General features: G+C 38.1%; 1 protein-coding gene across 1 annotated transcript; it reads left to right on the top strand.

The window, feature by feature from the left end:
• Nucleotides 1-38,120: 38,120 nt before the first annotated feature.
• On the top strand, nt 38,121-59,683 carry LOC131056116 (dolichyl-diphosphooligosaccharide--protein glycosyltransferase subunit 1A). Its single transcript, XM_057990460.2, has 10 exons — nt 38,121-38,367; nt 46,901-46,945; nt 47,073-47,704; nt 47,824-47,971; nt 48,076-48,255; nt 49,632-49,700; nt 49,836-49,925; nt 50,954-51,112; nt 58,794-59,018; nt 59,175-59,683. Exons 1-10 carry the CDS (start codon nt 38,263-38,265, stop codon nt 59,364-59,366), a joined length of 1,845 nt encoding a protein of 614 aa, XP_057846443.2. The 5' UTR covers nt 38,121-38,262; the 3' UTR covers nt 59,367-59,683.
• Nucleotides 59,684-72,089: the final 12,406 nt, after the last annotated feature.

The following is a 72,089-nucleotide window of genomic DNA, read 5'->3' as shown; positions in this document are numbered from 1 at the left end:
TGCCTTATTCAAATCTCTGAAGTTAGTACAAATGCAGATGCCCCCATTTGGTTTGCCGACCGGTACAATATTGGATATCTAGTCTGCATAATCAATTGTTCTAATGAAACCAACATCCAGAAGTTTCTTGAGTTCTGCTTTGACTAGTACTGCAATCTGAGGATGCATCTTACAAAGCTTTTGCTTGACAAGTTTGGCTCCTTCTGCTACGGTGAGGTGATACATGACTAAATCAGGATCAAGCCCATGCATGTCTGCATATGACCATGCAAAGTTGATCTGACGCTTTTGAAAGAACTCTACAAATTTAGGCTGTTCCTCTCAAGTTAAAAGAGACGCCAGATGTATGAGGTGAGGAGTTTCAGGAGTCCCCACATTGTATTCTTTGGTTTCTTCAATGAGAATCGTTGATCGTTCCTGTTGAGTGCTACAGAGAAGAATGTCAAACCTTTCATCCTTAGGCGCCTTAGAGAGGTTTTCACCATTGGATACACTCTTTCTTTTTACTTTTGTTGAATCAAACAGTGCCACGGTGTGGTTTTCACTAGAAGATCCATGTTTTATTGTTATATTTTTGCAGCTGAAAGGTTTGGCATCCGCCCCGAAGTATGCTACGCTATTAAGTTCTATGGCGAATCCAACTTTGTGATCCTTGCGTGGCAGGTTATCCCTTAATTCCAAAAAGTCAATGATGGCCTCGTCGTTTTGGAAGAGGTCAAGACATGGGGGATTTGGTTGGTTCCATTCGATGAGTTTAGGATGGATAATGGGCATTACTTCATCGATTAGGTTAAGTTCGTTAGATGTATCAGTGAGGGTTAAGACATTATGGTGAAAGTCATTGATGGTACTCTCCCTGTCAGAATCAGGCGTAGGATGTGACGTAGGGTCTATGGAAGAAGTTTCCAGCTCAGGAACCCAAGAAGTCTTTATATGTGCTTCTCTATAAACAGGGATGTCTTTGCAGGGTGGAGGTATCGATGTGTCTTCTTCATCTGAAGTGTTAAGCTGAATGGAATCAAATTCCCATTCATGTGAGTCGGTCTCTGAATCACTTTCCAACATCCGATTACTATACCATACTAGGATGTCCTTTGTGTTAAACATTGCAGGTGTGATCGGTCGATGTACCTTTGTAGATAAAATGATCGGAGCTGCAGGAAGGATGATAGGGATCAAAGAATCTGATACAGGTAGTATCGGTAGTGTTGACTCAGTTGCTTCTATTGGAACTGTTGGTGTTGTAGATGCTGCTGCGGGTTCTGATACAGTTGCTGCTGCTAATGGTACTTTTGATGTTATTGTTGTTGCTGATGGGATTACTAGTTTGTTTGGTGGGATGATTGGCATTGTAGATGGTTGTGTTGGGATTTCAAGCCTCAGTGGGGCAGTTGCAATGGTGTTTGATGCTGCTTTGATAATGAAAGGTGTCCTCTTTGCAATAGGCTGATATAGTGGTTTGCTAGGTTTTCCTTTGAATTTGAGCTGAGGAAAGATCGCCTTTTCAAAGCCTAGGCCTGTATTATCTTTGGGCTTTAATTCTGGCAGCAATGGCTCATGTCTTCCTTGTTTGCAAGATCCCAAAGCACTTTGACCATCATAACCCATTCTTTGCATAATGAGGAGGCCTTTGCCATATTGATCTGTGGGAAGTGTAGCTTGTGGCATATCAGTGGTGATGGGATTTTTATAGATCCATTCCGCTAAGTCCTCATCTTTGGTTTCTTCTTCTTGACTCTTCCCAAGGATGAAAGGCGTCAAAGCACATGCTGGTGTGATCAGTGGTTGCTGAAGTAACTATTGTGGTTTGCCATGTGTTCTAGGAGAAGTGGGTGTTTGTCCCACACAAAAGAGTTGACTTAAGTTGTATTCCCCAGGACCTTCCTCTGCTATTTTCATCTTAAGCTTTTCTTGCTTGGGTATAGGGGTGTTTGAACTAGTAAGAGAGGCTGGACTTATATATGATGTGGAGGAAATGGCTTCTCTATTGTTAGGAACGGTAATCTCTAGTTGATGACTGATATTATGACAATATGCAAAGGGGTTTGCATCGCCCAGGATTGTGATCTCTACACCGTTATGTGGGAACTTGATACATTGATGGTAGGAAGATGGAACGGCTTGCATGGCATGTATCCAAGGTCTTCCTAACAATAGATTGTATGGCAGAGGAAGGTCCAGAACCTGACAGATGATGTGCTTCACCACAGGGCCCACTCGGATTGGTAGTACCACCACTCCTTTGGAGGAACGTTCTGCATCATCATAGGCCTTGATTGTGATCTTCTTACGGGGATCCATTGATTCTATGGCATATCCCAACGTTGTGACCAATTGTAGTGTACAAATATTTAAGCCTGCTCCATTGTCGATCAAGACTCGCTTGATCCTATGTTGGTTGATAAAGCCTTCAATGTGTAGTGAAGCGTTATGAGGTTGCTAGAAGGAAGAGTTGTTACTTTCGGAAAACGTGAGACAAGGTGATGACTTTAGACTTCCAACCATGGCTTGAAATTGGTCTGTATTCAGGTTAGCAGGGACTGATGCTTCTTGGAGAGCTTGATCCAAGATTGTTTTATGAGATGGAGATAGGTGCAATAGCTCTAAAATGGATATAAGCGCAGGTGTTTTGTCTAATTGTCCACAAGATTGTACTGCTTTGGTATGGAGGTGGTGCCTTGTGGAGCTGCCTTTATGGTAACCTTGCCACAACGTGTAACAACATTGCAATTGGAGGTGGGATTCTTGATGGTTATAGTTGCAATTTGTTCACTGTCATCATACAGGTGATTTACAGTATAATTATACGTAGCCTGCGTATAATTAGTAGTATCAGTGCCTCTCCTGGAAGTGGAAGGACCCCTTTGATCTTGTGATGGAAGTGGAATTTTGAACATCAGATGACCATTATTTGTTGTTTTTGGATTATGCCCTTCGATTTCAATTTCACCTCGATCAATAAGATCCTGAATAAGATCTTTTAATCTGTGACAATTACTTGTCTTGTGTCCTCTCCCTTGGTGGAAATCACAGTGTTCAGTATCTCTCCACCATGTAGGTTTGACCTGAGGCTCATAGTTTGATGTTTTAGGTAGAGTTACCAAATTTTGAGAAACCAGTTGTCGCAACACTGTTTCGATGGGTTCCCCTAAGGGAGTGTATGTTCGTTTTTGTTTTTGCTGACGAGGTCTAGGTTCATCGTGAGATATGATGTGACCTTGATTTGAAGGAATAATTGTGTTAGTTTGAGGTGGAGGATTCTGTCCTGCAAATCGAACCACAGGTTGTGCACTTTTGATAGTTTTGGCATCCACAACCCCATCGTTGATGATATTCTTGTTTTTGTTCCAGAAGCTTGGTTTGTCACTATTGAAGCATGGGGAGGACCATCCTTTGGTTCATTATAGATTTTGATAAGTCCTTTCTTGATGAGGGCCCGCTCACATTTCAAACCCTTGGTGATCATGTCATTAAAAGAGTCTATGTCTTTGACATCCAGGTGAAACTCCATTTCTTTGTTTAAGTTGGAAATGAATATTTCCACTAGTTCTCGTTCAGGTAACTGAAGAGAAAGTCTGCTAGACATTTGACGCCATCGTTGCAGGAATACTGAGAATAGTTCACCTGGTTCTTGTTTAGTGTTGCACAGATCAGCCATGGTGATGTCGCGTTCAATGTTATGAGAGTAATGTGCCAAGAACTTCTGAATTAGTTCTTCAAAGGTCCTAATGCCACCTGGTAGCTCGGAAAACCATGATGTGGTTGTTCCTCCCAAGCTTTGGGGAAAAAGTCACATTAGGTATGTGTCCTCATATGCCACTTCGAGGCAAGCTGAATGAAATTCTCTGACATGATCGCGAGGATCTCCCTTTCCTCTATATTTTTTGAATTTAGGTGTTTCGAATCCTCATGGAAAGGGTGGCATATAAAGATTCCTATCAAAGGGATAGGGACAGATGTCATTGAGTGAGAATTGGTTAGTCTTTAAACCACTATGAAGTTGTTGGGCGAGATTTTCAACTTGTTACCGCAACATCTCCATTTCATTTGGAGGAGGAGGTGGTGGGTTACCTCGAGGAATGTTATATCTGATGGGATCTCTACCTCTTTCTTCTTCATGGCGACTTTGTCATTCTGATGCTTGTCTTAATTGGGCAAGATCAAAGTCAGAGGGGAGTTTGGCTCCTTCTTGAGCGAGCTTTAAAAAGTGAGCATCCGCATTGCTCTTGAGTATTTCGTCAAAAAGTCTGTTAAAGAGAGGGTTATGTTGGGCCCTTTCTATTGTTGCAGGAGTAGGAGTACTTGGGTTTTCATCATTCGCATTTCCTCCAAGTGCTTCTTGAAATTCATTGATATTTTCCTCCTCTTCTTCTTCAATTTCTACTTCTCGCTGCCTTGAGTGTGATCAGGTGTGAGCCATTTTGTTTACAAGTTTTTGTTGAAGTTGAGCAAAAATGATGATGAGTTGTTGATGAAATGAAAGATTGATGTTTGGTGAATTGTGTTGCATGTAGATCTCTAGCACTTTAAAGGTAGATGTAACCGAAAGTTTGTTTGATAAGGTTTGATGTAGGTGCAGAGAAATCTGAGATGTGTTACAGATTTAACTACCTGGTAATGAGAGGATTCACTCATGAACTAGTTTTAACCTACGTAGATGTGTCTCTTAGGATGAGCTTATCCTAGATGTAGAAACAATCTAAAAAGTGATCTGATGTGTTTGATTCAAGCAATATCTAAAAAGAGAACTTTAGGACAAGAACCTTTTAATGTTTTGAGAGTTGGAACGGATTGATGATGAAGTGATGATGTCTGAGTGAGATGATGGATGAAATGTTTTAACTTCAATAAAAGCTTTGTGTCACAAATGGAACAAATTCTACCTCTTCCCTTTCGGGGCGTTGGTGGCATTTCTCGAGTTATGTTGTACATGATACAAACGTTTGGGAAGGAGTTGGGATTAATCTTGCCTCCTTGGTTTTTGTGATAACTCAAAGCTCTATATTGCATAAAAGCTTTGCGGTTTAATGATTCTAAATCAAATTCGTTTGTTTTGCCTTGAAGGTAGAGACGCATGTGACGTAGAAAAACTCTATGAGAGACAAATATTTGTCTATTGATATAGAAGAATTTCCTCCTTTTGATTAAAGCCTTTGAGCTCAATGGTCTTCTTTTCAAATTGATGTTCTGATGACGATTCTTCTTTCGCAAGATGTGAAGAATGGTCATAAAGTTTGATACTGTAGCGTCGTAAATTGTACGCACTTGCTAGGGTGGTACAATTTCACACCTAGTTTAGCACCCGCCTTGGCGCATTTTGCATTTTCCATTGCATTTCCCCTTTAGCACTTAATTAATTAAATTAATTAGGTCTAAGGTTCTATTTTATCATCTTCCACATTATAAAGTTGGGCCCTTTCATTAAAGTGTGCCCCTTTCCTTTTATTCTTCCAATACATCATTTAATCAAAAACCCTAATTAGGTCCTATTTTGAACTTGGGGGCTTGATTTCGGGGGTCAAAACATCTCGAAATCAGCTGTAACTTCGGGATTCTCTCTAAAATCATCATATCTGATGGCCCTAAAAATTTGGTAAAAAGTTGTTGGGACCATGGCGCCCGGAGTGCACATGGTCCCAGACATTTTTCCCGAAATTTTAGGAGCGCGATCCAATCATAAAATAAAGCTTAACCCCAAGAAATTGGCGGGATATTCAATCTCTAAGTCGGCCTAAAGTCGAAGTTAAGACCTAGGGTCTCATATATAAAGAGCTCTCTTTCTTCATTTGAGGGGATCGGAATTTTGTTTGAGGAACCTCATATGCAACGAAAGAGTAGATCTTTGAAGACTTCAACAACATTCAACATCCCTCTATCAAACATTTATCAATTCCATTCATCCATTTAGGGCTTGGAAGACACGGAAGAACAATAGGAGATTACCAACTGAAGATTGGCTTGTACCCCTCCCTTGGGGGTTGGGTATGATTTCATGTTGTTTTCATGTCTTTGCATAAGCTTCAATATATCATTTATTCATGCTTTGGATCACTTTGCATCTTGGTTTAGAGCATTTACGTTATCATTTACAAGCAATTAGGGTTTACTTTCTAGGTTGCTCTAGTTTGCTTACTTGCATTTTAGGATCTTGCACACACACAAGGTCTGCACACACATTACTTTTACAATACAACTTGGCTATTCGTGGAGGTGGAAATCACCAAAGCGGGGGTTTGACTAAGGCAAAACCCTATATAGCCGCCCAAAACACCTTTTCAGATATAAGTGCAGATTTCGGGATTCAGACGACGCCGCAAGTTGCAGATCTGAAAGAAGCAGACTGAGACAGAACAACACACCAAATTCCAGCCCAGAAAGCTAGGACAGGGGCGTGGGGCGCCCTGGTCCTGCCAGGACAGGGGCGCTGGGTGCCCTGGTCCTGCCAGGACAGGGGCGCTGGGCGCCCTGGTCCCTGGGACAGGGGCGCTGGGCGCCCTGGTCCTTCTGGCAGACAGCAAGTTTCAGCATTTTGACAGCTTTTCAGAGTGCAAAAATAGCAGTTTTCAGAGCAGTTTCAGGGGCAGAATCAGGACAGTGGCGCCCGCGCCCCCGTCCCGAACATTTTCAGTCAGATTTTAACTCCAGGTATGCATTTACATTCTTGTCTTGTCCTTGTGTTTACAGCTTTCCATCATTTAAGTTCAATTCTGTAATCTTGTTATTAGTTCATACTTGCACTTTGGGGTTAGGGATTGAACTTGCATTATTTTATCTTTCAATTACAACAAAGGAATAGAAATCCTAATAGGTAGCCCGTGGCTCTCTCTTCCACAAGAAGAAGTAGCCAATTGTGTGATACCTCTAGGCTCTTTCGTATTCCACAAGTGTGTGGTTGAAAGTGAGATTAGGGCATGTTTGCTTAGTGTCACTTTTTTTCACCACACAGATACTTTTCTTTGTTTGTGATCTTTTTGGTTGTTTTTTGAAAGATGTTTGGTTGGATGAATACTTGTTTTGGAATTGATTTTGGATTTTTTTTTTTGACAAGAAAACAAAGCAAGCACACAAACATAAGAATGTTGTCTTAAAAGGCACAAATGAGTATGGGTCTAGATCAACCCAATCTTTGGACTTTTTATGACCCTTTCCTTTAAGTCTATTTTAGGTGTTTTTCTTTCCAAAGCCTGAAGTCGGCTCAATTTGTACTTGGTATTAACTAAAATGAAGACATCTCAAACACTTTGTATCCCTAAGGTCAAATGGCCAGTTGTGATAAATTCAGCCCACATCTTGATATTTCTTCGACTTTGGTACTACATACTTTATGAATCCCGCCGTGGCAGGTAAGGATGTGATATACTAAGTCTTGCGCGAGTATAACAAATAGATGATCCCTATGATGGGGGAGTCACCACTTTTATCAAGCCACAAGTGACTTTTCAAAAAGCTATGTGTCTACTCAAGGAAATATGTATGATGAGTATCTTGGGAGCAAAACCATCTATGCTCTTGCACTAAATTGTATCTCAAATATTCTCAATCAATAGAACGGGTGGGCTACTACTTAAAGGTGTTTAGTCATTTTCGATGTCTTTGGACATAAGTTCATTTTGCAGTGACTCGCTTAAGAGCCTTGTAACTTGTGGTGGGGCCCATTTGTCCTTTCGGCAAGTTACACTATAGGAACAACTATACCCAAGGCTACAACTTTCACTCTCACCTGATTTCTATAGCAGCTCGAAGGATTTACCACGCGAAGTCGTTCCCAAGAGTGATGTGTCTCTTGGCAGGCCTCTCTTAAAAAGATAAAAAATTTGAGTGTTACTAACACTTTTCTCTTGCACCTAGGACCACGAAAGCCAAGTGTGTGTTAGAAGTAGGACCACTCGACCAACTTTTTGCACAAGTGTGCCAAGCACAAAAAACACTTGTTCTTTTTAACTTGCCATCGCAATGTGTTCTAACTATTTGGAGATGTTGCTCCAACAATCATGGTGTTCTTTTTAGCCTCAAATGCAAAATTTTAAGTAAACTAGAACTTTGAAAATCCTGGTCAACTTAATTTGAAGCACGTATGAAGGAAAAAATTGCTTTGCAAAATTTTGAAACAAGTGGATTGTAAGTTTTAATTGCACCAAAAATTGAAGTGTGGATTGTAAATTTTTGCTTAAGTTTTTGAGGCTAGAAATGAATTTGTTTTGTTAATTTTAAGCACCAAATGAAAAGTTAAGCCTAAACTTGCAATAAACAAAGTTGTTTTGTTCAATTTTAGAGCACCAAACACAAATTTTGATCCTAAGCTTGCAAGAAAGCAAATTTTGTGTTATTCAATTTTAAAACACCAAAAAGAAGTTTTTGATTTTTAAGGAGGTTGGTTTTTAGACCTGCACAAGAGACAAATAGTTAGTAAAAACCGAACCTATGGTGGGCTTCCACAAGCCTAAGAATTTTTCTTTTTTCCGTTATAGGGTCGTTTTCACAACGTTCTGTTACAATAGCGCTACTCTGTGTTTAAACAGAAGCGCTATTTAACACAAACGCGCTAAAAGAAGAAAAATGACAGGGAAGGCAAAAGCGCTCAAACATGCTCAATAGCGCCCAAACAAGGTCAAAACGCTCAAACAATGTCAATAGCGCTAAACTTGGTACAATAGCTCTATTGTAAGAACAATAGCACTAGAACAACAAGTTGCAATAGAGCTACAACGTGATCAATAGCACTAAAGCGCAACCTATGTGTCAAGTTCAACATTCAAACATGTTAGTTGTCAAAAAAAATTGTTTTTTAGGTCTTTGGATTCATGTCAGGTTCACCAAATGATGCTCTGTAAAAAGGGAAGGTTAGTCAATGATAACAAAACACAAACAAGAAGAAAAGACAAACTGTTAGTATCAGAAATCACAAACAAAATACTTTCCTACACAAGCATATCAAAAGAGATATCAAAAGTATGATAAAATATCTAACTAAGAAGGTAAATATGATGAGGCATCTCCAAATGCCTCCTAACATGCTCTTGGTTTCTTCTCCTTTGTTCCTCTCCTCTCCAAGTTCCAAAATAGTGTAGCTCTCAGCAGCTTTTTGCACTATGGACGCTTATGGAGGTTTGAGATTGAAGTATTTGCTCTAAATGTAAATAAAAAAGCTAATACTAAGCTATTGATACCTAAAATGATTTATTTTAACCAAAATGACAAGATATTAGTTGATTACACTAAAATGCTCTCTCAAAATGCCTATAACTTAAATGTATACAAGTTTTCAGGATCTGGATTATGAAGAAATGAGCTCTATTTATAGGTAAAATGGAGCAATGGATGGTTGAGATTGAGAAATCTCAACAAGGGTCAGGATTGAATGATTTCAAATCCATGTGAGAGCTTTCAACCCAATCCCAGGATGACAAGTGTCAATGTGAGATAGGTTGAGAGGAGAGGGAATAAGCATTAAATGTTTGACATGACCTTGGGAGTTAAGGTCAAGGTTAGTTGAATGGATAAATTCTTTATTCAAAGAATAAAACTTTTATCCAATGGATAAACTCTTGTGCAAAGGCAAAAGGGATAAACATGGTCAAAGCAATAAATGCTTGAGGAGACACATGAGTGCAAGTTGAAATAACCATAAATGGTTATGTAAGAGCCATTAATGGTCATGTAAGAGCCATTAGTGGTTTTGGAAGACTTTGGAGGTTAAATTGTTGAACACACAAAGCATTAAATGTTTTTCAAAGACTTTGGAGTCTTTGAGAAGTGACTTAAAGTTGCTTAGGAATGTGACAATAATTAGGTAATGGATTAGGCTAATTAGGCAGGGGTTAGAAGAATCTAGAAGGGGATTAGATTTGCAATTAGATTTGGTGGGTGAGGGAAAATAGGATTTTTATTAAAATAAAATTAGTTTATTTCAATAAATGTGTGCAAGTTGCATTTGTAGGAAAATGCAAGTGGGGGGGATAAATGATTTAAATAAATGTTTTATTTAATTTATTTAAAAGAGGAAAAGGGGGATTCTAATTAAATAAATAGATTTTATTCATTTAATTGATTGTGAATTTGGTTTAATGAATTAATTAAAATAAATTGAATAATTTATTTAATTAATAGGAGAATGTTTGAAGATGAATTAATTAAATGTTAATTTAATTAACTGATAGCTAGTGGATTTTTAATCAAATAAATAGCAAATATTCATTTAATTAAAATGGACAGATTTATGTGACTACATAAACCATATATCCCCTTTTGTCTCATCTATTTGACGCTTGATCAAGTGCCATTTATCAGGGGCATTTATGCCCTTGACATTCCAGGATGTGATCTTCATTGCCCCTGGGGAAGGGGTCCACCCTTCCCTCTCATAAGTTTGGTTTGACCAGCAGCTATGGCTACCATTTATAGTTTGACTTTATTAGATTTGTGCCCCCTCCTTCCTTTAGGTTTGATATTGGGCCTACATATTCTAGATTTTGATACTTCAAAACCTTTTGTGCTACCATCTCCAAGTTCGTCTGCATCACTTTCCTCATCTTCATTCCATGCCACATCTATATCATCCTCTTCATATGTTTCCATCTGAGTGGTGTATAATTCATTGATTGTTTCTTCTATTATCTCTCCACTTCCCTGACCCTCACCCAATGCCTTCAAAGGGAGTTTAGATTGATGGTTTTGTTCTACCCCATGTGATGCCTAAGTTACCTACTCAGCTTCCCTAGTGATGGTTGACTCATCTTGCTTCTCCTTGCCCATGAATCCCTCATGCTCCTCTTGTGGTAGGTCCTTGGTCTACATTTCAATCTCATACTACAGAGATTTTGTTTCCCTTAAGAGAACTTGGAGGTCTACAATACTAATTCTTGCCCTTATTTGCTCAGATTCATCTGGGTCAGGTATTTGCAAATTCTGGTCCACTATGTGAGCAGACCCAACAATGGAGGCTCCCATTATATCATCCACTGACAATCCCATCTATGAGCTACTTTGATACCTTTCATTTGTCCTCCATATCAATTACATGGATTCAATGGAAGGATCTCTGACTTGGCTAGTCACACTCAAGTCTTCTATCAGAACCTCATTGGTTGAGATCTTGCTTTGGGTACATTCATAAGCCCTTGATAGTTTTGCCATTAATTCACATTCCAAACCAATATGCTCTCTAGAGAAGCATTTAGGGCATAAAAACATTTGATACTCTCTATCAATCCTCTGTGTCCAAGCTTCCCATGCTCCTAAAATCCTGGCTTTAGTTGGCATGGTTGAAATTTGGTGAACACTAACACATACCCTTGCAAAGCTACCCCAAATTTTGTCTTCCAATATCTCATTGGCTAAGATGAAAGATCCAATACTTTTTCTAATTTATTTCAGTATTTCTTTAGATCCATATTCTATAGGAATATTGTACATCTTTATCCATGTCAGACTTTCAGGTAAAGTGTGAGTTCGAGGGTTGAAATTTGAGCTCCAATCGATTAGACGAACTTTGATTCCATCCAAAATATAGGAGTCATTGTTTAAAGCCCTTCATTGATCTTTTTCCTCTGGGAATTCAATCAAGTGATAACTATTTGGGAGGGTATTGATCTTAATATCACGGCCCCCATTGCTCCCTGCACCAATTCGCAAAGCTACCTCTATTCCACGATCCCCCACCCCATTTAACAAACATTCCTTTACTTAGTAGACTATCCCTGACCTTTCTAATTTTGTCATCTTCCAAATGTATAGAAGTTAGGGGTGTATCACTTACCTCATTTTGGGGAACTTTATGTTTTTTTAACTACTCACCATCCTCCTTTAGGTTCATTTTTATTTTCCATACTTTGTTAGTTTGGGGAGGGATAACCGGGCTATTGGTTCGCCAATTGTTGACCTGATCTACTTTGGGAATTTTTGTTTGCCTGAACCACCCACTCCTACCTTTTTTGAAATGATGTTTTTGAAGATGCATAGCCACACTTGTCATAGTGGTCTTTTGATCCATCTCAGGTCTATGTTGAGGGTTATTCCACTGTCGACTCCACGGAGGAACATATTTCGTACTTTTTCTAAGGAACATTGGACTGACCATATCCCATCTGCAGATTTTCTTGTTGCCAATTTGGATGGTGGGGAAGGCATTTGTCAACCCATCTTCCACCCTCAAAAACCCATTGCACGATATGGCTTGTCTGATGCAGATGGATAGGGTTTTGATTATGTTGGGATCCATCCTTATTCACATTAGGAAGAAATTGTCCTCCCTGGTCAGTGATCTGCCATTTTTGCTTAGCCGCATGGTTTTGAATCGCCTTCATTGGAATGGCCTCCTCCACCTCACGGGCCCAAATTCCAGCTTCCCTATATGTCGCTCCATGTTGGTAGCCAAGTTCCTCCTTGCTGCCAATTGCCCAATCCTGAGTTTGGTTTGAAATTTCGCCATTTTGCACCACCTCCATTCTTGCCTTTTTAAAATATTATCTAAAGCTAGGGTTATAATTAGGATCAAATAAAACTAAAATTAAGTTTAGGATTATGACTCGAATTAGGATTATGGTTCTAATTAGATTTAGGGTTAGAATTAACGTTTTATTTTATTATTAAATTTAGGGTTAGAATTGATGTTAGAGTTATAGTTGGAATTAGGGTCACAGTTGGGATTCAAATTAAAGAATTATAATTAGAAATTGTTATAATTAGGGTCAAAAGTTTTTAATTCTAATCCCAATTGTGACCCTAATTCTAACAATTTCTAATTATAACCCAAGGAATAACCATAACCATATTTTTAAATGACACATTTTGGTAAAACAGATAAATTGAATGCATCCATCCATAATCATAACTAATTAGATATTAAAAAAATATATAATATAATATAATTAAAATATATTTAAAAAGAAATATAAAATAAATAAAATATATTAAAAAAAATAAAATATATTAAAAAATAAATAATATAGGGGTTCACCCCACAGCGTGATGGTAAAGTCACGAGCCTCAAGTTGAGGTGGTTATCGGTTCGATTCCTTGCAGGTCATGTGTTGTCCCCGATGATGAAATGAGCGTATGGTGTTGATACCAAGTTTGATGGCTCGGCTGGTTGCTCGTGGACCTGCGACTGATCGCTCGTGGTTCTTTTGCCTGACTTTGGTTGGTGTTCATACCTTCGCTGGTGGTGCTTGCTGCTGACTCTGTCTCGATGGTGGGCCCAATTCCCTATGGTGCTGTGTAGTGTGGACCAATTGGAGTAGCACAAAGATTGAATGGAGCGATAAGGAGTGGAGAGATAAGGAAGCAGAATGGAGCGATAAGGCGAGGGAGATATAAGGGATTATGATGGAGTGACAAGGAGAGACTGTGGAGAGATAAGGGGAGGAGATTGGAGAGGTAAGGAGGTAATGGCTACTGATGTTAGAACTAATGCTTAGAGGTGTTAATACCCCAGACATGTAAAAAACGGGGATGAGGCCCCCGGTTTGTGGCCTCACCTAGCGATTGGACCAGGCTAAAAATCCATGCCACTGATCAAAAAAATAAATAATATAATACAAACAAAGTACATTAAAAAATAAAGAAAATATATTAAAAAAATAATATATTAGAAATATATTAAAAAATTGCAAAAAATGTTTTTTTAAATTTATTAAGTAAAATATAAATAAAATATATAAAATTTAAAATATATTAAATTAATAAAAAAATATAAGATAAATAAAATATATTAAATGATAAAAAATATAATTTAAATAAAGTAGAGCTAAAAAATAAATTTAAAAAATTATATAAAAAAATAAATTAAAAATTTAATGAAAATATAATAAAAAATGTATTAAATTTAAATAATATTAAATATTAAATTAAATTTCTCAAGAATATAGAATTTATCTAGGTTGTCCGTGGAGGTGGAAATACCAAAACGGCGGTCTAACTGAGCCAGAATCCAAAATACAATCCCCAACACTTTCCTTCTTGCTTGTGTGCAGGTTTATAATCATAGGAAGAAGATCATTTAGCCGGAGGCTTCATATCATGGACTGGTTGTGAGCTTCCTTCTTTTCCCTCTTCTCAAGTCATTCTAATATTTCTCATTTTGTGTTATTAGTCTATCTTGTTGTTTTTCTACGTTCATTTAATATTACAATTGTATCTGCAACCCTCGTACGGTTTTTGTGTTTTGTTCGTACTGGACGATAACACGTCGCACAGATGTCCCAACTCCGTGCAATCATCCCGAGGGAAAAAACTCAATAGAGTCATCTGGGAGTCTCATCTACAGTTTATTAGCTTAGCTTTTCACTTTTATCCCCTGACTCATCTTAGCACCAGTTTGAGTGAGGTAGCGGCGGATCGATTTGTCCTTTGAGATTCATCATCTTGGAGGTGACAAATCCCCTCCTCTACATTTTGGTGAAACTGACGTGAACACTTCTTCTGTATTATTTTCAAAAACATTCTTTATCATTCCTTGATTCATTCAATGTCCCCCTAAAAAAAATAAAAAATAAAAAAATAGACCATTCTAAATCTTTCCCCTTTCTTCCAATAAAAATATATTCGAGGTGCTGCCCCGAACCCCATTTTAATGGTTCGTCAGCCTTTGGCCGACAAATTTATGCACTCTTTCCTCAGTTTGAGTTTATTAATTTTAAAATGCATATTTTATCTTCTTTTATTAACTTAGTTTATAACTTTATTGAAAGTGCTAATGATGTTTCTTTTCATGCTTGTGATAGTGACTTAGCTCTGCCTATGTCACTCTATGCCTTTGATCCCTCTCATCATATATCTTTTGTTTCAGAGGATATTTTATTAAAAGAGGATGAAATCATTGACACCTTTCTCAATATTACTCTTCATTCTAGTGTACTCTCTTCTAGAGATGATGCATTAGTGAATGATGAGTCTCGCCTCATATATGATCTTCCAAAGGTCAATGTTGAGAAAATTCCTTCATCTAAATCTTCTACATATCATAATGAGTCTATGAATGTCATTTATGTCTCTGCTGCCCCTAAAAGGCCTAAGAGACCAATCATTCATGTGACTACAACTAGCCCTTTTCCAAAGAAGGTAAAATCTATTCATGGTGTTCCTTTTGAACATGACTCACCAGATCTTTTTACAAGATATGCACAATCTAAGGCTCCTTCTTATAGAATGGTAGCCTATACTTATTACACTCGAAGAAATAAGAAACATCTTGATCATCCACAACCTTCTTTACCACCTTCTCAACCAGATCTTCCTCAAGCACCTAAGCCTTCGGCTAAGCAATCTAGTGATTATGATCTTATTGAGCAACTTCGTGTTACTCCCGCTATGATTTCACTTTGGGATTTGCTTCAGACTGCTCTGGTTTATCAAGGTATGCTACAGGAAGCTCTGCAAAAGATCTTATTGCCTTCTTCTACTAGGCTGATAGATGTAATGCGTTGGTGGATCATATTTGTGCAAATTCATTGAATATTACATTCTATCCACATGAATTTCTGCCTCCAGAAGTAAGGAACTTGGTTGATCCATTAATGATAATCGTTCATGTTAATGGCATTGGATTTAGATGAACTCTTGTTGATACAGGTTTCGCACTTAATGTATGCAGTGTGGATTTATTACCAAAGATTAAGGTTGATCCAAAATCCATAGAAACATCTTCTTTGTTTAGTCGTGGTTTCGAATAATAGTGGAAAAAGTGCTTTGGGAATGGTTATCTTGCCTTTGAAGGTTGGGCCTATCAATATTTTGACTCTGGTATATGTAATGCTAGGTCCTCTATCTTATAATCTCTTCCTGGGTAGACCATGGCTTCATGATTTAGGAGTTATTTTTTCTATGCTTCATGGTTTAGTGAAGTTTGTGGCAAACAATCAAGTGGTTACAATCAAGGTTGACCCTGATGTTGTGCACCTATGTCAAGTAGCGGCATTGGGTCAGATTTTAGTTACACCTTCATTTCAAAATTATGTTCCAACATTGTCCTCCACAGTGACAACTTTTGCCTATGTCGTGTCCCCTAAAATGGAAATTCAGGAGGGTGAAGAAGTCCCAAAGAAGGAATCACTTGAGAATCTAAGGTAGATCTCTAAAGCTTCAAGTCTTCTCTTGATAAGACATCTTATATTGAACTATCTTCTTCTTCTAAAGTGAATGCATGTTTAGATGATGATTGGGGTTCTCTGGATTTCATTGATTCTCATGTTGGCGAATACAAGGTCGACCCTATCTACCTTAAACTTCCAAAAATATCCTTCACACCTGCTACCAAAGATGATTATTAAAATGTATCTCATGATCATGTGAACACCATTGGCTACACCATTAAAGGTGATCCTCCCCCTTTGGAGGAGTTGCAATCACGTTATGGTCTAGGGTTCAATATTGCTTCCAAGTATGGATACAAAGGAAATGGCCTCGGGCGCCTGGGTCAAGGTGTTAAGGTGCCTTTGGAGCCGAAATCATGTTCATTTACGATGGGTTTAGGTTACAAGCCTAATCCATCTTCATCTCGTCCTCCATCATCTGTTATCTTTGTATCTACTTATTCTGAGTGGTCAAGACCTTCTCCACAAGAGAAAGGGTTACTTTCTACCCCTCATCCTTTATTTAATCAAGAGCTTATCTTGTTGCGACTTCTTAAAGCCTGCTTGATTACTCTCCCTCCTCCTACATGTAAGAAGTTTCATAAGGATAATAAAGAAAACCATTCTTTTTGTGGATATCATCAAGTGCTTGGCCATTCCACTAGTGAATGTAAGGCCTTGAAAGACAAGATCCAACAACTTCATCAATCAGGTGTCATCAATGCTCTATCTATTGATGCACCTTCTTCTTCTTTTCACAACAAGTGATATGTGTTGGTGTAAATAATTATTCATCTTGGATATTATTACACTTACTTAAGTTTACTTAGGAAATGCATTTCATAGTAGTTTGGGTATGAGACACTTGGGTGTTTGTGCCACATTGGGATAGTGTGTGTAGGAGAAATTCCACCTTTTATGGTGTTGATCTTGTTGTTACACTCCACATTCAGTGGGTGATCCACCTCATGTGGACTATTATATTATTTCTCCTACCTACCCACACCTATTTCCTACCTACCCTTGTTTCTTATTGAGCCACATGTCATGTTTGTGTGCTCACATATCCCTAGCCTTGCCTATATAAGCAAGCTCATCTACATTGTATGTAATGGATATTATTGATCATTTTCTATGGATGAGAATACAGTTTATTCTTGTCCTATATTGTGTCTCTATTTTGTACATTTCATTGAGCTCTTGATCTTGGCAAAATCTCACATAGTATCAGAGCCATTGGGGCTTCATTGATTCGTCTTGAAGAGGCATTATTGCGACGTCAAGAGGCAGATCTGAGAAAAAGCATCTTTTGGAGGCATCCTAGACCAGATCCGACCCCGCCATTGCGTCCAGAAGGCCATTTCCATGAATTTTGGTTATAAAGTCGGCCTATTTTGGTGAGAAAAATTTTTCCGCCAATTTTGCTATTATTGTACGGATTTCCAAATTTTTTATTAATTTTTCTGAAATTTTTTTTCGAAAAATAAAAAAAAAAAAAAACTTTTCGAAAAATCAAAAATAAATTAAAAAAATTCTGTGTTTGGGGGTCTGCAGAGCCCCCCGTACCTGCGTGTCGCAGGTTGCAGGCGTACTACCTGCCGGACCTGCCGCAGCCGCCACGTCCCGTACCCGCAGATTGACGCCGCCGCCGCCGCACCGGCTCCTCCCGACACAGTCCGCCCGCCGACGAAACTGACCTCCTGCCGGCAGCTTACTCCCCGCCGGCCTGCACTCTCCACCGGTTCTCGTGAACTGGTCGCCGCTGCACTGTCCACCGGCACCGGTCCCCGATGCCGCCGCAACCTCTGCTCCCTAGTCGCCCACCGCATCCTTCACTCGCCCGCCGCCGCTCAGCGCCTGCCGGTCTCCGCCTTCCGCAGGCTGCCGCCGACCCCCTCAGCCACCACCACCGGCCTCTCGGCTCCGGTTGCTCCCTCCGCCGGCGGTCAACCCAAACAGGAGGACCTGCGTCCACCACATGGCAGGCGGCCACTGGCCCATGGGTACAACCCATACATGTCATCTCCGTACAACAGCCGAGTCATCCGCCACGTCACCTGCGCCAAGCAGTTCTTCCGTACAATACCACGTCATCATCTGTACTGCACAGTCATCTGCCCAGTCAGCAGTCCGTACAGTACGGACGCCCAGTCAGTAGGGAGGCGAAGTTTTTATGACGGTCATACGACCGTCAAATTTAACACAGTGATTTGCTGATGTCAGTGCCACATCAGCATTTTCCAAAAATTTTGCAGGCCCCTCTCATTGAGCTTTTTGATTTTGCAGTTCAACTTCAAATGGCCATAACTTGCTCATTTTTGCTCCTTTTTGGGTGCAATTTTCTTTTAAATGGCCTAAAATTTCGTGCTCTCCGCAGTGGTGAAGAATTTTTTTGATTTTGATGCACTGATTTTTCAGAAAATGCAGTTTTTGGTGACTGTACCTGAGTAATCCCAGTTTTTGCAACTTTAGAGGCTTCGTTTAAGGTCATACGACCTCCTTTTCAGGTGCCATTTTTTTTGAAAGTGCGTATTTTTTTGTCTACTTTCACGAGATGCTATCAGATTGATGCCATTGTAAGTAGAAATTGTACTTTCAAATTTTGGCCATTTTTGGCTCTCTTGGTACTTGTATATTTGCTTGAATCTCAATTAGATTCATTGCACTATTGATTGAAGTCTCTTGTATCTCATTTGAGAAGTTGTAAAATTTGCATCATAAGTCCACTTTGTCTTGTTTTGCAAGTGGCTCATTGTAATCGCACTACATATAAAGTGCCAAAATCATCACTTTGGGGGGGGTACTTTGATTGAGTGAATTTGGGAGGGTGTCTCTTATGCTTTTGTGCTCTTGTGTTCCTTCCTTTTTTCTGCTATGGGTTCTTCTAAGTTTCCTCTCTTAACTCCTCATAATTATGCTACTTGGAAAATTGATGCATGGAGTAAACTTATGGAAAAAGGACTCACTCATTACATTGATGGAACTATTGTTTCTCCTGCTGATCCTAAGGTTGATCCAGTTGGTCACTTGGATTGGCTCACTAAAAATATCATGGCAATTGGTACCTTAAGAAAGTATGTATCAAAGGATCTCATTTTTCATATTGAGAAGTGTACTCTAATCAAGGATGCTTGGCAAAAGTTTCAAGACTTGTATGGTCAAGTTGATGAGATTAGGGGATATCAAATTGATAGTGATCTCACCATGTTAGATCCCAAGAACTTTGATACTATACAAGATTATGTCACTAAGGCAAATGAGTTGAGGGCACAACTCAAAGATTGTGGCATTGATAAGAAGGATACTCAATTGATATTCAACTTGATAGGCAAGCTTCCACAAAAATATGTAGCATTTGTTTCTAGTTTCCAAACCCATAGGATGACAATGGGTTCAAGCTACACAATGCCTACATTTGATGCTTTCAATGAAATGTTGATGATGGAAAAAACTAAGTTGATAAGCATGGGCTTTCTTAAGGCTTCTAAGTCTCAAGCATTAGTGGCAAATCAAGGGAACAAAGGAAATCAAGGAAAGGACAACTCAAACAAGAAGAAATGGCAATCAAAGCCTAAGGACAAAGCACCATCTCCTCCACAACAAGGAGATTCATCCTCTTCCAAGAGAGATAATTCACCAAAGAGGGAGAGACCTACTTGTGCTTATTGTAAAAAGATTGGTCATGAGGAGCATCGTTGCCATTCTAAGAAGATTGATGAGCTTACACATATCATCAAAAAGCATAACATTGATTTGCCTAAAGTCTACAAGAAGGATGATTCATCAACTTCCACTTCCTCACATTCAAAAGGAAAAGGGCAAGCATTCATGGCTTCTACAAGAGGAAAGACTCACTCTTTTGGAATAAGAAAAGGAAAAGCTCTATGTGCTACTATTAGTCATGAATCAGAGAGATGGCTTCTAGAATCAGGGGCTTCTCATCATATGGCATCTTCGCAATCTATGTTCTCTACATTTGAGCCTTGCACCATGCCACAGATTTTGATGGGCAATCATACATACATGGATGTGATTGGGAAAGGATCTATTGACATTGGGGATAACTCCTTCAATGATGTGTTGTGTGTACCCCACTTGACAAAAAATCTCCTTTCTATCTATCAAATCACACATGGCGCAACTAAGAGAGTTATGGAGTTCACACCTGACTCAGTTTTCATTAGAGACTTGGAGACTAGAGCTATCATTGCGACTGGGGTGGTTGATCATGCATCTCGGTTATACTCCTTTTCAGATTTTGTTCATAATGATGATTTCACATTTGATGATTCTACACATGTTGATCACACTTCTTGTGATGGTTCAGATTTTGAGGAGAAATTTGGGCACTTGAACATGGGGATTCTCACATGTGACCCCATTCTTGAGCCTCGAATTTCATCTCCTCATATTAATATCACATCACCTACCCACACTTATTTCCTACCTACCCTTGTTTCTTATTGAGCCACATGTCATGTTTGTGTGCTCACATATCCCTAGCCTTGCCTATATAAGCAAGCTCATCTACATTGTATGTAATGGATATTATTGATCATTTTCTATGGATGAGAATACAGTTTATTCTTGTCCTATATTGTGTCTCTATTTTGTACATTTCATTGAGCTCTTGATCTTGGCAAATCTCACAATATGGAGGCTTACCTCTATCCTGTTCTTTTACACATTCTATTCTTATTATATCTTTGTCTTCATGTGCTCTTCTTCAGATCTGAGAAATTTGGCGCTATGACGATACGCCCATCTCATAGTGATACTATATATCCTTTTGACACTACTATGGGTTATGATGCCAAATTATCAGATCCCCTTGTCCTCTTGCATTGCATCTTTTGATGTTGTGGATATCTATGTGCGACTTTCTCTTGGTGGAATTCCACGAAAACATCTCGCTATGTTGATGTGCCACAATCGCTCTTCTCCTTATAATAACATGCCTTCCACGCATGTCATTCTAAGAGGGGGGCATCATAGTTGCATTTTATCTTTTAGCTCTTGCATTTATTTCCTTTGCTAGTTTCTTTTCATGTTCTCCTAGGTGGGGGCCAAATTACTTGATCTTTCTCTTTTCCAAGATCGCCAAGTTGGGGCCAAACCACTTGATCTTTTTCTTTTCATGTTCGCCTAGGTGGGGGCCAAACCACTTGATCTTTTTCTTTTCATGTTCGCCTAGGTGGGGGCCAAACCACTCGATCTTTCTCTTTTCCAAGATCGCCTAGGTGGGGGTCAAACTACTTGATCTTCTTCTTTTCCAAGATTGCCTACATAGGGGCCAAACCATTCTTGATTTATCTTTCTTGTTTGTCTTGGTAGGGTCCAATCTACTACCTACCAAATCTATATTTGATCACCCAATCGCATGGATATCTAGCGTATCACTACCAATACCGACAAAATTTATCTTTATCTGCCCTATCATATGGTTATCCATACTGACATATCATGCCCTATCATATGGCCATCTAGCATAATGCATCTTGCTACCCAATACAGACATATCTTATATCAATGGTGGCCACTTATCTCGTATCTTTTTGTAGCCAAGGGCTTTCCTCCATAGCGAGGTTTGTTTCTATTACGCTATCTTATCCATTTCTTTATCTTATCATCCATCACGCTAGTATGCAACCAGTGTGTTTGAGATGTACCAAATAGCAACATCTGTACCAAATCTCGACATCATCTCGCTGGGGGAAACCTAGTCTGATCAACAAAAATCTGCCTCCCTATCGCAACTATCTTCTTTATCTTGTCTTTTGGTAGTGGCCTTCCTTCAGAGTGAAGTTGATGATACTTATCTTTGATCATCTGGCATAACACAACTTGCCAAATCTATCCATTTTTATCATCAACATATCTACATGACCACTAGTGATGCATCAAGCTAGTGTTTAGGTCATGTACTATCTCTTCGACATTGATTGCTTCTCTAACTTCTGGGTGCATTCTTCCTTGAAGTGATTAATCCCTGCATTTTTCTCTTTGTTTTAGAATTCCTCTATTTGTTGTTTCTTATTATTTTGGGGATGACGCATGATACCGAGAGAACCTTTTACATCAAGGCCTCTTTCACTTTGCTAACTCAAAATCATAGTTTTCATATTCTAACCCTATTCTCTTGTGCAAGTTTTTCTATCTCATGCATTTGTTTTGTAGGTCTTCAACTTGGGGGCATGCTTCCTTGGCTTGAATATTTATCTACTTCCTCTACAATATTCTTTTGGTATCATGATGTTTTTTCTTGTTTAGTATATTTCCTTTAGCGTGCATATTCATGTTGATTCATAAGCCTGCTAAAGTGGGGGCAAAATGTAGTGTCAAAAATTGCATACCCCTTTGTAATTAGACCTGCATCTTTTGTAACCACTTTGGTTTCCACTCCCCTGTTAGAGTAATTGGGTCTTTACTTGATTAATTAAACATTATTTGTTTAATTCTTTAAGTTTCCAATTATCTTTTTACACTTAAGCTAACATTAGGTGCATATAATTAATTATTTTAATTAATTATTATGTGCAAACCTAGGGTTTTCCCTTTTTAGGGTTTCTTGACCTATTAGAGGTTATTTTTCTTTTCATTGTATTATCTTTTCACAATACTTTTTTTCTGGTGAATTGGAGCTCTCTTGTTTGGAGAATAGTTTTTCCTGTGTTTTTCTTGTTCTTCAGATTTTGCTTCATTGCTTCTCCTTGTAACAGGTTATTCGGCTTGCAGAAGATCTTCAGGCTACTGTGGGGTTGTATTTATCAACTCTTATATGGTATCAAAGCTCAGATCTGCAACTACCTGTTCCTGTTTTTTGAGAATTTTGCATTTGAAGCAGATCTGGGGTTTCAGGCATTTTTTTGTGTGCTTAGGGTTAATTTTTTTTTGAGCACTTTGGGCCTAAACAGACCTCACCATTGTACTCAGAAGACCCAAAAACCCCTAAAGTCATATAAAATTTGTCCATTTTTGACCCCTGAGCATCTAGGTGATTTTTTTTCTCTCTCCAAACCAAGCCGTACGGCCCTGGCACGCAAATAGAGAAAAAATTGAAGAAAAAAAAATGTGCCTTTTTACGGCATGCAGGCCGAATTGTTTTGATTTTTCAAAAAAAATTTCAAAAAAAAAAATCAATCAATAAAAAAAAAACGCATTAAAAAAAAAAAGTTTTTTTTAAACGCACCTTTTAGGGTACCGGACCTGACAGTCCGGTGTCGTACAGACCTGTCAGGCCGGCCCCACAGGCGCCGCCGGCCTCCGGCTCCGGCTCCGGCAACTTTCCTCCGGCTCCGACGATTTTCCTCCGCTCCAGCAAACGCTCCGACCGCCACTCCCGCCCAGCCGACGTGCCACCACCGCCGGGTTCTGCCACCTCCACCAGGCCGCGCCACCTCCGCTCGGCCAGAGCGTCACTCTGCCCCTGTGCCACCTCCGCCCGGCCCGAGCACCACCTCCACCCGGCCCGAGCCCCACCTCCGCTCGGAGCACCCCCAGCCCCTCCTCTCTAGTCTTTTTGAGAGGGGGTTGGTTTTTTGGGCCTAGATCGTGCATCCGGAGTCAGATTTTGGCGAACGAATAGGCGTTGGAAAAGTGATTCCGAGCCGGACCTCGTGGTGGTAGAATTTTTTCTTGGATCTATTTTTTGACTATGTTTTTTACCAGTCAAATTCGGGCTTCTTTTTTGCACTTCCGGGGCCATAAAATGGGCAAACGGACTCCGTTTTTCGAAAACGAATAGGCGTTGGAAAGCTCTCAGCATGCTCTATTCAGATTTGTGATATTTTTTCTCAGAATTTTCACCAAGTACATGAGATATCAGTTTGAAGTTTTTTTTCTTATGCACTACTTCCTTCTCAGTACTATGTACTAGGGTTTGGGTTTCTCCATTATGGGGGGGTGTTTTTTTTCTTGCTTTCTGTCATTTATATCAGAAATCAGGAACACCTAAACTCTCAAAACAAACAAACCCTTCTGCATCTTCTGTCTATTCTGAAAGATCACATAATAAAAACAACCAACAAGCAAGTGCAGGTGCAGAGTTCTTTTCTTTGTTCTCATGGCAAATCCTTCAATCGAGTTGTTGACTTCACACAACTATCACACCTGGAAGCCCCGCATCACAAGGATTTTCAGGTCATGAGGGTTGTGGGCTACATTGGATGAGGTTCAGCCAGACCTTCACCGTCCTTATGAGGTTCTTATGTACCGGAACAAGCTGGATGAGGCCATGGGTTTGATCGCTTTGCATGTCTCCGACAGTCTTCTGTTTCACCTTGATGAGTTGCTTACTCCTCGGGATATGTGGTTGAAGTTTGATTCTCTCTTTGGGAGGGTCAATGAGATTCGGGCATTACAGATTAAGGCAGAGTTGACTTCATTGTTACCTGATACCTTTCCCACTATTGAGGATTTTTTGAACAAATTCAAGACTACCAGATCTGTTCTTTAGGGATGTGGAAAGAACAAGACCGATACAGAGTGCATTCATTTGATTCTTTCCAAGCTTCGGGGTCCCTTTCAGTTTTTTGCCTCTGCTTTCTACTCCACCATGGATGGTTTGGGTACTAATTTCACCATGCCCAACTTTGATGTCTTTTGTGAGCGCTTGTCTCGTGAGCAGTCTCATCTTTCTCAGTTGGATATGCTCTCAGGCTCCAAGAACAAAGCATTGGTTGCTCAGTCCTCTAAGGAGAAGGACAAACAGAAGCCGAAATCGAAGCAAAAAAAGCCTTCTGCAGGTAGTGAGAATTCCTCCAAGCCTGCTCCTAAGTCTGATTCAAAACCTATTCCTCCCAAACAAGGGAAATCTTCACAGTCCGGTGAGTCTTCCTCCAAGACTAAGAAGAAATCATCAGACACTTGCAGTTTTTGTGGAAAGGACAGACATCCAGTTTCCAGGTGTTGGAAACGATTAGAGGCTTTAGAGGAAGCCATGCAGCAGCATCATATTTCCTCACCTCAGGCGTCTTCTCCTTCCACAGGGAAAGGTCATGCTCTCACTGCTAGAGCTTCGACCTCTGGGTCCACTTGGATTCTTGATTCTGGTGCTTCTCACCATATGACACACACTTAGTAGTTGGTTACTTCTCTTGCCTCTTGTGGTATTTCACAGATTGCAGTGGGTGACTCAGTTCAGCTTTCCGTCTTGGGTTCAGGTTCTGTCTCTTTGGATGGGGGTACTCTACAGGATGTTCTGGTTGTCCCTGACATCTCGACGAACCTCCTATCCATTTATCATATTTGCCACTCTGGCTCTGGTAAGACAGTTGAGTTCTCACCACATGATGTGGTTATTCGGGACCTCCATGACCCTGATTTGGTTGTGGCTTCTGGTAGTGTGGATTCTGCATCTCGTCTTTACAGATTTGATGAATTTGAGCCCTCTTCGGGTACATGTTCATCTCTCATAGCACATGCAGATTCAGTGAGTAAGCTTTGGCATGAGTGATTGGGCCATGTCAATTACAGATATCTTCAGCAGATGAGTACACAGGCACTTGTTCTTGGGCTCCCACAGATTTCCTGCACTGATGGTGTTTGCCATGGTTGTGTTCTTGGCAAGCATCACAGAGATCCCTTTCCGAAAGGGAGAGCCTCTCGTGCTTTGGCACCCTTGGAGTTGATTCACAGTGATCTCATGTCATTTCCCACTCCTTCTTTTTCAAGGGCCAAGTATGTACTCATGTTTATTGATGACTTCTCCAGACGCACATGGGTGTACTTTCTTAAGTACAAGTCTGATGTCTTTGATTCATTTCGAATCTTCAAGACATTTGTCGAGAAGCAGTCTGGCTGTTCTATTCGGTGGATACGTACAGATAATGGGGGAGAGTATGTGAATCAGGCTTTCAGATATTTTTGCACTGAGCATGGTTTGCAGCATCAGTTTACCGTTCCCTACACCCCTCAGCAGAATGGTGTCGCTGAACGCAAGAACAGAACTTTATGAGAGATGGCGAATTGTATGATTCAGTCCAGGTCCATGGATTCATCTTTTTGGGCTGAGGTAATCAATTGTGCCAACTATATTCAGAATCAGATGCCTCACAAGGCTATTCGACATATGACTCCTGAGGAGGCTTGGTCTCATGACAAGCCTGATGTTTCCTTTTTTCGGGTATTTGGTAGTGAGGCATGGGCCTTTATTCCTAATGCTCAGAGGAAAGCCATGGAGCGGAAGAGCCGACCACTCATTTTTGTTGGCTACTGTGAGGATGTTAAGGCGTGCAGGTTGTTTGATCCTGATTCCAGAGAGGTCCTGTTTTGACGGGATGTTCAGTTTGATGAGCGTCTTCTCACAGTGGATACCCCGACTCCAGTGTCTACTCCTCTGCTTACTCCGGCCACTGCACCACTTCAGGATATTTTTGAGGATGATTCTGATGATGGTGCTGATGATCCACCATCCCCACCTCCACCTGCTCCACCTCAGATGCCCAAGTGGGCTCGCCTTACTGTTGCAGCGGCAGGTCCTCTGGCTGGTGACCCTTCACATACTCATCACACTCGTTCTCACACAGTGGGTTCTAGTCTTTTGAGTCATGCTATTGTAGATGATCCTCAGAAGTTTTCAGAGGTGATAGGTCACCTTGAGTGGGATTGTGCTATGGAGGAGGAGTATTCTTCTTTGATGAGGAATCATACATGGGATCTATGTCCTCTTCCTAAGGGCAGAAAGATGGTTAGGTGTCGCTGGTTGTATCGCACTAAATATGTTGCTGATGGTTCCATTGATAAGTACAAGGCACGTCTTGTTGCGAATGGTTTTTCACAGGTTGAGGGTATTGATTACTCCGAGACATTTGCCCCTATCGCCAAGATGAATTCCATTCGCTTTGTACTTTCTCTTGCAGCTTCTCAGTGTTGGCCTGTTTTTCAGATGGATGTGAAGAGTGCCTTCTTGCACGGGAATCTACAGGAGGAAATCTACATGGAACAACCTCAGGGATTTGTGCAGGATAACTCTTTGGTTTGCAGACTTTGGCGTTCATTATATGGTCTCAAACAGGCCCCTAGGGCTTGGTATGAGAAGATGGACTCTTTCTTGCTCTCCATTGGGTTCTCCCGCAGTCATTCTGATCACACCGTCTACATTCAGCTTCTTGAGGGTGACATTTTGATTCTTGTGCTATATGTTGACGATCTTCTCATCACGGGTAGCTCATCCTCGATGATTCAGCATATTCAGCGTGCCTTGATGGATCAGTTTGAGATGACAGATCTCGGTCCCTTGCACTATTTCCTTGGTCTTCAGGTGATTCAGTCTTCTGATGGGATCTCTCTCTACCAGCAGAAGTATGCTCTTGACATGCTTCAGCGCTTCGACATGCTTGATTGCAAGCCTGCTCCCACACCATTTCAGTCAGGGGTTGTTTTGACCACAGCTTGTCCCACTCCTTCAGTTGATTCTACACTTTACAGGAAGTTGGTAGGTAGTTTGTTGTACCTGACTCACACCCGTCCTGATATTTCCTTTGCGGTTGGTCTTGTCTCTCGCTTCTCCCATGATCCTCATGAGAGTCATTGGCAAGCTGCCAAACGTATTTTGAGGTACATTCAGGGCACTAGTTCTCATGGCATTCATTATACATCAGGGGAACCACACATTGTTGGCTACACTGACTCACATTGTGCTGGTGATGTCACTGATCGGAAGTCTACTTCTAGCTTTGTTTTCTGTCTTGGCTCTGGCCCTATCACATGGTCTTGCAAAAAACAGACTACTCATGCATTATCATCTACAGATGCTGAGTATCGCTCTACTGTGCTCGCTAGTCAGGAGATCCTATGGCTTCGACAGTTGATGACTGAGTTTGGTTTTCCTCCTGATAGTCCCACAGTTCTTTGGTGTGACAATCAGAGTGCTATTCATATATCCCACAACCCGGTAGAGCATCAGCGGACGAATCACATTGAGCTTCACATGCATTTCATCCGTCAGTTGATTCAGGATGGTGTTCTCATTCTGGAGTACATTCCCACTTCTGAGCAGGTTGCAGACATCTTCACGAAACCTTTTGCATCGCCACGCTATCTTCAGTTGCGCTCTATGCTTGGGGTGAAGGAAGTTGTCCTTGGGGGGTCTTTATGAGGCCTTCCTTCCTTCTTCTTCTTTTAGCATGTTCTTTTATCTTTTTTTGGAGAGGAGTTTTTTCCCACTGGGTTTTCTCCTTTGTCTCTGTTTCATAGAGATTTCATTGTATTTGGGTACCTGATCAGGCCTTTTTGCCAGGACCCATCTTTCATGCTTTCAGTAGTTGTTCTAGGTTTTAGCTTCTCCCTAAGTCTAGCTTAAGGGGGGGTGTTAGAGTTGTAGTCACACAAATCTGTCCAGCTTAACTAAATAAATATTTGCTATTTATTTGATTAAAAATCCACTAGCCATCAGTTAATTAAATTAATATTTAATTAATTCATCTCCAAACATTCTTCTATTAATTAAATAAATTATTCAATTTATTTTAATTAATTCATTAAATCAAATTCAAATCAATTAAATAAATAAAATATATTTATTTAATTAAAATCCCCTTTTCCTCTTTTAAATAAATTAAATAAAAATATTTATTTAAATCGTTATCCCCCCCCCACTTGCATTTTTCTACAAATGCAACTTGCACACATTTATTAAAATAAATGAATTTTTATTTTTTAAAATCCTATTTTCCCTCACCCACCAAATCCACTTGCAAAATCTAATCCCCTTCTAGATTCTTCTAACCCCTTCCTAATTAGCCTAATCCATCCCCTAATTATTGTCACATTTCTAAGCAAAATGGAGTCACTTCTCAAAGACTCCAAAGTCTTTGAAAAACATTTAATGCTTTGTGTGTTCAACAAATTAACCCCCAGAGTCTTCCAAGACCACTAATGGCTCTTACATAACCATTTATGGCTCTTACATAACCATTTATGGTTATTTCAAACTTGTCTCCCCAAACATTTATTGTTTTGACCATATTCATCCATTTCACATTTGCACAAGAGTTTATCCATTGGATAAAAGTTTTATTCTTTGAATAAAGAGTTTATTCATTCAACCAACCTTGACTCTAAAATCCCAAGGTCATATCAGGCATTTAATGCTTATTCCCTCCCCTCTCAACCTATCTCACATTGACACTTGTCATCCTGGGATTGGGTTGAAAGCCTTCACATGGATTTGAAATCATTCAATCCTGACCCTTGTTGAGATTACTCAATCTCAACCATCCATTGCTCCATTTTCCCTATAAATAGAGCCCATTTCTTCATAATCCAGATCCTGAAAACTTGTATGCATTTAAGCTATAGGCATTTTTAGAGAGCATTTTAGCATGATTATCTAATATCTTGTCTTTTTGATAAAATAAATCATTTTAGCATCAATAGCATAGTATTAGCTTTTCATTTCACATTTGAAGCACAATACTACAATCTCAATCCTCCATAAGCATCCATAGTGCAAAAAGCTGCTGAGAGCTACACTATTTTGGAACTTGGAGAGGAGAGGAACAAGGGAGAAAGGAGTCAAGACCATGCTAAGAGGCATTTGGAGATGTCTCATTATCTTTGTTTCTTTAGTTAGATATATTAGCATGTTTTTAGTGTCTCTCTTGGTATGTCTTTTTAGATTAGTTTTTGATTGACTAACACTAACGATCTTTTGGTTTTTGTGTGTTGTTTGTCATTTGCTAACCTTGTCCATTTAGGAAGGCATCAAGAGTAATTGGGTCTTTACTTGATCAATTAAACATTATTTGTTTAATTATTTACGTTTCCAATTATCTTTTTACACTTAAGCTAACATTAGGTGCATATAATTAATTATTTTAATTAATTATTATGTGCAAACCTAGGGTTTTCCCTTTTTAGGGTTTCTTGACCTATTAGAGGTTATTTTTCTTTTCATTGTATTGTCTTTTCACAATACTTTTTTTTTGGTGAATTGGAGCTCTCTTGTTTGGAGAATAGTTTTTCCTGTGTTTTTCTTGTTCTTCAGATTTTGCTTCATTGCTTCTCCTTGTAACAGGTTATTCAACTTGCAGAAGATCTTCAGGCTACTGTGGGGTTGTATTTCTCAACTCTTATATCCCCTAGCACCTGAGTAGGATCATTTCAACCCTTGCATCAACCTTTTCCCTCTCAAGATGCTCAAGACACCCTTCAACTTCTGTTTCATGTTAGCTGCGTATCTCCCTTGTCTCATATCATTTTCGAGCGTGATTCATTTGGACACTAGCGCGTTGTGCAGGTGTCAGCGCGTTTTGCATTAGTCCTATGACATCTCAACATTTGAATGTCAGTTCTGAGTGCGCCTTTCCATTTGTCACTTGTGCATGTCGGTGGAAACGACTCAAAATCTTCTAAACGACTCGCCAACCCTCTTTTCCCTCCTCTTCTCTCTTTTAAATCTACATTTTCTCTCGATTCAAGCTCTTTTGGTTCTCTCAAGAAAGATCTCTCTTTCTTTGGGCTCTCACAACTTTCTATTGTCCTTGCTCTTGCTACAACAGTCTCTAGTTTTCTACAACACTCTCAAGCTCTTATAATATCTCTTTTAATTCTCTTGGCTTTCTCAAGCCTCTTTGGTAATATCTTTCTATCATTCTATATATCTCATATTTGAGCATCTTTAAATTTATCACATCCCTCTTTTATCATTAATCATCTATCATTTATTTTATCTTGCATTTATATTTTATTCTATCAATCTATCTGGGTTGTCCATGGAGGTGGAAACACCAAAACAAGGGTTTGACTGAGGGAGACTCCAAAACACAACCCCAAATTTTTTCTTCTTGCTTGTGTGCAGGTTTATAATCATAAAAAGAAGATCATTTTGCTGGAGGCTTCATATCGTGGACCAGTTGTGAGCTTCCTTCTTTTCCCTTTTCTCAAGTCATTCTAATATTTCTCATTTTGCGTTATTAGTCTATCTTGTTGTTTTTACGTTCATTTAATATTATAATTATATCTGCAACCCTCATACGATTTATGTGTTTTGTACGTAATGGATGACAATGTGTTGCATTGGTGTCCCAACTCCACACGGTCGTCTTGAGGACAGAGACTCAACAGAGTCGTCCGAGAGTCTCATCTACAATTTATTAGCTTAGCTTTTCACTCTTATCCCCTGGCTCACCTTAGTGCTAGTTCGAGTGAGGTAGCGGCAAATCGATTTGTCCTTTGAGATTCATCATCTTGGAGGTGACAAATCCCCTCCTCTACGAGTAGTTAATGTCTCACCTATGAAACTGAGATAACTCTATGGCAATAAAAATGGTGTGTTCTACAATCACTGCTTCACCTTTTTAGAGTCAATCCAGTTTGCCTAGCGCCTTGCCAACTCTATTCCCTTTGTCTTCTCTTATCCAATTGCAAGTCCCCCAAAAAACAAACACCTGGCTTGTCTTCTCTCTCTTCTTTGTGGCCTTTAACTAAATACCTTTGCAAATTTCATGCTTGTTCAACTTGCACACATACAATCAAATCTACTCACCTCTGCCAACTTAGGACAACACCATCTCTATCAAGTTGATCTTAACTCTGGGATACTCATCATTACTGCATCTCTGTCTATTGGATGTCTTTGCATTCCTTTACATCTATGTCCAATGGGTGTGAAACTATCACTCTACACATTCTCTTTCAAGCTGCACTTGTTCTCTGTGACACTTATCATCTCTACAACTCTATTGACATCAATGATAACCTAATACCAACACTCCAATCATTAGTCTAGACTAAATATGTACATGAAGATCCTTGCTCTAATACACTGCTAAATGCACAATTCAAACTAGGAAGGGGTGTTACCTCCAACTTATGTTGGAGACACTCAAAAGTAGCCTTGCACAAAGCCTTCACAAAGATATCTACAATCTGCTCTTTTGTCCAACACCTTCTCCCTTAAGAAGTGATATCAAATAGAGATATGCTTGGTTCTGGAGTGCAGTGTCGAATTCTTAGAGATATTTATCACACTTGTATTGTCGCACATAATTGAGATTGGTTCATCAAACATCACACCAATATCCTTCAATGACTGTTTCATCCAAAGTATCTGAGTGTAGCATGATGCAACTACAATGTATTCACCTTCTGTAGTTGATAAGGACACAAAGTCCTACTTTTCACTTAACCATGCAACTAACTGGGAGCCAAGGAAAAATGCTCCACCGTGTTAGTTCTCTTTTTGTCATCAAATATTCTTACCCAATCTGCATTAGTTTAAGCTTTTAGAGTAAAATCTGATCCTCTGGGATACCACAATCCAAAATCTTCAAGATATCCGAAAATCCTCTTTACTACAACAACACATGACTCTTTCGGATCTTGCTAAAATCTAGCTGCAAGGCAAACAACATACATGATATCTGGTCTAGTAGCAGTCAGATATAATAGTCCTCCAATCATTGATATGTACTTTCTTGCATCAATCTTAGGAGATTTATCATCATTAGTGAACTTGCATCTGGTAGTCGTAGGAATACATATCGGTTTGGAATTTTCCAATCTAAACTTTTTCAACAACTCTCTAACATACTTTGACTGAGAAATACAAATACCTTTATTTTTTTGATTTACTTGCAACCCAAGAAAGAAGTTCAACTCACTAATCATGGGCATTTCAAATTCCTTTTGCATTTCACTAGCAAACTTATTGCACATGTCATCATTTCCTCCAAATATTATGTCATCCACATATAAGTGCAACAATTAGGATCTTATTTGATTAAACTTTAAAATAAATATTGTTGTCGATAGACCCTTTTGGAAACCTTGAATCAATAAATACTTGTCTAGCCTTCCATACCAAGCTTTAGGAGCTTGCTTCAACCCATACAATGCCTTCTTCAATCTGCAGACAATATCCAAATCATCTGACAAATTAAATCCTTCCAGTTGCTCAATGTAGACTTCTTATTTTAGTTCCCCATTCAAAAATCCTGACTTCACATCTATTTGATAAACTTTGAAATCTTTATATGTTCCAAAAGCCAAAAGCATCCTAATAGCTTCCATTCTGGCAATATGAGCATATGTCTCTTCAAAATCAATGTCTTCAAATTGTGTGTAACCTTTCCAAACAAGTCTTGCCTTATTTCTCACCACACATCCATCTTCATCTAGCTTATTTTGGAACACTTATTTTGTTCCAATGACATGAACTTATCTGCTAATATACCAACTAATTTCCAAGTCTGTTTTTTCTCAATCCAAGCTAACTCTTCCTTCATAGCCTTCATCTAATTATAATCTCTACAATATTCTTCAACCGTCTTAGGCTTAGTTTTGGAAAGTAAACACATAAGAACTTGTTCTTCAATAACTTTGCTTCTTGTAATAACACCTCTATTCTTGTCTCCTATAATTTGGTTATGAGAGTGATTCTTTAGTGCATACCTTAGAGTTTTAGATACCCACATATAATATTGTACTGTCATAAAATTGAAACCCTAGCAATTTTAACCATATTTGAAGTCCCCACCTTGGTGATGACACCCTCCTTTATGACCAAGACCTCTTTTTGCATTTTCACCCCTTGACCCCTTCTTGTTCGAGCCTTAAGATAGCCTCACGATCTTGTCCGGGCCCCAAGATAGGGCAGGACAGGGGTGTGGCACCCCCGTCCCCCCTAGGATAGAGGCATGGCGCCCCTGTCCCACCCTCTTAGGGTGGCCCCAAGATAGGCCCCCCTGGCCCTATCTCCCCGATGTCGACCTTTGGTGAGATGAATTAATCTTCTGAGGCATGTATAAAAAGAGAATTGGTCTTCTCATTTTCAGGGACAAGGGTTGAAAATGCATAGGAGAAAAGTGTGGGGTCCCCCCACTTAAGATGTTATATTTGTCTAAGACAACTCCTCTTGGAGGAAGGTGTCTTTCGAGAAAATATATCTTCTCCTCCAAGGATCTCTTTTAAACTTACAACAAGATATCTCTTTTCAACTATCTTATCCTTGTTTGAAGAGTATTCACTCTCTTGCTTGGATTTATGGCATTGTTGCATAGCGGATATCTTCTTTGTGATGAAGGTAGGTATCCTTGTTCTACTTTCCTTAAGATATCAACATCAACTTATGTTGACATCTTAAAGGGGGGGCACCCACATTGCTCCTTTGTACTATACTTCATGCATTGTACAGTGAGACATTCTTGGAACCATAGGGCGGCCTCTTAGAGCAAGGTGTCATTACGTTTCTTATATAATGGGACATTCTTGGAACTAGAGGTAAGCCTCTTAGAGCAAGATGTCGTCACTTTTCTCTTGTACAGTAGGTCATTCTCAGAACCAAAGCACAAACTCTTAGAGCGAGATGACGCTACTTTTTCTTGGTACAATGGGTCATTCTCAGAACTAGAGCACAAACTCTTAGAGTGAGATGTCTTCACTTCTTCTTTTCTTGTATGGTGGGTCATTCTCAGAACCAAATCATAGACTCTTAGAGCGAGATGACATCACTTTTCTCCTATGGGTGATTATTCTCGGAACCAGAGCATAGACTCTTAGAGCGAGATATCATGCCTTTCTTGACACTTGTACTATACATTCTATACAGGTTGTAACGCACTTGTGCATAGACTCCTATGAGGTGCTTTGAACCTCACTTGCACACACACACTTGAGGTTGGGTGGAACTAATGGTATTCTCATTCTCCTCCCTTACATGGATCACCCATACAGACTCTGGGGGCTAGATTTCCATGTCCTTCTCTTCATGGATCACCTAGTTTTAGGGGCGAGATGTCCATGGTTTCTCTCTTGTTCACCTTTCTTCTCATGGATCACCAAAGTGTGTATTCATGTCCTCTCTCTCCTTCCTCTCATGAACCCATAGTTTTGTTATTGATGGTTCATGGATGATGTCAACTTTTCTCTTTTATGTGATCACTTGTGTTTATGTGGTGGCATTTGTCTTTGTGTTTCAATTAGTTGTTGAGACATTTGGATATTGAGGTCTCTTCGGCTAGTTGGTATGTGGTCTTGTGTCTTGTCTTTGTTGTGTGTCTTTTGTGTCTTTTGTGTCTGGTCTTGTTCTTGTTTGTCTTGTTCCCTTTTTGTTTTGTGTGCTCTTGCATATGTTTGAGTGAGTTAAGATCCTAAGATTGGGGGCTTGGTTCCTTGAGATTAGTGACATCTTATACTCTTTGTGATTTGGCTCTGCATCTCTCATCTTCATCTCTTTCTTTCTTCTACTTTATCGACAATATTGGCGTAAGTCATGTTGTCTATTTGGTGGAACTGATTATGTGTTGCATTAATGTTTTATCATTAATGTCAACACTAGCTGTTTGGATGCTTTACCGACACCCTTATGGTCTCAGTAGGTTAAGTGGTTTCTAGTTAACTTGGATCCGACATGATCGAGTAGGCTCTGGTGCAATCTGATGACGGAATTGGCTTGCTCATGATACTTATACTCATATTTGATCAGTTGGTTTTGGTCTGGTGATTGGATGCTATCTTGCTTGCTGAGAAGCTTAGTTTTTGGTTCCGACAAGGGTTTCACCGGCAAAGCTTTTGATGGAGATCTTTGATGAATTGCATAAGTGGTGTTGGTACAGCTTCCGATAGAGTTTCGGGATGCTGTTGGTGATCATGTTTGAGACTTGGTGGTTGGAGATCATTGCTGAAGCGTGTGGACCTATACTTGGTCCTAGTTGATCTAAGTTATGGACCGACATTAATGTAACGTGTGGATAGGATCTATTGATGTATTTCTTGGATGTCTTATGTGTTGATATTACTTGTTTGGTCTAAGGCCGACATGGTTTGTAATTATTTAATCAATTTATTGTCTGGTGACCGACCTGATTGTTTATGGTCGAGGGTTTGTATATATAGATGTAAGATCTCATTGTAGATCATCATGGTCAATGTAAGAGGTCATGGTCAAGGAATGTAATGTGCAAATAATGTAATATCATTCAGGTAGAGGAGTTGGTCAATCATTGGAGATCGTATTGGGCTTATGTAAGAGGATTTAGTCCTTTGGTATTGAGCTTAATCAGAACTGTACTCTGGCATAAGAGATGCTATCTTTTGCTGTTCAACACTTGTCCAGATTGTAGTCTGGATTTGTATGTAGTCAATGAGACTCCTTTTGTGATGAGCAATGTGCTCTAGGTTGTTGGCCTTCCTGCAAGTGCAGGCCCCTTTATTGTAATTCACATACTTACTGCAGAAGTATTATCTGACTATGGGTAGGCTTCCCACCGTGGTTTTTCCCTTTACCGAGTTTTCCACGTACAAATCTTGGTGTTGTGTTGATGGATTTTATTTTGTGATTATTGTTCATGCTTAATTGGATTAACTGCTATTCCGGTATTATTGTTTTGGGTTCCGGTACTAAAAATTTAAATTACTAATGCTTCTAGTAATCTGTGACAATTGATTCACCCCCCTCTTAGTTGTCTTCCGATTATCTAAACTGTCTAACAAGTCATACTCTCGCTAAAGTGGGGGCTAAATGTAGTGTCATAAATTAAAACCCTAGCAATTGTAGCCACATTTGAAGTCCTCACCTTGGCAACGACACCCTCCTTTTTGACCAAGACTTCTTTCTGCATTTTCACCCCTTGACCCCTTCTTGTTTGAGCTCTGAGATAGCCTTAGGACCCTATTTGAGCCCCAAGATAGGGCAGGACAGGGGCGCGGTGCCCCTGTGATAGGGGTATGGCCACGCCCATGTCCCACCCTCTTAAGGTGGCCCCAAGATAGGTCCCCCCGACCCTATTTGCACTTCGGGATCCCAAATCTCCTTGATGTCAGCCTTTGATGAGATGAATTATTCTTCTAAGACATGTATAAAAAGGGAATTGGTCTTCTCATTTGCAGTGACAAGGAATTCAAGTAGAGGGTCTTCATTATTGTCATCAAGCATTCAAGTCTTCTTCATTCATCCAGTGGAGCAATATTACAACATTCATTTGCAAACATGTGTATGTTAGGGTTTTGTCATGTTACATGCCATTTCATGCAACACTTGTGATTACATTCAAGAAGCAAATCAATCATCATCAACAAGTTGTAGATCTACAAGGTTGCAGGTGTGCAACTGTAATTGCAGGTTTGGGCTTCATTTGCAGAGACAGAAGAACCCTTTTCGTTTCGCGGATTTTGTGGAGGACCATGTACACTGTCGCCACAGTCCTGATGACTTTTCTCCAAATTTGCAGGGCAAATCAGTATCGGTCTAATTAGCTTAGATCCGAAGTTACAACGTGATCCCGAACCAGTAGCTCCTCATTTCACTCAATTTCTCTCTTTGTTCCACATAGTCAACAAGTCAACTTTCCTATTTACAAAAGAGGGCAAAACACACTTCAACCCTTGCAATCCACTTGGAATTCACATCCTTGCCTCCCTTGGATTTGGATCTAGTGGATTCAAGCCCCTCTCTTGAATGTAAAGTTCCTTCAAGCGAAAATCATCCTAGTGACTTCCTTTCTCTCTCCTAGACGGGGACTCACTAGGGTCCAATTTTCCACTTTACAAATACATACATACATATATAGAAGTTTGTTAGGCAAGGTTGTATCCTACCTTGGTCAAAACCCTATGCAAATCAATTTATTAATTTCTAAACAAAGATTAAAAAACAAAAAAATACCCATTCGATGTTCCTATCAATTGTTCAATATGCAAATGTTGATGCAATAATGAATGTTCATGCATGCTCCTTAAATAATGATATAAGCGTATGTGGGAGCTCTCGATTTTGGACATTAGATGTGTTAAAATGAATTAGGGTCTATCCTTTCACAAACATCTTAAAATAAAATTTGAAATATTTTACACTTTAAGTTGATATATAATGACTAGTTGAAGGGGATGACATAAACCTCATTTGAATTTTATAATTTTAAAAAATAATATTCGATTTTCATGTTAAATCGATAATTTAAAAAAAAAAATATGAACATTTATTTACCAATTATTATTACATAAAGAATAACCCAATTAAAATGAATCCTAAATAAAAGAGAAAAGTCCAAAATATGCAATTTTCCGAAAGAAGGGGGCTATTGATTTGAGCGACATGGGATGATGAATTGTGGCGAAGGTAGACTTGTTTTGAATGGTCCATGTATTCATTGAAGTCAATTAAATAAATATAAAAAGGGTCAGAGAAATATCGATCTCCGTATTGGAAAGGGGGTTTATGAGAGGGTAAGGGAAGGGAAGAGCAGGGGGAAGAGACATGGATCGTTTTGGAATGGGATCGAAGTGTTTCCTGTTGTTTCTGCTGGTGCTTCCTTTTGTATGCGTTGCCTCTGACTTGGTTGTTGTTAAGGTCGATCGCAAGGTAACATCAATGACGAACTCATTTTCTGTCTCTATTATTGTTACTACAGAGCTGTTTGTGCTGATTTCCATTCCATCCTCCGAAATGGCCCTAATCTTCAATCAAACACTCGATCCTCATTAACCCTGAATCGGATCTCCTTTTTTGTATACATAAGTTGTTACACAGATATTTTCAATCTGCATTGCTTAGCTTCTGGGTTGCAGATTTTATGTGTTTAGTGAATGATGCATAGGACGTAGAGGGTTTACTACTCATACCCTAAATTGAATATCACCGTCTGAATAGATGCAGAAGAGTAACTGAGTGCACAATAGTAGCTCGCGGATTTGATTCTACATGAAGACAAATGTTTAGAAATTAAACAACAGTTAATTGTTTAAAAAATTCTTGTCTGTCCTTTGATTTCATTTCACAACTATTGGACTCCCGTTTGTTGTTTGTGAGATTCCTTTCCTATCTATTTATAAATGTCCGATTTAGAAGATATTGAGTGCCACCAGAAGAATTTTTAGTTAGAGCTATAGAAAACCGAGGAAACTCTTTCAGAGCTTATGGATTTGGATGCACTAGGAATCTGTCAAATTTCAATTCAGGAAAAAAATGTACAGGCTTCCGAGATAGTATTTCCACTTTTAATACAGACATAGTGTTTGACTATTCCTTGAACCTTAGAAGGTTCTCCTACACATTGTGGTGACCGAGCTCATTGATCTCATTTCAATATGTATACAGTTTCAACTTTCAGCAGATTAATATAAGGGGGCTTAGGCAGATTGACTAGGCCCAGTTTTTTCTTGAGCCTTTTTCGAATGTTAAAATCCAAGTGGGTTCAAAATTACATCTTTAATTGAGATTAGTTCGCTGTGAAAGCATGATCTTCTTCTTGATTTACCATCTCAGAAATGTTAAGGTTGGATCGCTGTAAAAGCTTCGATAAACTCCAAGTGATGTTTTTATTGATGTTTGTAGTTTTAAAACTAATATGTAATAATTTTGTGATTTTGAGGAGAGGTTTGTGCACTTCTCAATATTTTTTTTTCAGGTCTCACACTGAATCTCCTGGAATTGCAAACCTTAAGAAAGATGCCTTGTATTTGTGAATGCACATAGTTTTTTCTTCATTTTGTGGAACTTTGAAAATTATTATTTTAATCTTGAGTATTCTCACACAGCTCAAGTTTTTTTTTTTTTTTGGTGAATCAGAATGTAATAAGCATATGTCAAGTATAAATTAACTGTGGCTGGTCAAATTAATAATTATTTCAATATGCTAGGCCTTTTTTGAAACAAAATTTTAAGTTGCAAGGAGTTCTTCTGAGTTCTCTTAGCAAAAACTTAATTCAATTTTATAGCTTTGTGATATGAACTGTGTGCTTGAAGTTATTGGGCAAGAAAGTTAGCTTGCTTTCAATGTTAGCTTGATATGTTGGATCATTATTGAAACAAGAGTGGTAGTTGTGACAGGGTGTGTTCTACTGGTGTACTGGTACCCCTACATTTGCTAATTATTTTGTTATATGCTTTGCATTTTTTTGATCACTAAACTCCCATTACTAGGGTTCTTCTGCACTTGGCCTTGTTTGTTGGGGTATACCATAGCCAAAACTGTATGTACCTGTTAAACCTTAAACATTGTAACAAAAGTAATTGCATTTAAACAAGGTTCAGATTTAGATTCATTTCCAAGGAGAATTTGGGTTGTGAAGCCCAAAGTTAAATAAATTTGAGTTGAATCTTGGATGCATTCACCTTGAAGTCTAGATATATAAGCTTGTTTGTGAATTGTTTTGATGAGCACATGTCCTAGTGGACCCCACTGACATAGAATAATTGGATGACTGACCATGAAGAAGCTTGTGAAGTGTGAGAAGGTGCCATGCGTTAGGTGGGCCCAAAGATACATAGCAAACCATGGAAAGTGTTTGTAAGCTGATTTAAACCAATCTTCTGACTTAATGCCTTTTCTCACATCCAAACCTGCCTTTGCCCATGTTTTGGGTGCAAAGGATGTTTTTAGGTGTGAAGTGGAATCAGAGCCAAAGAGAGAGTTAAACCTGCTATAATTTATGTTTGGGTCTGGATCTGCCTGATGGGGACCCTTTTATATTTTAATTCCAAATTTGTTGGAGGAAACTTTTGAGTACTGAGTGCCATGAGTAAGACATTCCCGTGTAAAGTGGACTCCATTTCGCTGATCATCTTAGAGGATTTGCAGATCAACAGATGACAGTTAATTCTATTCTGATATCTTTTGCAGGTTGTTAAGTACCCTTGATGGTTAAGTAAAACCAGGCATTTGGCCATTTTGGAATATCTGAAAACTGTTAGCTGGAGATCACAAAGGACTTTTGATAATCTGAAATCAATCTCAAAATTTTTAGGAAATGGTCTGTTCACCTGGAAAACCCAATTTCAATCAGAAGAAGGTAATTTGTTTTGAAATTGGTAAGCAATAAACGGAGTTTGATTACTTGGGGATCTAAGTAACATACTAATTGACATTCAACCAAGTTTGTGCCCATCTTAAGGAGACTAATTAAACCAGAGTTATAATTGTCTTAGCTTTTGCAGAAGTGTGAAGAGTAAGGTGATAGCCCAACAATTAATCTTGAAAACTCAAAGAAAGTATTTGTTGTGTTTTTTGTGAGTCTGCTCTGATTGGTAAAAGGCCTTGTTCTTTGTTGTTTCCATATCTAAATATTTTAAGATCACAAATTTCATATTCATGAATGTCTTTATGTAAGATGGAACATGTTTTTGGCACATTGTAAAACTATTTCCATTAAGTCTCCTTTAGGGGGCAATGGGGAAATGTAGAAAATCAAGGCGGGGATGCCTAGAAGTATGCCTTAAATATTACATGATAATTGAATAGGAAATTAGCATGGGACGTGAATGTGACTAATGGATGGATTTGTGTCCCTATGGAACATAGCAAAGAGACTTAACCATCTTTGGGCTATGGATTTTCTGATTTTGTTTGCTTTATTAAAATTTCCAAAGAGCTGCATTAAAAATATGATCATGACCAACATCTATGGCACTGGACATTGAACAGTGAGTATTGAATAAAAAAAAAGAGTTTTGACAAATATGAATATGAAATTACAAATATTTGATTGTTATATTATTATAAAATAACTATAACAACTAGATCCTAAGTGTCACATGATAATGAAAATCAGAAAAACAAAATATAATAATTGTGTTTCAGTCATGACAAATGCTAAGTTACAGCCTTAAATATTTCAGTTGCCATCAGACACATCCCTGAAGCATCCAAACAGCTGGCTCCTTAAGCGATATCCCATCCAATCCAGGCCGTACAATTTTAGTCTGTTATTTCAATATTTAAAATCTATGGGCCATCGGAGACATCTCCAGCAGTTGCAGACTGCCCTTAAGTGTCTTGGGTATGTTCAGGCATCATGAGGATGGCTGAGAGGTAAGAGAAAAAGAAATGCATTCCAGCAGGGCTATTTGTCCCCATGGACAAATTCACAAGATACCAGGGGATGTTCCATGCGTTTCCAAAGGGGTGTGGTCATCATGTCCACTGTTTTAGTTTCCATTTGAGAGATAGCAATTATCCTTTGTTTACAATATTGTTTAGTTAACTAGTTTGATGTAGCTGCAAATGAAATTAAGGATAGCAGGAGGAAGAGAGATCTTGAGAGATGATAATGGACAATCGTATTAAATATTTTATTTGTACTTGAGATTTGAGACAAATGATAAAAGCGAAACAATGACTTGCTTAGAAAAACAAGACTGCCTAAGGAAAAGTGATGGTACAAACATCAAGTGGAAGTAGACTCAATGCTAAGTATTGAAGAAGTAAAAAAAGGGGCAGTCCAAGGAGTGACAAGTAGAAAATGTCATTCAAGGAATTGAGAAGCAAAGAGATAATTTTGAGATTTTGTGCCAACATTTCAAGAAGTCAAGAAAACTTCGGAAATGTAGGGCAAGGGGTATTGTAATAGGAAAGTTGTAATGGGGATATGCAATGACTGTCAATAAACTATCAAGAAATTGAAATAGGAACAAAGAATTTTGATATCTGATACCAATGTTTCTGTTGGTCTAGATAAATAGTCAGAGTTTTAGTGATTGCTTAGAAGTGGGAAAATTTGGAAAGATGGTTTATGCTTATCATTTACCCTCCATGGCAATTAGTCTAATCTCAGAAGACTTGGAGCTCAATCTTTATCAAGCTCTAGGTAAAAAAAAATCTGTATGTGCACTCTGTACTGCCTTGTCATGATTGAATCAAACAGAGGAGGATGATAAATGAAGAAAAAGTGTGATGGACTGTTTATTTTAGGATCAGACTGATAAATATAGATAGTAAAATCAGAGAATCAAATGATTGAACACAAAGAATACCAAAATACCCTGGGAAAACCTCCCTCTTGGGGGTAAAAAACCCAGCAACTAAATCCAGATCTTTATTAGGCAAATCAGTATGAGACTTTACGACTGTACTTCAACACTTGAAGTATTCAGAACAGCAGGGTAAGCACAGTAGCATAACACAATAAGAACTTATCTGGAACACAACTTGCAGATCAAGGAGAATATTCGCTGTCTTTCAAGTTCGCTTACCCTAGAATGAAGTCGCTGTCATTAGGGATGACTTCGCTGTTCTTGACAGTATCTTCGCTGTCCTTAAGTATTTCTTCGCTGACCTTGGAATGATGTTTGCTGACCTTAGGAGAAGGTTGCTGCTGATAGGAATATAATTCGCTGATCACTGCTGCTGAATGAAGAGCGTATTTGCTAAGTGCGTGTAGATACAATGACTAAGCCTTTGCATATATATGTGACTCAGCCTCCCAATTCACCCTAGGTCGGCTCTTTCAATTTGGCGCCAAAACATAGGGTTTAAATTACAAGATACATAAGGGCAAATTACAAGTTACATTCAATATAGGACCACAAGTTACATCGCCCAATTAGGGTCAGTCCTAAAGTAGATATTAAATAATTGAACTTTGCCAAATAGTTATGGCTAAGGCTGACAGGCCAATTAGCCATCAAAAGATGCTAGGTGGGCCCTAGAAGGGATCCGACCTAGCTACAACATCAACATGGACAAATGAAGAAAGCTACTAGCTTTTCTTTTTGCCAACTTTATTGTAGTGGCAATATGGCTTGGAGCTGAAGAAGGGAGATTGTCCTGTAGGCATTAAATCAAATGTTTAAATTTGATTTTTGGAAATTCGTTTCATATTTAAATTTTTTTCAATCTGATTAGTTAACAACAGTTAGGAGCTGGCATCTTGCTAACAATCCCAGGTCTAGGGTCCTTGAAGTCTGTTAACATTGAGTACCTTTAGCAAAAACAAAAGGTTATTGGGTATTGATGACTACATACCTAACGTTGGGTGACTATGCAATGTCCCCAATTTGGAGCTAAGGGAAAATATAATAAGGAATGTGTGAATAATTAAAATAAGGCCAAAAAGCTAAGTATCGTGCATAAATATTTTAATTATTTGTTATGACTTAAGTTGGGGTCATTTTTAAGTTATAACGTTATCGCTCCTAGGCGACCATACTTGGGGGTCTTTTAATAATTAATACAACTTATATTATTTGCCCAAGTCACTAATGAGGAGTCTTTTAGAGGCAATCGATGGCTTTTTTGGAGAGCATGGACTTATTATTTAAGGGGTCGATTCACCAAAGAAATCGTTCATTATGGTCTTCTTTTATCGATTTATAAGTTTTCTGCATTTTAGTATTCAAGCAGGACGAAACCCCTGTTACCAGCAGTTCTGGACATAGCCCCAGGTATGCAACAGCATTCAAATTCATTCTGGAAGCAAAAAAATCTGTTCAAAGCTTTATCGCTAGGGCTGAAGGTGTTTATTTGGCAATTGGAAGGCAACAATATCAGTTTGTTTGACTTAAGTTATGACTTAAGTTGGGGCCATTTTTAAGTTATAACGTTATCTCTCCTAGGCGACCATACTTGGGGGTCATTTAATAATTAATACAACTTATATTATTTGCCCAAGTCACTAATGAGGAGTCTTTTAGAGGCAATCGATGGCTTTTTTGGAGAGCATGGAGTTATTATTTAAGGGGTCAATTCACCAAAGAAATCATTCATTATGGTCTTCTTTTATCGATTTATGAGTTTTCTGCAATTTAGTCTTCAAGCAGGACGAAACCCCTGTTACCAGCAGTTCTGGACGTAGCCCCAGGTCTGCAACAGCATTCAAATTCATTCTGGAAGCAAAAAAATCTTTTTAAAGCTTATTGCTAGGGCTGAAGGTGTTTATTTGGCGATTGGAAGGCAACACTATCAGTTTGTTTGATATCACAGCCAGTTAGAAGGGTTTGCAGCGCTCAGAACAAGGATTCAGATTTGCTGATCAGACATCAACAGCAGGAGCAGATCATCAGCAGCATCAACAAATCGTTTGCGAACAGCCCTTCTCTGCTTTTGATCATCATGAGCACAGGTCAAGGTTTATGGCATGATATTTGGAGCAATAATAGGTATGGTTATGTTCAACACTTGTAATGAATTAGTCACTCGAAGTTATTACTGATCCTCCTGTAGCAATTGTTAATGGATTTGGAATTGGAAAAGCCATTGTTGAATGTTAATAAGAATCATATTAAACTACCTGTAACTTGCAAAATGTTCTTGAAATAAATTATCTCTTGAATTGTCCTTGTTCTTATGTGTGATTTGTAAAAATCTCTAGCAATGATATTTTGGGGTGACTATACATATATACAATGTCAAATTATAATTAAAATTTGCCATTTTAATTTCTATTTTTATTGGTGCTTTTGCTTCAATTGAATGGTCAGTCCTTCCTATATGTATGTATATATCCTTTTCTTTCATGGTGTAAGCCATTATTAAATTATTTCTCTTAGAGAACGAACAATTCCCCTAAATTGAGGGAACTGTGATAAATAAAGTATATGAAAAACATTTCAAGCAAACTGGTTTATTAGATGGCCGAGAATGTAAAGTGCTGTGAAAAGCAGGTTTCTGTATGGTACATATCGCATTCCTGGGTTTTGAAGTTGTAGGGTGTAAATTGTGTCTTTGCCTGGATAATATATACATAAATGCACACCAGTTTGGATTATTTATACCTATTTCTTCTAAAATGCCTATCTATTCTATCATGAGATAAGCTCTCAAGTCTTCCGACCTCTGCATTCTTAAATTGGTAAGCTATGTCACAGGGTTCGCCGAATTTCACGCTTGAAGTTCGAAATTCGGCGAACATTTAACATAGGTATGGAAGTTGCAAAAAATCGTGTCTATATTTGTAGGGAGAAGGAGCTAGTTTTTATCAGAATATATTTTCAGAAAAAACGTTTTCGTAGGGTTTTAAAGCTTGGGCACACATTTCTTCTGCTGCCTATTCACATAGCTCGTCCAATCGCCTGCTAGCAGCTAGGGCATTTGTGTGTGGTGTGTGATGAGAGTCGAAGGGACGAGCCACACATTTCTGCAGCACGTGATGCGAGTGAGAGCCACGATCCATGCATGAATTTCTACAACAGCATTTCTTTGACCACGGGATCAATTGTTTAGAGCGGATTTCTTCTGCGAATTTTTGTGTATTTGGTTCCGCTTCTTGTGTAGGTGGTAATAAGCCTTTTGAAAGGTTAACTATTTTTTAATTAATTAAGTTTTTCTTTACCTCTTCCTATGCTTTATAACATTTTAATTATGAATAATTGAATTTATAAAAAAATAAATATTATCTTTTATTTTTCTTAAAGTTCTATTAAAAATTAACATTTAATAGATTGAAATTGAATGTTATTTATCTTTTAATTATTAAATTCTCATTTAATAGATATAAATTTAATAATATTTTATTTTATTTATTTATTTTTAATATGAAATAACAATTAAAATTTAATATTTAATATATTTTTTATTTTGTAGATTTTTAATTATTATAATTTTAAAATTATTATTTTTTCTCCTTACCGAACTTCATCCAAATTTTATTGTTGTCGAACTTGAACTCGAATTCGAACCTTGTGACTTAGTTGGTAAGTATTCTTTCTGCTATTGATGTAAATGACACCTCCAGCAAACTTCCTCTGAGAATTTCATCTCAGTCCTGTTTTGATTACATTTTGCATAGATAATTATTTGGGATTTTGATCGAGGTGGAGTTGTGTTCTGGAGTGACTTCTGTAATAGTTATTTGCTTGCATTTTTACTTCCTCTCCCATAGGTGTATCATCACATAACAATAGAAGGGATTATAAACAAGTAAATATATTATATATTTGTTTATGCTTTCTTTGTGTTTTGATGATGTGGTTCAGTAGTCCTTTTGTGGGACTGTAGTGTAATAAACAATATAGAATTTTGTAATCTGGACAATGTGAAATTAATTTGATTACTTTTTTCTCTTACAGAGATTTAATGTATTATCTTGGTGCTTGCTTTCATGTACTTGTTCTTTTAGAATCTGTTTCAATTACATTTTTTACTATATATCATATGGTTGTCTTTTTATTGTTCTTGCAGATTGATGTGACATCACACATTGTACGGGTGGTGACGTCCTTAAAGGTACATAGATTGTTATTGGTATTTTGTTTATGGGGGGAATTCTTCAAACATTTGTTCTTAATAAAGTACTATTTTTCTGTGATAATTTTGTCTCTAATGTCTTTTTGACTGAATGAATCGAGTGCAGGTTGAAAATACTGGATCAAGTGCAGCATCAAATGTTCTTATCACATTTCCTACAGGCCAGGTAGGTAATCTGGCATATGTGAGAGCAGCCGCCATTGAAGGAAGGGGGAAAAATAAGGTTTCTCTTCAGCTTCCAGTAAATCCTGCTCAATCAGAGGGTCTTCCTGATGGAGTAGCTTTATTTTCAATTGCATTGTCGAAGACACTAAATAATGGTGATACTGTAACTATAGAGTTGCTGTCAGTGTTCACCCACTCGTTAATGCCTTTACCTGAAGAGATCTCCCAGGCACAATCTCAGCTTGTTGTTTATCGTGACAGTGCTTACTTTTTCTCTCCTTACCTTGTGAAAGTGCAAACTACAACTATCAAGACTCCAAGTTCTAGAATAGAGTCATATACCAAAATTGATCCCACAAAAGTTGTAGATGCAGAACTTAAGTATGGACCATATGAGAATCTTCCTGCATTTTCTTTTTTGCCCTTTATTGTTCATTTTGAAAATAATCAGCCATTTCCAGTAGTGAAGGAGCTTGTGCGAGAAATTGAAATTTCTCATTGGGGAAATGTTCAGATAACTGAACATTGCCATCTTGTTCATGGTGGTGCTCGTTTGAAAGGTGGATTTTCAAGGTTTGTCTAATTTCATGGTGAAGTCACACTTTCCAGTTATGTAATTCTTTTGTTGCTTATACGATATATGATCTATAGTAAGAGATCAGAGTTTCACTTCTAAGTATGGTTTCTAACAGGATTGAATACCAAGCAAGACCCAATATTAGAGGTGCATCATCTTTTAGGACTCTTTTGGCAAAACTACCACCTGGAGCACATTCTGTTTATTACCGAGATGAGATTGGGAACATCTCTACATCACATTTGAGAAGTGATGCTAGAAAGGTTAGATTTTTTTCATGATCTCATTGATTTATCTCCCACTATCTTTGTTTTAAACTTTCAGATTGTTTGGCAGATTATCATGATCTTCTTGCTGTTTTGTGCAGACAGAGTTGGAAATTGAACCTCGATATCCCATGTTTGGAGGCTGGCAAGCCACTTTTACCATAGGTTATGGCTTGCCCCTAAAGGACTTTCTTTTCCAAGCATCTGATGGCAAGCGTTATCTTAATCTTACTTTTGCATCTCCATTCAATGACGTAATCATTGATAAGTTAATCGTGAAGGTAAGGAATATAAACAGAGTAACCAATGTAGTCAATTATAGGTAGTCATTTGTCACTTTTTTGTCATGTTTCAAATATAATTGTTTCTCTAGATAATTGATGTTCATATGAACAACAATGTCTACTCCTTTAGTATGGCAGGGTTTCTGTTATGCAACAACATTGGTCAAGCATTAGATTTCCCTATTCTTTTTTGCTTACTTTCATGATCATGTGTGTATGCTATGGCAGTTGACAGTTACATTAAAGTGTTAATTATCTTTCCCTATTCTTTTTTGCTTACTTCCATGTCCATGCGCGTAGGTTATTGTAATTGACAATTACATTGAAGTGTTAATTATCATCCATGAGCATTTGTTGATGAAACTTAACCTTGTAGGACATATTTTTGTACCATAGTTAGTTCTTTAGTCATAGTTACTCGGAGACGAAGACTGCGACAGAAAAGCCATTATTTAAAAACCATTGAACTGTTGTACTTAGAGACACTATATCTAGAAATATTAAGATATAGATACACATAGAGACATGTATATCACTATTACTGTTGTGTGCATAGCATATAGTTTATTAGCACAAGCTGCTAAATTGAAAAACTTTGGGATTTGATTCATAGCATCTAGTTTACTAGCACAACCTCCTTATCTTTTTTAGTGTTTCTTTTCTTACAAATACAACTTTGGGATTTGAGAAGAAACTTCAGTGCTAACAAAAAAAACTCAGGTGTCTTCATAAGAAATATAAAAGTACAACTCTATTAGTGTATTTCTTTAGTTCTGTAGCTCTTTCAAGCAGATATCAGCACTTCAGAAAAAATTAATGTCATTTATATGATGTAGCTAAGAAACTCTGTAGGAATTTTCCCAATCTTCAGGGGACACTTTCAGGAGACATACATTGGCTAAGAAACTTCATATATGGCTTCTTGACATCTGGACACAATCCCACATGTGTCTTCTAGACAGGGACATGTTTCAAATATGGGAGAGAGTAGCTGGGTGATGGGTGTGAGTCTCTGCGTAGCTTCTTTTTTTTTGCTTCCTCATGATATTATTCCTTTCTATACTTATTGAGTCCTATTGATCTATGTTGGTCACTTGTGAGCATAATATAATTTCATCTCTTTTTCTATAGAGAAAAAACTGCGTATTATGAATAATCTTTTTATATGATGTGGATTTCCATCTCCCATTTATTTTGTATTTTCTGTTCTCACGAAAAACTGTCATTTGGCAGTTTGTACTTTTATAGTTTGATTCATCTGTTGTATACTTCCTCAATCTTTTTCAAATTCCTTTTTGTGAACTGATAAATGATATATTGATACTCCAATCACCCATATTACAAGATCGTTAATGTGATCTCTATGCTTGTAGGTTGCACTACCAGAAGGATCTAAAGATCCTTATGTTACCATTCCTTTCTCTGTAGACCAGCATCAGGAGGTATAATTTATCAGTGGACTACTGTTTGGATTGAGTTCTTTTTGTATTTCATTTATTTTGTTTATACTGTTTAGGCAATCATCCAATTTGTAACACAGCTTATATGTGTTTTTTGTTTTGGTAACTTTTGTGCAGATAAAATATTCCTATCTTGATACTATTGGGAGGACGGTAGTGGTTTTATCCAAGACAAATGTTGTACCCGAGCACAACATGTTCTTTCAGGTGGTTATTTTTTGCTTGTGATCGGTTAGATTTTAATTTAAATTTTTGGCTATAAACCTTAAAGTGCTATCTTTCCTTTGAATGAGGGGGCTTTAGAGAAACTTGTTCCTGGAAAAAACTGATACAGCAGTCACTGTGATGTGTTATCCGCAGTTTGTGCTTGTATATACATATATTGGACTTCATTTTTATGTCTACTCAATTATAGTTCTCCTTGAATGAAATATCTGTATAATAATCCTTTAATATAAGCACAATAAGATAACTTATGCTATCAGAGGTGGGTTCATGCTTCTAACCACAAATTCTGATCATGGAAGATTGAATGTAGAATTGTCCAAATTATGGGCTGTTTGGTAGTGGTCAAGATTTAAAATTTCAGGTCTATTTTAATGAGCACGTTAGGCATACAAAATTATTAACTACATTTCTGCACCCAATAATCTTACTGTTTCACAAAAGTCATTATTATAGAAATTTGGTTTTCAAATAAATGTTTGTATGTCACAACTGTAAGGTTTTTTTGGTCTGAAGTTGTTTGAGTTATAGTAAATTATTTTTATGAGGAATTTGAGTCCATAATCACTAGCCTCATGATGCTAGCGAAAATTTCCACAAGATAGAGTTACTAGTCTAGTAAGGAAAGATATGCCTTAATCTTTGTTGGCACAGCAGGATTTATATTCCTGTATAAAACACCAAGTACAGTTTTGACTTCATATTTATCAGGAGTCACTTTCTTCCAGCTACTTTGAGTAGGAATTATTTCTACATGTCTAATATGGTGTCTATTTAGAAAATTACAATAGGAATAGGGTCCAGAGTTAAATAGTTGGGATAAAACATGTTGTGAATAATTGAAGATCAAATTATTCTGAAATTATTGTATTTTGTGCTTGAATTTTCATCGCATATTAAAGTATATCCACTGTTTACATGATAGAAGAAAATATCTGTTTTGAGATTAGAGTGTTGGTGTGTGCATAAATTAAAATTTTCTTTCTAATCATTTTTTCTTCTATTGTCAGGTTTATTATAATTTTAGTTCTTTCTCAATGCTGGCGGAGCCATTGATGCTGGTCATTGGTTTCTTCGTCTTCTTTCTGGCTTGTATTTCATATTCGCATTTTGATTTTTCAATCTCCAAGTCATCTGTTTCATACCTTGCCAAGCTGCAGAGAGAAGAGGTATGCTTGCTCAACTAGTTAGTGTTACTTTGCAATTGTAGGTGCTTTCCAAATGCCTGCTTTAGCAATTAAAATGTTATTGATATAATTATTGTCTACATGCTGCGGACATTTTTTTGATTTTTTAATAGTTTATAGTCAAATCATAAAAAATATGATTAGCTTTTTCTATCTAAAGGGAATAAGAATGGTTTTAGAAACAAATGTTTCTTTTGTGGTTGATCTGATCTATCTCTTTGTTGGACATTCTGGTGAACATTGCATATTAGCTAATGCTTTTCAGCTTTAGCATTAATTCAAGAATTGACTTCTTCTATTTCTGCATTTTTTTTTCATATTGGAAAGACAGTTTACAAATATGTCTCGGAGAGCAACAGTGATACCAAGGATACAAATATTATTACCCAAAATTTCACAAAACAGGACTGAGGCAGAGAGACGTCATAGAACTAACATGTAAAGTATTGTGGGCAACATCATATTTTTCTGTAGTTATGAAAGAAGATCTACTCTGAGCTTAGCCTACTGAATTAAGATTATGGATATACAATGGTTCTCCAAGATTATGTATGCATGTATGTATGTATATAGCTATGACCTAATAAATGCTAGGGTAACTCATATCTTCAACCGAAAAGTTTATGCCGCATCATTTATCTACTTACGGCATAACATCATGAGTGTAGCCAAACATCATTGAGGAGTTTCAGAAAGCAAAACTACCCACCTTTAATCGTGTGTAAGCATGGATGGTAGGTAGGAAGTAATGTTTCAAATTACATGGATACTCTGCAATATAAAGACTTGAATAGTGGTAAAAAGGTTAATTGAAATTCAAATTTTGAGACATGTCATTATGGTGCAAATGTCATTTTGATATTTCGGGGATTAAGTGATCCTTCAAATGGTAGTTCCCCATATAAATATTTCTATGAGTAAAGAAAACATAGATTGTTTTGTCTTCAAAATTCTTTGCCTTTTGTGTAAATGAAATCACTTCATGTTGTGTAGAAGAGAAATCTAAAACTCCAAAATTTCTATGTGCAAGGAAACTAATTATAAAAAACGTTGCATTGAAACGTAAGGAAACATATATTTACATATGAGCAAAATATTTATGTGGAAAACCCTCTTGGGATGCAAAAGTCCATTAACAAAATTTGGAAGTATTTATCTGTGCAAATTCTTCTGGAACACTTTATGAAAGATAAATAGGCATGCATTCTTTTTGGAACAATTACATTCTTATTCCTCATTTGCAAAAAAAAGGCTACTTTGGACTCCTCTCTCTATATGTGCACTTGATGCACCCATAATATCATCTTCAATGATTATTTGAAATTGGATCTTCTTTAGTTGTTTGGCTTGTTACCAGAAGGTAAACTGTTTTGTTTTTTACATAAACTATCCAGTCCTTGTTGTTGCTCTTGTGAGTAGGAATCTAGAGCGAATATAAATGAAAATACACAATCGTTGAAATCAAGTTACTGGTTTGTCCCTGGGCAACTTTGGGTCTTGGTCCGATCGGAACCAGGTTCAGGGTCTGTGTCTGGTCCTCTGTGGGTTCGAACTAGGTTCAGGGTCTGTGTCTGGTCCTCTGTGGGTTTGAACCAGGTTCAGGGTCCGTGTTTGGTCCTCTGTGGGTTCAGCCAGGGTCTTGCTAACAGTGTTGGTTCGGTCTATACAAATTGAGGCAAACCTGACAAATTTCACCTCCAAATGCGTCCAGCTGGCAAATTTGGGTGTTATTAAAATTTGTTTTTGACCTTAACTTTTTATTGTAAGGTATCCATCTATAGCAGTGGTAAAAGATTGTCAAAACCATGGCATCAAGGAATAATCACTGGGTTGCTATGCTAGAAAGAAAAGGGAATGTCTAATGTATATCATAAACCCTTGCATATACAATTCTCAATTTCTAGTGGTATCAAATTTAATATTTATGACAATGCATGAATCATGTTTATCATTGTTAGGGATAGTGGATTGTGTCTTCAAGAGTATCAAATGACTCTCTTCAGCACTCTACCAGGTATGTAGGGGCAGTGATCTGTAGAAAATAGTGAGCAAGGGTTAGAACCATGTTAAAACCTTAGGGCCAGTTCTTTACTTTAAAGATACCTTAAGCCTTATCCAAATTCTCGACACACTTCAAGGTCCTATAAACTCAAAAAGCAATCTTAATATGTGTAAAGACCTTGTGATACAGCACCATACAAAGACAGTGTACAGGGAAGCCATCATGAGAGTGATAGTAAACTTCAAATGACAGTGGTATCGTAAGAGAGATCATAGTGTTGTATGAAGTATCCTATTTATCACAATATTCTATGAAGAGTTATGGATATGATAGTCATCAAGTTGTTATCTATGAAATGTCATTCATAGTCTATTGAGACTACCGTCTGTAGAGCTCATAATCACAAATGATTGTCATGTCAAGTAAACCTAAGTCAAATGCTCTACAGGAAGATAGTCATCTAGCATCATGGTAATGTTGATATTTTTGATGACCTGCAAGATATTTGATCAATGATGGCTGATTGTTGAAACCTGACATTATTATTTTTAAACTTTAAAGTTTAATTTATCTATTATGACATTTGAGTTTGACTAATATTTGACTATTATTAATATGTCATAATAGATAAAGTTTAATTTATCTATTATGACATTTGAGTTTGACTGATATTTTGAATTTAATTACTGCTGTAAATATTTATATATTTCTGATTTTTATATGTTTTTGTATCGACAAACCCATACCGAACCCAATCCCCAAGAGATTTTGACCAAACCCACGAATTGAACCATCAAACCCAAATCTGAACCCAAACCGAAATCCGAACCAGTAACTTATGTTGAAATCAAACTCTAAACTAATGTGCAAACCTCTGATTGAGTGAACAAGTAAATTTGTATGTGTATGGATGTAATGTCCCCTTTTTGGAGTACCTTGAATTTTGCTCTTGAATCACAAGTTCAATTAAACAAGAAGTGTCATATGGTTAGAATTTTAACTTTACCAATAAATATGTCTTTAGCAAAAGATAAAGCCCTGGAATAGGCCCTGCAATCATGTTAGATGACTTATAATTCGTCCAACATTTCAATAAGGGTTAGGGTGACATATAAATGCATATTTATTATTAATTTTTTCAATCTTAATTGAAGAAGACAAGAATCAATAGTTTCATTGACATTCCCATAATCCATCATAATAGGGGTTGGAGAGGAAGCATGTTAGGGTCCCCTAACTTCACCACATCTAAGCCCAAGAGCGTGGAGTAACCATACTTGACCTCTTGGCCCCAAGTGGCAGGAACTCTTGTCCATCCAGCATGAGGTGGGCTACTTAGAAGTGGAAGACGCACCTGTTCCTTTAATCATTACTCCTCAATGAGACACCCTAACTTCATCATGACCAAGCCTAAGAGTCTTGAGTGTCCATACTCGACCTCTTGGCCCCAAGTGGCAGGAACTCTTATCCATTCAGCATGAGGTGGGCTACTTAGGAGGGGAAGACGCACCTTCTGACTTCATTGAGGTTCTTCACTAATCCTTTCGTGATTGCTTATAGGAGATTCAAATGCACAAATGATGACATAGATGAACTACTATCATACTCAATCTTCTTATTATCTTGCATACCACAATTGAATAAAATGCTGCTGTAGTCTAATGTTATTTCTGATCTGATCGATATATCATAGTTGCAGGTTGCTTGATCTTCTAATAGATCTAGATAGAATATTCTTCCTTGTTCGATGCCTTCATTTGACTAGAATTCTCCTTTTCATATCCTTCAATTGGCAATAAAGGTTATGTTTTTTCCAATGGGTTGTAACCTTCCTAAGAGTGGCTCCCCTTCAACTAACTTTTGCCCCACTTAACTAATTGCTGTTGTAATCATGTGCAACTGCTGCCTTAAGGAAGTCCTCCTTAATCATAGTTAATAATAAAGCAAATCTCTGCCATCATGAATTCGTTCCTCGGCCATAATATATGTATATGCGCCTTATGCTGTGTATTAACCTGGCTGATATTCAATAGGGTAAAACCATTTCCCGTCCTTTTGCTGTTAGTCTGGTCTGATCGGACTTTCTAAAAATTGTGAAGTTCTTAGAAAAAAGATCATTTTTCTGTGCTTAGGTGTTCCTTGTCTCATTCAGGGATGGTGTGAATATAGGTGTCATGGCAGGGCATGGCAATGGATGTGGATTCTCAAACGTTTGTGCAAGATTTCTGCAGCATGTTGATGATTTCCACTAGACGATTTCTCCATCCGTGGATTGAGGAAGAAGAGGTAGTTTTATAGGTTTATTGCAAGGAGGAAATCCCATTTGCTACCATTCTGAAGTGTTTTCTAAACCTGTGAGAGAATACTTTTTCATAATAAAGAAACATATGCACTTGTACAAGTCATTAAGACATGGAAGGATTATTTGTTGGGAAAAGAAACAATTTTTCCTGCTAATTGTAAACCTCCCGAGTTTTTGCATGCACAAAATAAATTGCAGCAAGAAAAATACTACAATTGGTTAGGATTTCATCAACAATTCAATCTTCTGATCAAATGCTAGATGGGAGCACAAATTTAGGGAGAATATGTTATTTAGGACAAGTTTACCTATATTTCAAATAGGAAATGTAAACAAAACCCAAGGTTAGCAGATAAGGGGCTATACAAACAAGCATCCGAGAATATGGGGTTGATCTTGGTATATATTCAATATTTCTATAATAGATCAGTTTATATATTCTCTAATAAGTCATTTTTAGAAGCATGTTTGTGTTGTTTGTCTATTAAACCACTTGACATTGCTTTGAGACAAAGAATTGAAAGAAATAGACTCAGGTATCAAGGGCAGTAGAATTCATTGGAAGGTTTAAGCAAGTCCATCTCAAAGTATATGAAGAGCTGGACAAGTCTCAAGTCAACTATAAGGTTAGGCAATGGCCAACATCACCAAGGGTACATATTTAAGTTAGCTGGTAGGAAAAAAGCTGAGACTTCACTCGAGCAAGAAGACACTCCAAGGAAAAGTGAGGAATCTCAAACCTCTAAATGACTTTTGGTCCATAATCAATTGTGAAAACATGCATCTAAATGAGGCATCTGTGTTGAAGGAAAGAGGACAATTACTGTCCTCTTTTGAAGACTTCTCCTTGGATAGTCAAGGAGAGTTGGAAGACATGGTATTACAGAAGAAAGTCGGATAGTCACGGAGACAAAAAAGAGTCTTGGTAGACCTTAAGGAAGAAATGTATTAACTCTTCTCACATATCCTAAACGACGAAGCATTTATGGTTCCAAAATCCTCTTGGAAGGAGGTATGGCAATAAGGAACCATTAATCAAGAAACAATGAACCTCATCAAGCATTTAAAGGCTTTAATAGAGCCGAAAATAGAGGGTAGTTGTGTCAGTGACAAAGAATACTACGGGGTTGCAATATGCATTTGTCATGGTGGTAAGTTGGTAACATTTGCGAATTATTAGTTTCTCTACTGACAGGTTGGTTTAGCCACAGATGTGGCGGTTTGGTCTTTTTCAAATATATAGGTAGGGTCAGGATAGAAACAATGTCTTCTCTTGTTCCCCGATGCTCAGAATTCCTTTACTGAATGTAAAAAATATCTCAAGATTTATTTGTGACAAGCATAGTCTTAGTTTTAAATGTGTATGAGCTCGTACCTTCAATTGGTTGTAGGTACAAGAACTAGTTTGGTGTAGAGAGGAGTGAGTTGAATAGTAGAAAACATGCTTTGGCAAGAGCATTCTGGAAATAATTCTGGCCAAGGCAAGGAGAAGAAGCTGAACTATTGCCACTCATATTCAGTTTTTCTCCTGTAGGTGTTTCCACGGCATAAACTTTGTGTCAATCTTGTTTGAGGTCTGACATTTGTTTTTCACTTGTTTCATGCAGCTGCAACATTTTTCCGTTTTCAGTGACTAGAAAACATCAATTCTGGCACTTGCACATTCTAATCTTTTCTATTTGAAATTAATTCAAATAGGATAGGATTTGCATCTGTGAATTTCTAGCAAGAATTCAGTGCTGTGAGATTACAGTTCACAGAATAGCTTCGTTAAGCTACATCTGAAGATGTTTTCAGCTTGACTTAACTAGACTACCATTGTGGTTTAGCCCTCTTCAAATATATATGAATGAGGCATGATATAAACAATGTATTTTCATGTTCGCTGATGTTTAAAGGTCCTTTACTGCCTGAAGAAGGATAGTTTTATTAAGCTGCCTCCAAAGAGTTTTTCAGCTTGACTTCACTAAGTTGTCATTGTCAGTCTTCAACCTAGCAGAACTCCTTTAAATTGTCATTTTGTGGGTGGGGTAGAAGGGAAGTAACATATTACTGGCTTTTTGTTCTACTTGTTGATAACCTCAATCTTTGGAATTTGGACTTTTGCTCATAATTCAGCCATTTGTCCTTTCTGCCTCATGGCACCTGGTCTTTTCATTGTGTCATAGTCATTTAAAGTTGTCATTCATGTTGCCAATCCTCTATCATCCACCCTCTGTGTTATCTTTCTTCGTGCTATAACAAGGCTCAATTCATTTCATACATCTAATGAAAAACTGTGAAGCTAGAGGACGATATCCTTTGTTGGTTGAAGTGGGAAATAATCCAGTTTTTTTTCTCTCTGCATCTACTTATTATGTAGTCTGAATGTGAATTTGTATACTCCTTTCAAACTGTTTGGGTATCCATGTCAGTGAAGATCTGCACAACAATTTTGTTTGATTACCAGTGTGCCATGTCTCCAAATATCGACTGATCCTTCTTATTCCCAACAAACGGTTTTTAAGAAGTTAATCTGATCATGAAAATGACTACAAAGTTGACCAAAGTCTTTTTCCTGGACACTTCAATTTTCTCATATCCTATGCAGCAAGCAATTCTATTGGAACCACTTTTTTTTGGTTGGTCATCTTTTCCTTGAACTCAGATAGACACAAGGTCTCTCTGAGCAACATCCTACATGTATCTTCAGATAGAATATTAGCTCCAGATATGTCCAGTCACATTTTTTGATGCAGCATCCTAAATCCAGATGGAACCACTTTTGTTTTCATGCATAATTCTGAGATACCCCATTTTTCTCCTGCTTTGGCCATTTGATTGGCTTCTTGATGGCCATGGAACATGGGTATGCATTTATATTTATTTCTAACAGATAACCATGTCTGTTTGATTGGTTGCTCTCTTAAGGGTGTCATAGTTCCCTTGCAGAGAAAGATACAATGGCATTTATACTGATTTGTCTGCTAAATGATTTCATACTTAAAGGAGATTGATCATTCGTTGCCCGTTTCTTGAGTTTCTGATTTCAGTGGCTAGGTTTGGATAGCACCTAAATTATCTTTCTCAACTCGCTGAGATTATTATGGTTAGTTATTTTTGAATGGGGTTGACAGGTACTCACTGATATGTTGATTGTTATACTTGTCATGGTCTTGAAGTCCATCACATCGATTTAAAAATCCCCTTTCAGTTCTCATTTTGGTAGTTTTCATCAAAACTCTCATTCATTAGAAGTTCACCTTTCAACTATAGACCCAGATAAATCAAACTCTATTCTAGGTTTGGCTGAATTGTAATGTATCCAAGTTTGTATATTTGATTTTGAATTGTCCATAATTTAATTTTTGATATTACAGGTGCAAGATGCAGTTCGGCATCTACAAAATATAATGAATCAGCGCTTAGCTGTTAGTGAAAAGCTTGAGACATCTTTATCTGATCTTGCGAGGACTGGAGATGTTCAAGCTTGCAAGGCTTCTCGGAAGGCAGCTGATGCTTCTCTAAAAGATACAGCGAAGGAGTTGAAATCTGTGCTTGAATTCTTGCAATCTTCTTCCCAAGCATCTCATATTTTGCCCAGGGTTGGTTGATTTTGCCCATTCTTGCAGTAACAAACTTTGGTTTTAACATTTGACTTGTTTCTATGAATGTGTTTTAATATTCTCATCTTTGGCTTGCAGTCTAAATTCTTTTGCTGACTCTAATACTCCAAAATTCTTGATCTTTGATCTTTGCAGGTAGATGAGTTGGTTCATAAGGAGAAGGAAAAGCAGGATAAGTTGCTTTTGAAGCATTCTATAGTAGTTGATAGTGTTGATAAGAAATTGCCAAGGAAGGAGATTGACAGTCGCATAGCTACTCATGAGCAGAAGCTCACACTTTTAAAGCAAGAAGTAGATGAGTTGTTGCAGGCAATGGATGAGATATAACTAATTTCTCAAAAATTGTTTTGCTAGGTTGCAGAGGAAGGTTTTTAACTAGTACAAGTAACCTGAATTTTTTTACCATTAGCTGGTTGGTGAGATTGTCCGGTCTAGTTTTTGATGTTATGAAAGAAACTAGAATATGCGGGGAGAGGCTTGACTACGAAAGTGACACCTAATCTCTTCAATGTCAAAAAATTTATAAACAAAACAGGTCACATTTTTTCTATTCTGCTATATATGCAAAAGGAACATTAATTGAGACAGATGGAGGAAACATTCCCTGAAAATGAAAAATTGCTAAATTGACAGCTTTAACTGAATTGGGTGTTTGGAGTGATTTACTTATTGTTGCTTGTGCTTGCTGTCAACATGTCTGCATTAGGAGTACGTTGATGAATATGGGAGGTATTTTGCAGTCTTAAGTGTAGTTAATATTGCAGGTTGTTTATAATCCAAACTAGTGCGTGTGGTTATTTGAGGGGTTTGATTTTGAAGTTTTAGCTCCGAGTTTCTATGTGGGCATCCATTTTATAATTTTTTTCTCAAGAATTTTTGTGGATTAGAGAAATCGTAATATTCTGTGAAAATTAGTGATTGTTACAAATAATTTAATTTTGAGACAGTTGGCAATATACAATTCTGTTTGCCAAATATTTATGGAACATCATTGCAAAAAGTGTCCTGAAGATAAATATTAGCCATTATATCATAGTTCAGTCTTAGGTGGCTGCGTTTTGACCTTTTGTCTTTCGATAAAACAAGAGGTGATGGACTGAACTTTCTCTAATAGAGGCAAAATAATGAAGTAATCACTTCTCTCAACATATCAATTATGATAACAAAAAATATGAATGTTCATGAAAGACAATTAGAATGTTGTAAGCTATGAACTTTGTTTGTCATTTGGTATCTTTCTTTTGTATTTGATGTGTAGGCATGGATTGGGGAATGGATTTGAATGCTTTTTAAAATTTAAGGTAAATGTGGGTTTTTGAAAATGTCCAAATCCTTTTAGAAAGAGGAACACAGATATAGTAATACATTTTAGCCAACCAGGAAATTAATGCAAACTCAACAATATTCCAGCAATAAACTACTGGCGAGTCTTGCAAAGATTTTCTGATGCTTATAAATATTTTGCAGTCTTAAGTGTAGTTAATATTGCAGGTTGTTTATAATCCAAACTAGTGGGTGTGGTTATTTGAGGGGTTTGATTTTGAAGTTTTAGCTCCGAGTTTCTATGTGGGCATCCATTTTATAAATTTTTTCTCAAGAATTTTTGTGGAATAGAGAAATCGTAATATTCTGTTAAAATTAGTGATTGTTACAAATAATTTAATTTTGAGACAGTTGGCAATATACAATTCTGTTTGCCAAATATTTATGGAACATCATTGCAAAAAGTGTCCTGAAGATAAATAATAGCCATTATATCATCGTTCAGTCTTGGGTGGCTGCGTTTTGACCTTTTGTCTTTCGATAAAACAAGAGGTGATGGAATGAACTTTCTCTAATAAAGAGGCAAAATAATGAAGTAATCACTTCTCTCAACATAACAATTATGAATAACAAAAATTATGATTGTTCATAAAAGACAATTAGAATGTTGTAAGCTATGAACTTTGTTTTTGTCATTTGGTATCTTTCTTTTGTATTTGATGTGTAGGCATGGATTGGGGAATGGATTTGAATGCTTTTTAAAATTTAAGGTAAATATGGGTTTTTGAAAATGTCCAAATCCTTTTAGAAAGAGGAACACAGATATAGGAATACATTTTAGCCAATCGGAAATTAATGCAAACTCAACAATATTCCAGCAATTAATTACAGCAGAGTATGATGCATTATAAATTATCCAAATCAACAAATCAGACTACTACTACAATGACTCCCGAGGAAGAAGAAGCTAATTCTAAGAGCATGGAGATGATGCAAATCATTGAAGGGATCAATACTATTGGTAAGGACGAAACATTGCACAATGTTCTTACCCTTTGTCATTGAAAAGATAACAATGGAGAGCCAAAAGAACAGCAGGGGAACAAACTCATTAATTTTGATGATGAATAAATAATTTACAACAATGAAATGGTTGGGTATAGAAGTAGATTTCATAATAGTTTCAGTCATGGGATAGTGGTTACTTATGAGCTTTCAAATCTGGAAGAAGTCGCACATCAGGATGATGATAGGTAGGACTTTACCTGCTCTGAAGATACATTTGATGGTGATCAATCTATTGGTGAAGTTTTTATTAGTGACACTTGTAGTGAACTAGACTTTCAGGATGGATTCACAATAGTGGCTCCCACATTTCCTCACAAAGAAAAATCGCGGAGGTGGGGAATTTTTTTTAAGGTGAGTTCGTATGAACTAAGGGTGTTCGAGCGAACTACCCCTGCGGGTTCGCTCGAACCCCCTTACGGGTCATGGTTCAAGCGAACACCAATTTAAAATTGGGTTCGCTCAAACCATATAAAATATTATATTTTAAAGGGGTTCGCTTGAAGCCCCCCTTCGAGCGAACCCCTTTAAAACCATTTTTTTAAACTGTTGCTATATAAACCCAAAATGATAGTTGAGATGTCATTCTCAACTGTCAGCGTGGGCTCCACTAAAGCGGTTAGAGCGAATCCCCTTGTGATTTTTTCGTTAGTGGCTCCCGTCAGTAGTCGTTAGCGCTCCTCAAGTGCACAAAATTACCCATTTTCTTATTTAACTATGTTATTATTATTATTATTTTTTTGATTTATTGTTTAATTTATTTTAAAAAAATAGTGAATAAAAGAGTTTTCTATTTAAATTGAATATTTTAGAAAAACATAAGGAATTTTTTAGGGAAACTTAAATAACAACTTTTTTTTAGGAAAAAAAACAATAGAATTTTTTTAGGAAAACTTATCTTACATTATAAAACAATAAAACATTTTAAACGCTGTCCACTTCAATCAACTTAATCTCAATTTAAATTAAAACCTATATGACCCCTTTTAACATCCTAGTACACAACATGACCCCTTAGGACACCATATGACATATGGTGCCATAAAGGGTCATACATAGTTCTAACACCATGTGTGACCCCTTAGGATCTCTAACGACACCAAATTACCCCTTAAAACAACATATGAACGACTAGGACCATATGTTGTCCTAAGGGGTCATGTGGTGTCCTAACACCATGCGTGACCCCTTAGGACCTCATACGATGCCTAACAACACCAGATGACCCCTTAGGACAACATATGAACCCCTTAGGACAACATATGATGTCCTAATGGTTCATATGTTGTCCTAAGGGGTCATTTGGTGTCCTAACACCATGTGTGATCCCTTAGGACCTCATACGACACCTAACGACACCACATGACCCCTTAGGACAACATATGAACCATTAGGATCATATGATGTCCTCATGATTCATATGTTGTCTTAAGGGGTCATGTGGTGTCCTAACACGATGTGTGACCCCTTAGAACCTCATACGACACCTAACGACACCACATGACCCCTTAGGACAACATATGAACCATTAGGACATGACCCCTTAGGACAACATATGAACCATTAGGACCATATGATGTCCTAATGGTTCATATGTTGTCCTAAGGGGTCATGTGGTCTCCTAACACCACGTGTGATCCCTTAGGGCGTCATATGACATTTAACGACACCACATGACCCCTCAGGACAACATATGAACCATTAGGACTATATATATTCCTAATGGTTCATATGTTGTCCTAAGGGGTCATCAGGTGTCCTAACACCATGGGTGACCCCTTAGGATGTCATACGACACCTAATGACACCACATGACCCCTTAGGACAACATATGAACCATTAAGACCATATGATGTCCATTGTTTCATATGTTGTCCTAAGGGGTCATCTAGTGTCCTAACACCATGTGTGACCCCTTAGGACCTCTCTCTCTCTCTCTCTCTCTCTCTCTCTCTCTCCTGTAAGTTTTAGTCCACCCTTCTCTATCTCTATCTCCTTAAGTCACATTTTCTAGTATGATTTAATGTTTGATTTTTCAATGTTTAGTAATATAATATTAAATTTAATGTTTAAATTAAAAATACAATTAGCATAAATACTGTTTACATTTATAATTACTGAATAATGTTTTAATGTCTTGATCTCTCTCTCTCCACTTGAGTCAATCTTTAATGTTTTTGTATCTCTCTCTTTCCTTATTTTTAATGTACAATGAACTTAAATTTTTAATACATGTATGTTTAGTAATTATTTCAAATTTAATTTTTAATACGATCTTTCTCTCTATTCCCTTAATTTGAATGCTCAAGTCATGTGTTTTAATTTAGTATCATCTTTAATGATCTAATATGCTCTTCATGTGTTTTAATTTAAAATGTTTTAATTTAGTATATCATCTTTAATGATCTAAAATGCTCTTCATGTGTGTTTTAATTTAGGACCATATTTAAAATGTTTTAATTTAGTATCATCTTTAATGTTTTAATTTCTAGTATCATATTTAATTAAGAAACAATAGAAATTTAACAGTTTTAATTAAAATTTAACAATTTTAATTTAATGTTTTAATTTGTTCATGCTCTTCATGTGTATGTGCGCTCATGTACACTTACGTAAATTCTTAACTTTATGGTCCACCTAGATAGATGGAGGATCAGGCTCCTCATGCATAGCCTACGCAGCAGGAACATATGCTAGATATGGCTACCATATTTCGTCACAATGACCACGAGATGCAGAAATTGAGATCTATATTAAATGATCCATAGACTGATGGCGTGTACAAGCGTACATGCCAATCCATTGACGACAGTTTGCAGAGATTGAGGGATAGTCTGGGGAGCCACACATCATTTTCCCCACAGGTTATTGATTCCATTTTTAGATAGTTGAGGGCTGAGGCAAGGGAAGTCCCCAAGGAAATCATTAAGAACGACGTGTTCCACAGTATCAGGAGAATAGTAATGTGAGAGGATACCAAGTGACACGATGCATTGATCCACTAGTGGTAGTGTAGATATACCCACGTTTCTTAGATGCTCATGGTCGTTTTCCTAATAATGACCAGATACCATTATACTTTGCTCAGCAGGTCTACGTGAGGTTCACTTGGGTATGAAACCCAACTACCTTGTCCTTCCAGGATATTACGGATAGGGGATGGGTAGAGTTGCTGATAGAGATTTATATCGTAGGGCTGATAGACAGGCGCCCACACACGGGCAACTTGTTGGACAGATATTTTCGGCGATAGCCCCAACCCTCGCCCCCACAACTGATCATGTTGTGATTGCTTCTCAGAGAGAAGCAATTGATACCATTGGAGATATTGCATTAGCAGCAGCCACAATTTCTTCATATAGGTTGGGTGGATACATGATGACTCGGCCATGTTCAAGATCATCCACAAGTGCATCTTCTAGTCACAGGGTGATTGGTTTAGATTAGTATGTTACTATTGGCATCCCCTCACTAGATTATGTAGCAACTATATTAGGAGGTTCTCGACATATACAAATGTCTCAGTATTTATTTGATAACCTCCTACATGTATATCGTTTCATTTCATCCCAACTTCAGATACCATTGGCTAATGTTAGAGATGAGGTTCTTAGAGACACACAGGCTACTGCATCGACTCATACGCCGATAAATTCTCATCATTCTCTTCACTCTATGTGTGCTCCGGGCGAACCACCCATAGATCAATCTATTGCTGCAGAGGAGGAGATATAGGTCGATCAGGTCCATATCACAGAGGAGGACTTGGATTCATTTGAGCAACAACTTTGGGATTTGGGCTAGATTAGTTATATGGATATGCTACTAGCATCAGACACTTCATCGATGCCCAGTCATCTGCATAGCCCCTTACACTCATCACTCATTCGTACTGCTAGAGAGAGATATGCAGATGCAAGTGATGTGGCTAATATGATCGTAGGAGATGATCAGACTATACCTCCTGATACACAGGTGCATGTGCACGTTTATTTTTGATAAATAAAAACATGCCGATATATGCATGTATATTTTTAATGGATACAATTTCTATAATTTAACTCTAAGTATCATTTATTGTTAAAACTAATCCTAAAATGTGTATATGTATAACAGTTACCTCATGTGACTCCTAGCTTGAGCTCAGAGAGTGTGTGTAGGTGAGATTCTTTCGATGCTACACCTGCCAATGGACAGGTTGGTTATGGATTTTGTACATGTGCATTACAATATATTTTAATAGTCTATTTTATTTAATATCCATACATGTAGAGATATTTAATTTAAATTCTACTTTTGCAGGGGCCGATTGGACATCCATTAGACCAGGACTGTCACTTTTAGGATCGCTCCGTTCGTGGCCGACATGATTCATACCCATCTGCCACTTTCTAGCATGTGTTAGGTTGCAGTACACATGTTTATCTTTATATATACATGGACGTTCATTCTACATATTGTTACATTCAGAGTTACTTTCCTAGACATGTGTTGTTTGTTTACCTTTATATATACATTGATATACTTTATATATGTTTGGCATTTATAATACATGTGTGTTTGATGAGACATCATATCATATATTCAGACATTTGATATACTTTATATGTTTCGCTAATAAATCTTATTATAGTTTTTCGAAAAACTCAGTATGCTCCTCTCGCATCTTCAGATGATCTTGAGAATAAAAAAAGTTTGATGAAATTTTTTTTATCGCTAGGGTTTGCACATGTGTTTTATAAAATCTGGGTGATTGCATCATTTCTGGTTATACTGGAAGAATCTGTGGCTGTTCCAACGCATCTAGAAGGCTTGAGAAAGTCAAATCTGGCTTTCGTTTCACCGAAATCAGAGATCATCATACACAGTTGCAAAACTGGGGTTTCAAGATCAAATCTGACAACCATCTTGCATATTTGGTGTTTTCAATCAATATTGCAGGTTTCAACATTCCTTCTCTTGACTTCGGTAGCTGATCCAGCCTTTGCATGCCATTTTTTGGTTGTTGGGGTCATTTTTTGTACTTAAAGTCGTTCTATTTACACTGGATCTACATCTTCTATACATCAGAAAGAAAAATGCCTTCTGGGTTTTGTTTGCAGCACAAAAAAACCATCTGGGTATCTTTTAGTTTTTGTATGCAGACTGTATATTTTTCAGAAACGCACTCAAAAAGTTACAACAGGACCCCTCTTCGTTGGCTGTTGCAATTTTGAAGGCCGTTTTCAAATGCTTCGTTCTTACTCATACAGACTCCATTTTCCATGAATTTTTCAAGTGCAGCCATTTTTTGATTTTGATGCAGATATTTTTCCGAAATTGCAGATTCTCAGTCGTGACACTACACAGTTCTCGTTTTATGAATTTCGGAGGATCATAACTTTCACATATGACCTCGTATCGAGGTGATTCTTTTTTTGAAAGTGCATTATTTTTCGTGTAGATTGCAGTGATGCTGTTTATTTTTTTTTGGATATTGTGCCAAAAGTTCATTCTCAACATATGCTTTTCATGAGGATTTTGTAATGCATTGAAATCAAGACCACTCAGTATTTATTGCTAGTGGTAGTTGTAAACGCACTAATGTAAAGTGCCAAATCATAATTTATTGGGGGGGTCTTTGATTGAGTGAAAAGGGGGGGTTGTCTTGATTGTGGTATCTTCCTTTCGACATTTTGTTTCTGCACTTCTTCATCATGGATCAAACAATAGTGCCTATCCTAACTCCATATAACTACTTTGAGTGGAAATCACGCATGACAATCTACTTAAGGAAAGATGGATTACATAGGATAACTATGGGGCTTGAAACTGAACCTGCTAAAGATGAAGATAAGCCTAAGTGGTTTAACAAATGTGATGAGACATATGGAACATTGTGTTTGTCTGTTTCTCCTGACTTGCTCTTTCACATTGAGTCTTTAAATTCGCCAAATGAAATTTGGAAAAAGTTAGAAACACTATTTGGCACACAAGATTCAATGAGGGGTGATATGTTGGAAAATGAACTAATTAGTTTAAGTCCAGGCAATTTCAACACAATCCAGGATTTCTTCACTAAATTGAAATCACTAAGGCTGCAGTTAAAACAATGTGGAATTGAAAAGAAAGATGAACAATTGATTCTTAGTATTCTCTCTAAGCTAAATTCAGAATATTCTGTGTTTGTTTCTACCTTCTATGCTACTAAGGGTGCACTTGGTACACAATTTACCATGCCATCTCTAGATGATTTTGCTATCTCTCTCACTCGGGAACAGGATAAGCTAATTCAGATGGGCATTCTTAAGTCCTCTAAGTCACATGCCCTGGTTGCCAACCAAGGCACAAAAGAACAAAAAGGACAAAGTAGTAATAACAATAGTAAGGATAAGAAACATAAGAATAGCAAGGAGAAGAAGGATTAGACATCACTTGCTTTAAAATCAACTAATGAGACCCAATCTTCCAAGGGCGACAAGCCTAAGAAGGAGAAGGTCCAATGTGCCTATTGTAAAAGACCTGGTCATGATGAACATAAATTTCTGAAGAAACAAATTGATCACTTGACACACATTCTTGAGAAGAATAATATCAGTGTTCCTGAGTTAATTAAACAGAGTTCCAGTGAGGGGTCTAACAAGGAAAAAGAAAACAACAAGGGGAAAGGAAAGGGAAAGGCTCTTGTTGCATTTGCTTCTTCACCATCCACTTGGGTTCTTGATTCGGGTGCTTCACACCACATGGCTTCATCTAAGGAAGAATTTGCATCTTTGGAGCCGTGTACTATGCCTTCTATTTTGATGGGTGATGACACTCCTATTGAGGTGTGTGGGAGAGGGTCCGTTGATGTGAGGGATGACACATTTGATGATGTTGTTTGTGTGCCCTCATTATCAACTAATCTCCTATCAGTATACAAGATCACTCACACAGGTTCAGGCAAGTGGGTTGAGTTCACTCTTGATTCAGTGGAGATTCATGAGTTGCACAATGATTCTACAATTGCAGTTGGGAGAGCAGATCATTTGTCATGACTCTATCTGTTTTCTCACTTTGCTCCTGATCCTCCTTCAACTGTTTTGCTCACTTATTCCAATGATGTGAGTAGATTATGGCATGAGCGGTTTGGCCATCTTAACTTCCACTACTTGTAGTAGCTCAACCAACAGAGTATGGTCACAGGGTTGCCTTCAGTTCAGTTTTCAAGTGGTGTTTGCCAAGGTTTCATACTTGGTAAGCATCCCAAGGAAAAGTTTGATAAAGGAAAGGCATGGAGAGCTTCATAGATACTGGAGTTAGTTCATAGTGATTTGACTGGTCCATTCCAACATCCTTCATTCAGCAGGGCCAGATATGTCCTCACATTCATTGATGACTTTTCTCGATATACTTGGGTGTACTTTCTCAAACATAAGTCTGAGGTATTTGATCAGTTTGAGGACTTCAAAACTTTTGTAGAGAAGCAATTCGGGAAATCCATCAAAGTTTTGTGCACTGACAATGGTGGTGAGTTTGTCAACCATAAGGTTGAGAGGTTTTGCACTTTAGTTCCATACAATCCTCAGCAGAACGGTGTGGCAGAACGAAAGAATAGGTCCTTGAAGGAAATGGTGAACTGCATGATTCACTCTAGATCTCTTGCACCACAATATTGGGCAGAGGCCATTAACTGTGCTTGTTATATCCAGAACCATGTTCCTCACCGAGCCTTGAAGGGAGTCACTCCTTTTGAAGCTTGGAGCAGTCGGAAACCATTAGTTAAGCACTTCTGAGTTTTTGGTTCTCCTGCATGGGCCCACATTCCTGTAGAGAAACGCAAGGCCTTGGATCCGCAGAGAAGACCTTGCATATTTGTAGGTTATCCTAATGGTGTGAAGGGTTATCGGTTGCTCCACCCTACTACACATGAGTTGTTCATTGAGAGGAGTGTTCAGTTTGAGGAGGGCTCTTCGAGTTCACTTTCTACCACTTCTCCAACTCCTTCTACTTTGGCATTAGAGTCACTTGGGATACATGATGGCTCCTCTGATGAGTCAGATTCACCTGAGCAGTCTTCTACCTCCACTTCTGATGCAAAGAGCGATTCAGAGGACTCACCTCCTTCCTCTCCTAGTCATCATTCAGAGGTTGATGATTCTCCTCCAGATTCTCCATCTTATGGTCCACTTTGGGCTAGACAGACCTTGCAATCTGCAGGTGATTGGGTTGGGGATCCATTAGACACTAGGCAGACTCATTCATAGTTGCAGGGTGCTCCACATGTCTTCATTGCTACTGCCTCAGATCCACAATCTTTTCATGAGGCTTCTGGTATTCCTAAGTGGGATACAACTATGTAGGAGGAGTATAGTTCCTTAATGAGGAACCGCACTTGGGATCTCGTCCCTCTTCCTAAGGGAAGTAAACTTGTTCGATGTAAGTGGATCTATCGGACAAAATTTGCAGCAGATGGGTCGGTTGACAAGTATAAGGCTCGCTTGGTCGTCAAAGGATTCTCCCAGGTTCCTGAGATTGACTACTCTGAGACTTTTGCGCCAGTTGCTCGAATGGATTCCATCTGACTTGTTCTTGCCATTGCTGCAGCTAATCGTTGGGAAGTACACCAGATGGATGTGAAGAGTGCTTTTCTTCACGGTGACCTTCAGGAGGAGATCTACATGAAGTAGCCACAGGGGTTCCTTTAGGATTCTTCACTTGTGTGCCATCTTCAGAAGTCTCTCTATGGCCTCAAACAAGCTCCTCGAGCCTGGTATGCCAAGATGGAATCCTTCCTTCTATCAGTTGGGTTCACTCAGTGCCATTCTGATCCCAATGTCTACATTCTGCAATAGGATGATTCACTCCTATTTTTGGTTCTGTATGTTGATGACTTGCTGATCATAGGGAGTTCTTCATCCACTATTGGGGCTGTCAAAACTGCCCTTCATGACAGGTTTTTGATGACTGACTTGGGCTTGTTGCATTACTTTCTCAGGATTGAGATCTACTAGTCTTCTTCTGGGATCACCATCAACCAGTCCAAGTATGCTCTAGATTTGCTCTCTAGGTTTCATATGGCTGATTGTAAGCCTGCTCTGACTCCCTTTCTTTCAGGAGTCAAACTTGAGGCTCAGTGTTCTTCTCCACTTGTTGATGGCACTTTGTACCGACAACTTGTTGCGAGTCTCATTTATCTGACTCATACGAGACCTGACATTTCATATGCTGTAGGCATGGTCTCTCGATTCATGCAGAAGCCTCATGAGCTGCACTAGAAAGCAACCAAGAGAATCCTTCACTACATTTAGGGTACTCATAGTTTTGGGATTCACTACGCAGCGGGCATTGAGCTTGACTTGGTGGGCTACACAGATTCAGATTGGAAGGGCGATTCTCAAGATCGCAAGTCTACTTCAGGTTACAACTTCTCACTTGGTTCAGGTCCTGTTTGCTGGTCGAGCAAGAAGCAATCTGCTATTGCTCTATCTTCTATTGAGGCCGAGTATCGGGGGGCTGTGAATGCCGCCATTGAGGCCATTTGGCTTCAAAATCTCATCACTGAGTTTGGTATCCAGATCAGATGACCATCAATCATATTTTGTGACAACCAGAGTGCCATTTAGATCTCACGGAATTCGGTCCATCATCAGCGGACCAAACACATCGAGATCCACATGCACTACATCTGAGAGCTCATCCATGGCCACGTCATCGACCTTCACTACTGTCTGACTTTCGAGAAGGTTGCTAATATCTTCACCAAACCCTTCATTGAGAGCAAGTTCCTTCATTTGCGAGGTTTGTTGGGGGTGCGGGATGCTTCATCTTCTGGGGGGGCTTCTTCCTCTCACTCGGAGTCCCGAATCTCTCTACTCTTGGAGGGGTCTCTTTTCTCTCTCTTTTTGGGGGAATTTTATGTACATGGGTACCTCATCAGACTTGATTTGCTGGGACCCATTTCTACATCCACCTAAGCTTCGCTTATGGGGGGGTGTTAGTGTAGGTTTTTATTTCCTAGTGGGTTATTTATTTTTTCCCTATATTCCTAGGTTTTTTCTACACTTCTTTTAATCTCGCTTAGGTTAATAAATCATGCTTAATTAGGTGAGTGGTTATGAGGTGTCACCTTCCTACATGTGTGCATCCATTTTCTATCTTGGGAAGATACTTGCTATCTTTCGTCCAAGAGATGGTTGCTCTTGATTGGTCGGTATTGCCACCTCTTCCCTCTCCCTGGTCTATAAAAACATGCTACCTGGCTTGTATTTTGTATCTCTTGATTTTGCATCCTCTTAATGCTATTTTGCTTTTAGCATTTGCATTACTCTCTTGGAGACTAACTTTGTGTTGCTACTTTGATTTCGTATCATTTGCATTCATAGTTTAGATATCTATTCATTTGCACTAGTTTTTTGGGTTTATAATCTTTTCAAATTTTATCACAAAAGACCGTTCGATTCCTTTCTAGCCATAGATTCCAGATAATAAGGGCTGGCCCAATAGCCCAGGCCACTTGAAGAAAAGAGGTCTTCGCTGGGGGTCTGCCCAAGCTATCCCAAAAGTCAATTAAGGAGGTAGCATGAAAACAAGCATGTTGCCAAGCCTTCCAACACTTGTGCCAAATCTCCCTAGAAAAAAAGGCATAGAAAAAACAACTGGGAGCAGTCTTCCTCATTATGCATACAAAGATAACATATAGATGGTCCTTGGAAGCCTCTCTTACGAATATTCTCACACATGAGGCATTTCCTCTGAGCAACC

This window comes from Cryptomeria japonica, chromosome 4 (genome assembly GCF_030272615.1).
Source record: "Cryptomeria japonica chromosome 4, Sugi_1.0, whole genome shotgun sequence".
Taxonomy (NCBI): domain Eukaryota; kingdom Viridiplantae; phylum Streptophyta; class Pinopsida; order Cupressales; family Cupressaceae; genus Cryptomeria; species Cryptomeria japonica.
Note: the sequence above shows the minus strand (reverse complement) of the source record. Positions and strands in the feature narration are given on the sequence as shown.

Excerpts from the sequence above, each read along its gene's own strand:
- LOC131056116 (XM_057990460.2), top strand. The coding sequence starts at position 38,263 with ATGGATCGTTTTGGAATGGGATCGAAGTGTTTCCTGTTGTTTCTGCTG. Across the intron at positions 38,368-46,900 it reads TTGTTAAGGTCGATCGCAAG|ATTGATGTGACATCACACAT; the intron begins GTAACATCAATG and ends TTGTTCTTGCAG. Across the intron at positions 49,701-49,835 it reads CTGTAGACCAGCATCAGGAG|ATAAAATATTCCTATCTTGA; the intron begins GTATAATTTATC and ends ACTTTTGTGCAG.